The sequence below is a fragment of the Hakea prostrata genome, chromosome 6 (genome assembly GCF_041222555.1).
Source record: "Hakea prostrata isolate BN-2017 chromosome 6, UWA_Hpros_2, whole genome shotgun sequence".
Taxonomy (NCBI): domain Eukaryota; kingdom Viridiplantae; phylum Streptophyta; class Magnoliopsida; order Proteales; family Proteaceae; genus Hakea; species Hakea prostrata.
This window is the reverse complement of record NC_142605.1, coordinates 14883323-14954428: the sequence shown is the minus strand read 5'-3', so window position 1 is coordinate 14954428 and position 71106 is coordinate 14883323. Positions and strand designations below refer to the sequence as shown.

The 71106-nt window shown below is 39.7% G+C and overlaps 1 protein-coding gene and 1 pseudogene across 2 annotated transcripts; both read left to right on the top strand.

The window, feature by feature from the left end:
• Positions 1–31356: 31356 nt before the first annotated feature.
• On the top strand, positions 31357–36116 carry LOC149012328 (disease resistance protein Roq1-like; annotated as a pseudogene). The gene is made up of 4 exons (XR_016173861.1): positions 31357–32087; positions 32651–33745; positions 34101–34376; positions 34599–36116. The product of XR_016173861.1 is annotated as a disease resistance protein Roq1-like (transcript).
• A 95-nt stretch (positions 36117–36211) lies between these two features.
• On the top strand, positions 36212–39664 carry LOC149012327 (uncharacterized). Its single transcript, XM_089157576.1, has 2 exons — positions 36212–37630; positions 38247–39664. Exon 1 carries the CDS (start codon positions 36212–36214, stop codon positions 37595–37597), a length of 1386 nt encoding a protein of 461 aa, XP_089013702.1. The 3' UTR covers positions 37598–37630; positions 38247–39664.
• The last annotated feature ends 31442 nt before the right edge of the window (positions 39665–71106 follow it).

Below are 71106 nucleotides of genomic sequence, written 5' to 3'. Positions count from 1 at the left end.
ACCCCTCTATATTCTTAATTTAGGATTTACTTTCAGCATTATTTATTGTTCTCCTTTCCCCTGGATCCTTGATCAGAGATGCCTACAGTCGTGCCTCTCTTTGGTTAAGGCTTCCTTTTCCTTTTATTGTTTTGTTTATTGCTTTGTTATTTACTTTCTGCCTATTCATTCATAATCTCGGACCACATAACCGGAGCAAGCCTACAATCGTGCCTCTGGCTTCGGTGACGGGTGGTGTTGCATCTGCATTTTAACTATGAACTAAATTTTACTGATTGCTTTAACATACTAACTAGTTTTATTTTTTTCCTTTTTATTTTTATTGTTCACATTTTTTTTCCTGTCTTTTATTTATGCATTGATTGTGTTTAATTTATTTTTTGTTTCAATTCGATTGCATTAGACGTATAGATTAGGATTGTTTAGTTTAGTGAATTAGTTAACAAAAATTGAATCATTCCACTCTCGCATTACTATTAAGAAGTTCAATTCTAAGTGGCATATCTCCCTGAGATCGACCCGTTAGCTACACGATACCGTGCGCTTGCGGTTACTTTTAAATTTCACAAACACCAAGCAACAAAAGGAACTTACTGAGCAATCTGGGAGGCCAAGGAGTATAGAGGAATTTGATCCACAGACAATTTGTCTTTCGGGGTTACTCTGTGCTCCATCCACTCCTTTGTTTTGGCTGTCTCTCTTGACATCCCTTCCTTAATGAAAGAAAAAGGCTTGGGAAGCCTCTCAAGAATCTCAAACTCCTGGGTAACTAGGGCCTTTGACTTGGAAGGTGTTGTTGCTGGTACTGGTGGTGCGGTTGCTGCTGTTGCTGTTATTGCTGGTAGGGCTATCACTGTTGGTGGTATTGCTGCTGCTGGTGTTGCTGATGCTGGTGTTGCTATTGTAGGAAAAGAAACTCCAACAAAATGAATATCTTTACAAATTTTTGAAAAACAGGACACTAAGGTCCTTGGTGCTAGGTTGGATTTGCTGGTTCTGGAAACGACACTTAGAGAGGATTTCTCTCCAATTGAGATTCCAGGAAGAGGATTCCCAGAGCTGCCATCGGGGCATCCCTAGAGTCTTTTTCGATTTAGCTGTCCTTCATCATTTTTTCCTTGCCTCTGATCAAGGGAGGAGACGCAAGCCGTTTATGTCTTTCCTCCACTGCTACCTCTTTCCTCGGAATAACCACTTGAGGGATGCCTCCGCTGGATACATTGACTTATGACTCATCCTCCCTTACTGCTGACCTATCGGCCTCCTTTACTCCTTGAATAATTTTTTCTATGGTCATCAATTCAGAGTCTAGGGGGACCCTGGCTATAGTACTAGGAAGTCCAACAGGGGGAGTGGAAGTTTTGGTCTCTGTGTCCTTGGGCTTTTCTTGCTCCAGTCTGGTTGCGGTTCGCCCCAGTATGTAGCGTTGGAGAAGATCATCCCTATTCGAAGGCATGTTGGGATCTGCAAAAAGCAAGACTATTCAATACTCAAAGAAGAAACAAAAAGAATCGGATCTACACCAGATTTGAAAAGGGCTAGGGGGTTCACCAACTATTACCCCCCAAAGCAACAAAGAAGCTTCAAAGTCCATTTCTCGGCCGTGAACCGGGTCCCCCATTCCTTTAACAACAAGATTATAACAACGCTTCTCCCTTTTACTCAAGGGAGGTTTGCAATTTAATTTCTTGATATCACTCTTTGAGAGGAAAGGACAAGAGGAAGAAGTGCACTCAGGATGGATCTTACAAGCGATATACATCTCTGTCCACCTCCCATAGCTTTTGGGAAGCGAACCTATCACACCCCACCCACCGGTCTTGTTTCCCGAGCGACAACCCTTGAGAGCAAACCGTCACAAATTCATGGTCTTACCCATCAATAATAATAAATGCAAGTATAGAAAATCAAGAGCAAGAACAAGTTCAATAATTAATAAAAAAAAGATTACAGGAGTCCAAATACTCCAATAAAATAATCAAGGAAAGAATCAATGTTCAAAAAGGATTAACAAGTTCAGCAGAAGCAAACAAAATAAACAAAACTATCTTCTTTCCCGTTTCTTTCTCTTTAGCTAAAAACTGGTTTTCTAAATTAGCAAGCAAAGGGATCCTCTAATTCTTCTCCATACGAATGGCAAAATGTTTGGAAACCTGTCTCGTCTGTCCATCAATGGGTGCTATAAGCACACTCCATGCATTTGCAGGAGCTCCCGCACTAGCTATCTCCATCTCCCACTGATGATGCCACATCCTCTTCATACGAGAGAGTTCTTTCATATGGATCCACTCCAACTTCTGATGTTGTGCCACCATTTGTGCAGGTTAATATAACATTAAAATAAAGGAATGAGTTCTGATGAACTCAATAAGGATAACATATTTCTCATCCATATGTCAACACAATCAGCGATTCAAATAGGATATGAATGATGGCAATCGTATGAATGCTACTATGATCTAACTATGCAAGTCTCTAAACAGCTGACATGCTTTAAGATATAACACCAGCCCTCCTATGGGTAGGTCTAGTCACTCTGATCCCTCACAGACTGGCTACCTCTGTTGGAATCCTGAGTAAATGGGTAAGTCCTCATCAGGCATCCATGGCTGGGGTTTAAGTCAACACTCTCTTACCACGACCATTGGTAATAAGCACTGGTGCATGTTTCTAATCCATGCAAGGTCATACAAGTAACATACTATATGAAGTACAGATACTTCCCCTATGGCATCAACCAACTCAGTTCTGTATCCTTCGCAACCTAGGAATGAGAACCCTCACGGACTGGCTACGGCTGTTAGACTCCACTCCCTAACCCTATGGTCATCCACATAATGTTGGGGCGGATGCTCTCATAACTCCTCAAGACACCCGGTCCGCTCCTTGGACGTCCATGAGCCCAAACCTAACATATGCAACCCTACCATTGCATGACCAACAGTGGACCACTGAGTTTTTACACGGAGTAGTTACCGCTGTAGGATGAAACAGAGTCACGTCACCGTCGTCACGGGTCATCCGGCTTCAATTCCCCTACTGAAAGGGTAATAGCATGTGGGGTACCTAGCCATGCAATTCTAGACTCCCTAGGTATGTCATCCAGTAGTTATGATAGTGTTGAAGGCATCAATGAGCATGTGTCCCATACCACAACCCTCTTCTATTTCAAGCCAAGATATCCCAATGGAATTACCTTTCCATCACAACTACACTACACCATTCTTTATCATACTATAACCAGTTGTTCAATATCATAAATGATAAAGTACATAAAAGACCATCACAAACAACAAGTATACAACAAGATCAACATGCTTTATAAAATTACGGAAAGATACATGATTAAAGAATAGTAAAGAGAACAGCTAATTCATCATGTATTTGTAATTGCATATAAACAAGAATGTATGTCCTTACTTGTAAATAAGTAGAAGTTCCTTAAACGCAATCCAATAACAATTATAAGACTTTCAGCGAATACAAAGTCCTCCTAAATATAGGGTTACAAGATAACATAAGAGACATGAATCAAATCAAATAAAACCCAAAAGTCACATAGCTACTGTGACCCAGCCGGTCGCTTGGGCTGGTTGCTTGGCTTAAGCAACCGCCTTAGTAACCGCCCCAAAAACAGAATGTTCCAAATCTGAAACTTAGGCTTTTGATCATCAGATTTCAATATGGTTTTGGGAAGATCTCAATTAGAATTTCAAACTAAACATGTCCATAACCAAGGGGGAGAACAGAAACCTAAAATTAACACGGATCTATCACCCAAATCCTTCCCCTTGATTAGATCCATCCTTTATGCGAATGCAGGGATTCGTTTTCGGACAGGATCCTATCAAGAAAATTGAAAAGGGGATACTGCAACAAAATGGGTAACCACTAACAAAAAGGGAATAAAACTACACTATTCAATAGCTGAAGAAAGAGACTGAATGAATGGGGATTCACTTACCTTAACCATATCAGGAAGAATAGAGGAGAAAAGGTTCCAGATCATAACCAGCACTTCGTTCACTTTCCAGCACGTCTCTACTGTCGCCTAACCATAAAAAATAGTAATCCGGAACATAATAATACGTTAATAGGGCGAGGGCTACTATTTATAACAAACATGGGGCAAATTAGGGTATTTTTTTGCAAGCAGAACCTGGCGGTTGCTTGGGACGGTCGATTGGTTCAATCAACCGCCTTAAGCAACCGCCCCCTAGTACATTACTGTGCATGGGTGCTTTACTCAAGGGGTTGACTTCCAACCTCAACCTAACCCTAACCAACACTTGGAAGAGGTCTTACCTTCATTCCGAACATCTCCAAACACCACTTGCCTTCTACCAGAGATCCAACTTCCCAGCAAGGCAAGTTCTTCATCAAGAGAATCCAGATCCATGGGTTCAGGGTATGGATCATGGACTTCTATTCGGACACTCCACAAATTAATCCGACTAGGCCTTCGGGTTATCGGACCTACAATACTGATTACGGGTTAGAATTATGGGGGTTGTTACAGAACCGGCTTCCAGAATTGTGAACTTGAGAGTGGAGATACCCCACTTGCTAAACCATCCCACTCTCCCTAAAGCTCTGATAGAGGAAACACATCAGGCTTAAAGCTTTGACAGAGGAAACACATCGGGCCTAAAGCTTTGACAAAGGAAACACATTGGAACACAGTCAAGCTGCAACCTATGTTGAGGCGATAGCAACACCCCATGAAACCTATGAGGTACATCCAATCGTTTGGGGCTAACATTCCCAGGTTGAGGCCATAATACTCTAAGGTCTGCTTGACGAAAGGACATAGCTGAAGGCGTAAACCACCCAACATAGAGTCAAAGTAGAGGGGAATCTCCCCCTCCCTTAGCAAGTTTGCTCTCTCGTTGGGACCAGGTAACCTTACAGGAAACTCTTCATGAATCCTGAAAGCCATTTTCATCAATGTGACATGATGAAGATGAAGGAGGCTGGGATAGTCAAAGGGTCCTAACCTAGTTCTATATCTAAATGAAGAAAGAAGTTGAGAAAGTGCCTCAGAAGCCTTACCCTCTTCAATGGCATGACCCAGGGCTTCGCTCTGTTTGAGTGGCGAGCCCAGCGAACCAAGGATAGCTGTAAGAGAAGGAGAAGACGGAGGAAGACTGTCAGCTTTGAGTTGGGGATTTCCTTCCTTCCCCACTTCCTCTTGAGAATTTGGTGAGGTCCTGGTAAAGGGGTTAGTTCTTCTTGTAGCTTTTTTGCCCATTTTTCTTTCTGCGGAGGGAACTTATAAGGTAGAAGAAGACTATGAAACATCTACGTTTCAGAATCTACTGGAGGAAGAATAAGGAGAAGAAGTGAAAAACGTTCAATTTATAAGGGCTTCTAGAGCCCAAAGCGACGTTCAGATTTCATTCAAGTAGGGAATCTACCCGAATTAACATTCCCATTCCCAAGGGATGTTACTACTGATGATACACATGGCAATAAAATGAGCATATTGAATGACGTGTACCTTATCAAGGATGACGTGATTCACTGCTGTAACTGTCAGCTGGAGGTACCTGCCCTAAAGACACAAGCTTATCCATGTTTTGGAAATTGCAGAAGAAGTACTTTGTTGCTTCTGAAGAAGCTATTTCGGCCTCCTAAGACGCCTCAACTCCATGAATGTCGAAGTCTGGGCCAAACATTCTTTTTGACAAAGAAGTCATCATAAAGACTAGGGGGCTAATGTTATCCACCAAAAACATTTGAACCAGAAGTCATCATTTGAACTAAAGTTAGGGAACCACAATTGGACCAGGACAGCCTAGAAAGGGCTTCTCAGGAAAACACACTTCTCGGAGAAGGTTTTCCTTTGAGAAACTTAACCAAGGGGTAATATGGTACTTCTACTCTCAGAGAACTTCTCGGCAAAGATAGAAGATCCCTCAATATCTCTTCTTGCAGTTAATGCGTACGGAGGATCTCTGATATCTCGCTGCGGATATGGAAGCTTCTGATCAGTTCAGAGTCTCCCTCGAGCCTAATGCTGGTTGCTCCTTCACCCAGGCGGCCATGGGACATTGTCATGTCAGTATAAGCACTGACAGCTCACCCGTTGACAAGACTACATGATGGTGGGGTAGTCAGCTTGTTTCTCACCCATTGATGAAGTCATCTCCATCTTCCACTGAAGAAATCCCCATCGAAGGGCTGGCCATCTTTCTGCCCCAGCAGGTGCAAACTCACTATATATTTTGAGAAAAGAGCATGAACAAGTAAAAGAATTCTAATCTCCTCACAGCATGGACGAATTTCTTCTCTTCGCTCCTCAGGGAGATCCATTCCTGGGGAGAAACTTCAGGTTCCATTACCTGAATTGACTTGATCTTCGGAGGTGGCTTCCCGTCCTCAAAGGTGCCCTCTCTCATGTTTGGTTTTGTCTTAGGATATGAACTGGGCCAAGGGCGAGCTAGGACAGAAACAAGCTAAAGGAGCTAAGATCATATTTTTCACACCAATAGGAATCCTACTAACACACTCAAAATAGACAAACTGAAAGGAATAATAAAACTTAAAAAACTCCCCAACATGACTCTGACTTAGCCGATCTAAAAATTGGACTTACCAATTAAGGGCCAAAACCACAGCTTGGCAACTGAGTGCACCACAACATGCCTGACACATGCAACATAAAATACAAACCAGTGGATGTTGTTATGATTTCAGTACAAAGATCAATCATGATTTCTTGTTGTAGAAGAAAAATATGATTGTTGATTCGTCCTAAAGCTCATACATAGTATTGATCTGGAACTTCTGTGATGTCCACAATAGGTAAGAGCAAAATACTTTATCGTCTCTGCAACGGATGCCAGGACTTCATCCATCTGAACCCTGCAACGGATCATTGAACTTAACATAACAAGTGCAACTTGAAAGACCAACAATAAATATGAAGCATATATAATCCAGGTTCTGATTCCAGTCCAAATTCAAAACAAAAAACCATCCATCTCCATGATGTAAAAAAAACTCATTATGCTAGTCCAAGTGCTATATAGTAATTATTAAGAAAGAGAAGTGGAGTTAACACAAATTCTTATTAGCAGATGACAGATGATTTTGGATGGTAAACACAAATTCTTATACAGAACTTTCTCTTTGATACCCTGTTAATTGTGGGTCCAGATTATGATTAATGGACACAAAATATCACACTACATTATCATATCACCTATTGCTCCTTGGACCACTTAATGTTTTGCTAAATATAATTAGTGTATAAAAATTGATATATTCATCCCTTACACTCCTACCTTTTGAGCTGATACATTTTCAGACAATGATCAATTGAGTACGAAAGGAACTTGAAGAAGGCAGGGCATTGGAATGTGGAAGTCTATTGATGCTTCTTCTGTATAAGAGTGTTCTTGGCAAAACAAACCACCTTCCACAATTTCTTCTTTGCAATGTAGATAGGCACCTTTTCTAATTTCTGTTAATTTTGTTCATAAAGCAGCTGTATTATTGGCCCTGCAAAAGTTTTGCCCAAGGAGCAATCATGGATCATACAATGTAAAGTGAACCAACTTCAACCTTATGTAAGCATTCCATTCATTGAAGGTAAAGCTTTAAAACTATTATGATGCCCAAATTGCCCCATTGATAAACAATTTCTGGTGTTTCTTGCTTCAAGAACTAGAAAATCAGTTGATAATCATTTGATAAAATTGTTTTGTTTCTAGTGAGATTTTTAGAACATAAACTGGAATGTATAGAAATTTCTGCTTCAAGGAACAGTAGTAAATTTGTTGGTGTCTATTTCTTCAAGCAAAACCTCGGGATGCCTGGGGTTTAAGTGAAATCCTTTTGGAAAGGAGTATTCATGAAATTTTGCATTTTAAACATAAGAACCCTGTTGAATCAAGATAGAACTCTTTCACTCATTGCTTCTTCAACTGTAGGTAAAAACTCTATATATCTCTATTCGATAATAGAATTGGAGAACGTGTGAAGAACCTTAGAACCTCTTCTTCGAAGCCAAGGAAAATCCCCAAGCATCCGTAAGAGTTTCTCCATCGAATCTTCTTCTACAAGATTAGTAATCGATCTATTTCTCTCTAGATCTTTCTCTCTCTTCTGTTTCTACCCAATTTCGTGATTGTGAGGAAGGTCTTATGCTATTGTAAGGACCTAATCTCAGATCCTCATAGCCTTAGAGTAAATCCCCATTCACTCTATTCTCTCCGTAGACAATACGGTGTGATTTCGGTGTTTAACCTAGATGAAGACCATGATCTTATTCTAATCTGAGTTGTTTGATTTATAATCTCTTTTAGATCTATTCCTAGGTTGTTTTCTAAGCACAATCTACTGTTTTCTTATCCTTTGAATGAATCCCCATTCATTCTAGTCTCTCCGTGAAATTCACGGATCGATATCAGTAAAACCTTATTTTATGATTCGATTGGATTTCTATTCCATTGACCATGTTTGATGCTTAGATCATCATAGATAATCTTAGTATGTTTTATTGGAGCTCCCCTTCGAATTTCGGAGTAATCGGATTTCAACCGAAGAAGTTATGACCAATTTAGGGTTTTCTATCCGTACAACAGCTCATTGGTTGCTCAACCTTTGATTGCTCCAAGAGACTAAGCATGAACGACCAACAGATTCAATGACAGGAAATTTGCTCTGCTTTGTTTCTGTTTCGTCTCCGATCATTAGGTTTGTTCCTTATGTTCAATACATGTTTGTTTAGGGTTATTTTGGTGATTTTAGACTTGCCCATTGATCTCTTTCTTGAAGTTTACGAAGCCGAATACAAGGTGAGTACATTCACTCACAATTGACATATTGCATTCTATATGTTGTTTGATTTGATTTGCATATGATAGTTACTGTTTTAGATTCTTTTCTATATTGTTTTAATTATGTAATTACAGTATGCTATTCATGATGTGATTTACATATCTATCATGAATGGGAATGAGTGGATTTGTGAATGAATCATGTTTTGATATATGTATGGAATCATGATGTGATTACCTAGGCTGTGATTAGGGAATAGGGAATGCCCTTTTGGTGTTTCCGTCACTGAACACCAGTGGAGGTGGTATGGGACACTTTTCTATGGTGCCCCTTGGCACTTTCCCTAATTACTAGTTGATATACCTAGGGCATTGTCTAGCAATGTTTGGATAGGAAAACCCTGTCATACCCTATCGGAGGGGAATTGAGACCAAGTGACCCGTGGCAGCAATGGGGATTTGTGGGCGCTAAAGACTGGTAACCAACCTGTGAGAGGACACAAGTCACATTTTGAGGGGTCATTCATTGGTAGGGTCGCATTTAATAGACTTGGGCTCATGGGCGCTCAAGACTAGTAACCAACCCGTGAGAGGACATGAGTACTTTTCGTTTATTATTTGTGGATGACCAATTGGATTAAGAGTATGTAGTCTGAGTTGGTCGGAGCCATAGGATACAATGACTCTAGGGGGAAGGGTACTGGAACGGACTGCCTACGCACGTAAGGGAGGTTATGATATCGGAACAGACTGTCTAGTGCACGAAAGGGAAGCATCCTAAGTTCATATAACTAAGTAGATGACTTGCATTGGGCTAAGATTAACCTTGACATGGTTGACATAACTTACATTGGGCTAAGATCAACCTTGACTTGGTTGCAAATTTAAAACTTCCCAAAAAGCAATTTAATTCTAGGGTGAATTTCAAATTTCAAAAAACTTTCCAAACTTTTTTCACTTTTTATTTTCCCATTCTGGGGTTTATTTTCGAAAAGAAAAATCTTGTAATTTGGCACTGTTTCAATTATTGGAAGGTTTTTTTGCACACTAGAGCATAAGGATAGATAACTAGACTTATGTGCATGTATCAGGTGAGTCCTTAGATCAAAGAAAAGGGTGCCTGAAAATTATTCAGTGGTATAATGGTTTGATTCATCAAGATTCATAGTAAAGTGAAAGTAGTGTATCATCTATTTCTTAAAGTTACTTATATGGAAAAAATCACATTTTGTACCAACCCCCCCCCCCCCCCCCCCAAAAAAAAAAAAAATCACGCTGTTGACTGACCCACCATAGTTGTTACTCCCTTGAATAAAATCTCATATCCTTCACATTTCATTGTTTATATTTTGAAAAATAGAATTCAATTTTTAAATCATAAGATGAAATATCAAAAGTAGCCTTGCTTACTTTACAACCCATTGAGTGCAACAATGCCTAGATGATCGAAGTCTATTAAAGATATTTGTGGCTCCACAAACAACCATTTCCGGGTTGCCCTAGTTAAGGGTATTTTTGAATAGACACATGGATGCACAACAATCTTGGCAAAATCCTTATCCTCTATCCTCAACAGCAGATAATATTCAGAGTTCTATCTTATCTACAACACAAGCAGAATTATAGAAGGCAACATTACCTTATATACAGTTGGGTCTTTAGAAGCTTACATTATCACAAACACAAAGGACTTCAGCATTCTACATTATCTCAGAGTCATTTCAAGGCATTTGTAAAGGCGCTAAAACCTTACAACATTCATTCATCCAAAAAAAAAAAAAAAACCTTACAACGTTAAGAACCGTACTTGCAAGAGCTAACCTGGCCCCTTTTTGATAGCCCTTCACATTTTAAAAGCAAAGTGTCAGAGTAAGAACTCTTTCGTCTTAGATGTGAAATTATTGATCAATACAACTATAAATATGTAAAATGCAACTATTTACCTCCAATAAAGAAATGCTACCTACTAGCTATATTTCAATCAAGGAACCCAATCAAGTGAGAGGTTTAATCCACTTTGACTTATTGCCATCATTTCATTGTTGATCTCTTATTTAGTTGAGCAATGATAGCCACAAATAAAGCATTGGCTCATAACAAAAGATTATCCATTGGAAGAACAAAAATTTAAGAAAGAATTTCAACCACTTACCCCCACCGGATTACATATGCTTATATCTTTCTACCAAAAAAAAAAAAGATTACATATGCTTATATCCGGTTGCAATACATTTGGGAGCCATTTGTATTGAGAGCTTACCATTCCTTAGTAAGAGCGTGTCCACACGTCCTCCTCTTGGCACAAATTTTCTATTATCCTGCTAGTCTAAGACACACAGTAGGTAGAATAAAAGAAGACAACTTCTAGAGACACCACCACGGATGTATTACCAAAAAGATAGAACAGGATTAGGGCCGGTGGGTTATTATTAGCATTTTAGGGCTTTTCGTTATAATGGGTGAATTTTGTAATCCTAAATATGGGGGATATCGACGGTGTGATTTGGGGCGGTTTTTGCAGGGAAAGTTTATATCAATTTCACTTTTGTAATCTAAGTCTTCTTTTCAAGTTTCTAATCTTCTTAGGGTTAGCTTATAGTCTTCTTTTTTTTCTCCCTTTTTTTTTTGGTTGAGTTGGGGGGGGGGGGGGGAAGAAACTTTATTAAAGGGAGAATTGATTTAATCATATCTAGTTTTCAAGATTAAAGAATTTGCAACAGTTGTCGACTCTTGGTGGAGAGAGAAAATAGTGGGACGAACAATCAAATTTAGATCATTGGCTCTTTGGATAGGGAAAGAATTTTTGGAATATCAAGGATGTGAGGTAGAAAGCAGCAATTATGCTTTGCAAATGTAATTTTTTTGATAATTTCTTTTTCTTCTTGTTTTCCTTTTTTCATTCATAATTTAATAAAATTACCTTTTAGTGGGAAGAAAAAAAGGACTCAGTTTAATGATCAAATTTGTTTGACTGGCAAGTAGGTATATGTTAATTTTCACCAAGAAAGAAGTAGGTATATATGTAATGACTCTTAAAGGTAAAAGTCAAATTACACCTAATCTAGGGAAATGATACATAAGAATTAAATCCCTTAATTTAAATAATACATTCTTATAAAAGAGGGAAAAGAAAAGTAAAAATACCTAATCACTTGTTATGGATGGAGAAAAAAGAAGAAAGAAAGCAAAAAAAAAAAAAAAAAAAGGGATCAGCAAAAGTTGCTTTAACCCGTTAAAGCACAAAATTTGCTTTAATCATACGTTGTTTTCATTCTTTCTGATCTAGAGAGAAAATCCCAATTAAGATTTTTTCATTTTATTTTTCTCGTCTACAGTAAAAATTCTATTCCAGACATTGGCCATTTTTATTCTTTCCCGTCCAGAGAGAAGATCCATTTAAGACTTTGTTGATTTAACTGAGAAAGACGGTAATCAAATACGAATAAATTACAATAATTCTTCAAGAGATTAAGACTACACAAATCGTGTAATAGATCGTGATTTATAGATCAAAATCAACATTGCCATTGACTACTAAGTCTTAGATTTTATAATATAATAGAGTTTCAAAAATTAATATAAAATATAATAATTTAACCAACAGTTGGGACTTAGACCATGATCTCCCTCCAATTTAAAATCTAATTTGAACTATAAAACTATAAGCTATTTACAAATAATATCTACCAAATAATATATTTGAACCATTTAAGCACCAACATTTAAAGGGGGAGGTTGAATAGTGTTTGTATGGAATGAACTTCTAATATTTATTTTCCTTAAATACATAAGAGATTTGCAATTATTAAGTGTTTGAGGTGAAAAATGAGCCTCAATTATAGGTATTTGGTTTGATTCCTACAGGATTTAGCAACCAAGGGTTTGGGATCTTGAGAGTTTCAAAAAACATTTCTTGGTAGATGAGAAAATATTATTTTAGTCAACATCTACTGGAGAGTGGAGACCGATCAGATGGAGCCACAAGCTTCACTTTACCTCTTCTTTACTCCAATTCTTTAGCTAATTAAGGGACCAATGTCAAAAAGCTATCATAAAAATTAAGGGGACCAAATTGAATGTATATTGAAAAGTGGGTGTGAACAAGATGGGTTGCCATAAAATTAGCTGTCCTTGTTCTTTGTGAACAATTACAATAATTATTGTGATCAATAACTGCAAAATAGATAGTGTATAAATAAAAATATTCTGTTATAAATAATATTTATTATGAATGTCCATTACCCCAAAAAAATTGTACTTCCAATTGAAGATCTCAACTACATTAAGATGCAATATTGATGAGGATCATAACCATCTCATTACACAACGTTGGCAGTCAATATTTCCATTTTATGCACCTTCTATCTTGGGTGGCAATCTATCCTTCCATATCAAAATTATCATATTGTGTGTGAGAATCATATATTGTATTTTTTTGTAGACTTTGATATTACCATATCAGCGAAGATGCTAGTTCCATTATAAATATGTAATGACTAACTCAATAAAAGAGCTGAACTGATCTTATCTTTATTCTTTGTATTATATATTTTCTCTTTATTTTATAACACATTATCAGCACGATTCCGCTCAAAGTAATTGTGAACGACTCCGCTCAAAGTATTGTGTTTTGAGAAGAAAGACAGCAAACTATGTACATTCTCTCGCGTTTTTGTAAACAATGGAGTTTACCTTCTCCATCTTGAAATGTAAGTGCATCATGATAGAAATATATGTATTTTATTGAATATAATAATCAAATAACATATTAGGTTACCTTAACAATTGTAGTTTGTCATTAACCAATCTAAAAATAACAGTTTTATTTATTGTACATAGTGGTTGTTACTCTTGCACTACAAATATTGTTAAATGCACCTGAAGTTGTAAGATTTAAATTGTAAATGAATACAGTTCTACAGATGCACATGAAGTTGCAAGATTTGAAACTGTAAATAAATATAGTTCTGTAGTTTTTGAAATTAATTCTCTATTGAAATTATGAGAAGAAAATATTATTCATGAAATATGCCAGCAAATTTTCAAGTTTCTGATTTGTTGTTACAATAGTAATATTGTAAAAGGAGTTTTAAGAAATACTCTGAATGATATCATGCATATTTGTGGCTGAGTAAAATAATGGACTATAAATGAAAAATCATGAAGTTCGTCCTAGTTCTGCTTCATTCCCTGAAGTGAATGCAGCAATTCATGATAAGCCTGAAAGAAGGCAAAATTATAGTCCATGGTCATACTATGGAAGTGGATGAAGCAAAAGACAGAATAATTACAGTTCTCATGATTGAAATAAATAAGAGAATAATAAAGATTCTCCATATAACTCTTCAAAGAGTGAAAATAATATATGTTATCAATGTGGTATGAAAGCCATTAAACATGTATCTGTCGTACTCCACAATATTTAGTTAAGCTTTGTCAAGCCTAAATTGAAGAAATAAAACTAATGTGGAGATAAATTAGATTTTCCAAAATCATGATACTTGAGCAATTTTTGCCTATAAAACGGATGATTTTGATAGCTTCACAGATACTACACATCTAGATGCTGCAAACTCGTTTGAAGATAATAATTGAAGATTTGGTTATGTTACTAGAGTTCAAATAAAAATAGAATTGATATTATGTTACTCTTGTAATTCTTTTCCACTCAAATCCCATCTCATATGTTAGTTTATCTTAAATTTAATCTTTTTCCTTTCTTTTTTTCTTTTTTTTTTTCTTTTTTTTTTGTATTAATTTTTCGTATATCTTTTAATATATTTTGTTTCATTTTGATGAAGAATGTGAATATTCTTTTATATGCTACGACGCATATTATACTAAGAGAAAGCCAGTGTTCGTATAATAATCGGTAGTACAACATTGATTGGAAGCTCCAGAAGAGCTAATCTATTATTATCTGAGAGATAAAAATTTGCTATAAATAATTCATTACTTTGTAGTAAGTCTCAAAGAAACTTGTTAAGTTTCGAAGCTATTTGCCAAAATGATTATCAGATTAAAATTACAAATAATGGTAAAAGTGAGTAACTATGTATTACTACAAAAGTGTTAGACATTTACTCCCAATTTTTACTACATGAATATTCGCATGGTTGAAACACATGCTTGGGTAAATCAAAAGAACATTGATTCTGATAGTTTTATTATTTGGCATGACCGGTTGGACCATCCCAGATCAAGTATGATGTAAAAAATTATTGAAAATTCAATTGTCATCTATTGAATAACCAGAAGATTATTCAATTGAGTGAATTTTTTTTTATTCGCTTATTTTCAAGGAAAATCTATTAGTAGATATTCACCAGTTAAAGTTGAGATTGAACATTCTACGTTTTTAAAACATATAGAGGGTGAAATATATGGGTCCATTCACCCATCATGTGGACCATTCAGATAATATATAATTTTAGTAGATGCATCTATAAAGTGGTCACATGTATGTTCATTATGAACTCGCAATTTAGCGTTTGCGAGATTGTTTGCTCAAATAATGAGATTAAGAACAAAATTTATGAATTATAAGATAAAGACAGTTTGTCTTGATAATGCTAGTGAATTTACATCTCAGGCTTTATGATTATTGTATAACAACTGAGATCACAGTTTAATAACTTGTTCCTCATGTTTATATCCAAAATAATTTGGTAAAATTATTTATTAAATGTCTCCAATATAACTAAACCATTGTTTATGAGAACAAAGCATCATTTGTACGCATCAGGCCAAAAGATTGTCATAAATTCTCCCTATTACAATTGGCTTATGGTCAGAAGCAAAATATTTATCATCTTAAATTTTTTTGGATGTGCGGCTTATGTTCTAATTGCTCCATCACAGCGCACATAAATGAGTTCCCAAATAAAGTTGGGAATATATGTTGGATATGAATCTCTTTATATAATTCAATATATTGCCAATGATAGGAGATTTATTTAATGAATTAGTTTTTCCAACATGAGGGGGAGAGAATAAACAGTTGAAAAAAAAGATTGATTGTATGCATTATCATTATCTCATTAGATCCTCACACTGAGCACTGTGAACTTGAAGTTCAAAGGATAATGCAATAAATATTATGAATCAACTGCCAGATTTGCTGACCTGCTAAGAGTTACTAAATCTCATATTTTAGCTATAAATGCTCCAATTAGAATTGATGTCCCAGCAGGACAATCTATCAGTGCAAATGAAATTAAACCATGTTTAAAACGTGAAAGATCAATCGGTTCCAAGAATAAAATCCTAAAAAATGAAAGGAGCAAATGATCAAGATGGTCATAATATGGAAACAATTGATTATGAAGATCTTGAAGACATAACTTTCTATAAAACCCCAAAAGAGGTTCAGGTACCTGAAAATAATGAAAAGATCTCGATTAGTTATATCATTGCAAGAAAAATATGGAACCGAAAATATAAAGTTGTCGACAACATTTTTGCATATTATGTTATTATTGAAATAATGCAACAAGACGAGGATCTTGAACAAAAATTTGTTGATGAATGTAAATGAAGAAATGATTGGCCAAAGTAAAGACGCAATTCAAGCAGTATTGAATTCGCTTGAAAAATTAAAGTTTTTGGACCTGTAATTCAATATCTGAAGGTATAAAGCCAATGGGGTACAAATTAGTTTTCGTGCGAAAAATGAAATGAGAAAAAGAATTAAATTGTGATATATAAAGCATGAATTATGGCACAAGAATTTTTGCAGAGGCCTGGCATTGATTACATGGAAACATTTTCTTTTGTGGTGGATGCAATCATCTTCAAATATCTTATTAATCTGACAGTATATGAAAAATTTGACATGTGTCTATTGGATATTATTACAGCTTATTTATATGGCTCACTCGAGTATGAAATTTATATGAAAATCCCTGAAGGATTCAAAATGACTGAAGCATATAAAAAAATTCCTAGGAAGTTTGTTCAATAAGGCTTCAGAGATGATCATGGCATATATGATATAACCTCTTTAGTGGATATTTACTAAATGAAGAGTATAAAAATGATCCAATTTATTATTGTGCTTTTATTAAAGGATATGGATCTGATTTTAATAAGTGTATATGAAGATGACTTAAATATCATTGGAATTCCTGAAGAATTTCCAAAAGCTATAAATTATTTGAAGAAAGTTGAAATGAAAATCTTGAAAAGACAATGTTTTTTCTTGACTTATAAATTGAGCATTTGACGATGAAATATTCGTTCATCAATCAACTTATATATAGAATATTTTGAAACGATTTTCGTAGATAAAGTAAATCCATTAAGTACTCCAATGGTTGTGAGATCTCTCAATATAAAGAAATATTCATTTCGACCCCAAGAAAGCAGTGGAGAATTTCTTGGTCCTGAAGTACCATATCTTAGTACAATTGGGGCATTAATGTATCTTGCTGATAATACACAATCGGATGTAGCATTTTCTATAAGTGTATTAGCAAGATTTATCTCTTCTCCAATACGAAGACACTGAAATGTTATAAAACATATATTTCAGTACATTTGAAGAATTATTGACATTATATTATTTTATGAATGTGGACATCAACTTACTTGTTATGCAGATGCAGGATATTTATCTGATCTATATAAAACTAAATTTCAAACATGCTATTTATTCACAAGTGAATGTTAGCTATTTTATATTTGGTTAAGATCAATGATACAATACATTCAGAAAGCATGCGGTCTTCTACTAGAAGAAGGAGTTTCAACAATATTATATGAAAATAATGCTGCATGCATAGCTCAATTGAAGAAATGATATATCAAAGGAGATAAAACGGAACATATTTCACCGAAATTCTTCTTTATTCATGATCTTCAATGAAATGGTGAAATCGGTGTTCAACAAACTCGTTTAAGTGATAATTTGATAGATTTATCTACTGAAAAGTTGCATCCTTCAAATCTTGAGAAGTTGGTATATGATATTGGAATGTACATACTTAAAGATACTCAATGATGTTATCATTAGGGGGAGTAAAATACGTGCTACACTCTTTTTTTCTTAACCAAAGTTTTGTCCCACTGGGTTTTCTTGGTAAGGTTTTTGATGAGGCAGCTACCAATACGTATTATTTAGATATATATACTCTTTTTCCTTCACTAAGATTTTTTTCTACAGGGTTTTTTCTTAGTAAGGTTTTACGAGGTACATAATCTATTGATGGACATCCAAGGGGGCGTGTTATAAATAATATTTATTATGGATGTGCATTACCCCAAAAAGATTGTACTTCCAATTGAAGATCTCAACTACCTCAAGATGCAATATTGGTGAAGATCATAACCATCTCATTACACAATGTTGGTAGTCAATATTTTCATTCTATGCACCTTCTATCTTGAGTGGCAATCTATTCTTCCATATCAAGATTATCGTATTGTGTGTGAGAATCATATATTGTATTTCTTTGTAGATTCTAATATTATTATATCAGAGAAGATGCTAGTTCCATTATAAATATGTAATGACTAACTCAATAGAAGAGCTGAACTGATCTTGTTTTTTTCTTTGTATTCTATATTTTCTCTTTATTTTATAACACATTCAAGTTTTTTTATGTTTCAAATTTAGGTTGTATTCGTGGTTTTTTTCTTTCTAGTAAAGTGACTTTATTATCAAAAAAATAAAAAAGTAAAAACATTCAAGTTAAGTGTTAGTTTTTAGTGTTATTATTCTAACAATCAAATGCATTGAATAGAAAAGAAGAAACATATACACACAAAGCACACACAATAATGGTACCAAATATAATTTTATTTTTTAGTACATGATCAAACTTTTATTGATTAAAAAAGAAGATACATATACATAGAAAGAGAAACTTTAGAGACTTATCCTTGCAACAACCGTTACCCTTGTACATCAAATCTTACTGGTTACCTTAACTTACATTAAAGCAAAATTAAAATTTGTACAATCCAAGACCCAATTGGACTGGGATCAAAATTAAGAACCATATCTCATGAATCTTTTGACTTCTTATTTTGTAAATAAAGCATAAAATCAATTAGTATGTCAATTAATACACCAATAAAAATAGTAATTAGTAAAAAAATTGATGTGAGTTGCTTTCGAAATCAAGTACAACAATAATTGTATGCTTAATATATGGAAAAAATTTGTTTTTTTTAATTATACATTCGAATACACATATCAATACGATAATTAAAACACTTATTTACTAACTTTGATAGGTATATGTAATGAAATCTTAGAGATATAAGTTAAATTACACCTTATCCACGGAAAGAGTACATTAGAAATCCCTTAATTTAAATAAAATATTCTTACAAAAGAGTGAGAAGAAAAAAGAATATAACGAACCACTTATCATGGATTCTTATAAGAGGGAAAAAAATGGAGAAAAAAGCATATAAGCAAAAGTTGCTTTATCCAATTCAAGGGAGAAAAATTGCTTTAATCGATCTTTCATTCATTCCCATTTAAAGAGTAAACCCATTTAAGATTTTTGTCATTTTCATTCTTTCTCACTTAGAGTAAAAACTTACTCAAGACTTTGGCCATTTTTATTCTTTTTCATCTGGAGAGAAAAACTATTTAAGGCTTAATTTGTTGATTTAATTGAGGAAGATAGTAACCGAATACAAATAAATTACAATGATTCTTAAGGAGACTAAGGTTACATGAATGGTGTAATAGATCATGATTTATAGATCAAGATCAACACTCTAATTGGTTGCTAAGTCTTACATTCTTTAATATAATATAATTTAAAAAAGAATAATTTAATCAACAAGTGGGATTCAGACCGTGATCTCTCTCCAATTTAAAATCTAATTTGAACCATAAAATTAGAAATTATTTACAAATAATATCCACAAAAATAATATACTTGAACCATTTTGGGCACCAACATTTAAAGGGGGAGCTTGAATAGCCTTTGTAGGGGATGGACTTCTAATTATTATTTTCTTTACTCCAATTCTTTCGGTGATGACAGGTCCCATAAATGTTAAAAAGCTGTCAAAAAGTTGTCACATTAGTATGTAGATGAAGATGATACGGAAAGATGAGCACCAAACGGGTATAACCCGAAGCTTGTATATTATCATGTTGGTCGGGTTTCACCCGGTTTAAAGAATTGACCCGAACTGGTCATCTCACCAGTTCGGGGGTCAACAGGTAAAACCCGACTGGGGCTCCACATCTAATCGGGACTTGACCGACCCTTTTGATCGGTACATGCATCGCGAGTAAGGCAGTCACACTCTTTTGGATAAATCAACTAAAACGGCTACCTCGCAGGAACTAATAACCGAAAGACGAGATCTCCGGACAGGTAATGGCTCCTGTCGGGTCAACTTACCAAATACATAAAAGGTAACACCCACACTATAAATGCACAGATCTACCCCTCCGGTAAGCAACCAATACACTTTGAGCATAATCTTGTGTAGCTTTTGCACGAGACCTCATTCGGTTCATCATCTAACTTTGCCATCGGAGGCGGCTGCCCGGCACACAAGCCGGCCCGCATCTAACCTTTCTTGTAGGACTCATCGTCCCGGATACGAGAGGAGGCTCAGTCGGATCCAGAAGCATAATTGATCCGCATCAGTTTGGCGCCGTCTGTGGGAACGACAAAGCTTGGAAGCCATGGTGCGACGAACCAACGGACGTTCCCGACAAGAAAATACCGGGGAGGACCGAGTAATTCCCGAAGAAATGATTGATCCGTCAATCCACGAAGAACAAGAGGGACTTCCGGACAACTTGGTTCTGGAAGATCCCAATGAAGGAACATCACGAGGTCATCGGGACCAGGCCATTATGGCAGATATGGACGAGATACGAAAAGGTATGCTCGAAATGCAGGGGGTACTACGCGGCTTGGTGCATCAAATCGGGGTCGAACAAGGACCAAGGCGTAATACCCAGTCAGGTAGGCTAATGAGAGCCTTCAGAACGGTACGAGGAGCCCGACATCCAAGGCGTATCCCAAGAGTGAAAAGTACTCGGGAACAAAGGGAAGCACACCCCGATCGTAGCAAGCGCCAAACCACGCCCAATGGGACAAGGATCAGTGCTTTAGAGCGCATCTTGTTGCCCCCTAGGAGTCGTCGGGATGAGGTCGAGGAGATCGTGGATAAAGAAGAAGAAGGGGAGAGTCAACCCCGACCTTCAAAGTCGAGAATTTCGACATCTCGGGCACCATCCCAAAGGAAGGAGGCTACAACTCGTTCAAGGGAAGAACGTGTCGAATCTGATGAGGACGGAGCAAGGCAGAACCGGCTGCGAAGGCGAGTAGCGGAGGTCGAACGAAGGTTGGAAGATCGGGATCATGACGAAGATCTTGATGTGGTGGACCGGGAGCCGTTTTCAGACGAGATTATGAATATGCCTCTCCCTAGAAATTTTATCATGCCAACTTTCACTCCTTTCGAAGGAAAAACGAATCCAAAGGAGCATATCAGTTACTTCAAATAAGTGATGACCGTACTAGGTCGAGAGGATGAATTGCTCTGCAGAACATTTCCAGCATCACTCAAGGGCCCGGCCATTAAATGGTTCAGCAGTCTACGGCCGGCATCAATAAATAATTTCAGGAAGTTGGCCCAGAAATTCATAGCCCGATTTCGCAGTGCAATCGGGAGCAAAAAGACATCCGATAGTCTTTTTGGCATACGACAAGGGCGGAATGAGTCGATTCGGGATTATCTAAAGAGATTCGACGAAGTTGCCATAGAGATCGAGGAGCTTGATGATCAAGTTGCGTACAGTGCACTTTGGAGTGGCATCACACACCAAAGACTTCTGGAAGTCCTGTTAACGGACAAGCTAAGAATGTACGGGATGCTGTTACGTAGGTGTCAGAAGCAAGCCAGTGTCTATGAAGTGATAAACGCCCGAGTCAAAGCAGATCGGGACAGAAGATCAGATCGGGACGTGGACAAACCATCCCCGAGTGACAAGCATCAGAGATCAAAAAGTAACTGGAAGCGTGAACAAGTGAACTATACTCCTCTAAACTCGAAGCCGTCAGAAATTTTGATGAATATTCGGGATAAAAACTCGTTGAAATGGCCCGGGAAGATACGTGCACCTCGAGAGGATCGGGATATGACGAAATATTGTCGATTCCACCAGGATTATGGCCATCATACGGATGCCTGTCGGAATCTGAAGTTTGAAATAGAGAAATTGATTCAGCAAGGAAAGCTGGGTCAGTATGTAAAGCAGTCGGGAAAGAGCCGAGCGCACTCACCCGCGCCAAAGAAGAGAGGCTGATCTCCAAGTCCAAAAGAGCTTGTCAAAAAAGCGGACAAGGGAAAGGAAAAGGCGGATCGGGAAGAAACACCTGTGTAAGTGATTATGGGGGGACCAACTGTGGAATCAATCACAAAGGCAAAGCAAAAGGCTCGGTTCGTAGGGGCTGTTCATTTGCCTAAGAAAAGGCAAAATCCGGCATGTCCCGAACCAATAACTTTTACGGACGCAGACTTAGATGGTGTCACGTCGCCACATGATGACGCGATTATCATCAAAGTTAAAATAGTAAATCGGGAGGTTCACCGAGTTCTGGTGGACACAGGGTCCTCTGTTGATCATCTCATATGATGCCTTCAAAAGATTGAAGTTGGCTGATGATCTGTTGACACCGTCGTCAACACCACTGTATGGCTTCGCAGGATCCTCCACAGTGGCGGAAGGAACGATCCATCTGGATCTCAAAGTTGGAAAGTCACCCCGAGATACCTTGGTTCAGGTGAACTTCATGGTGGTCAGGGAGCTGTCGGCATATAATGTTATTCTGGGACGACCAACATTGAATGCACTTGAAGCAATCGTGTCTCCCAGACATATGAAGTTAAAGTTCCCAACCGAATCAGGAGTCGGGAAATGTTGCTCAGATCAATCGGCTTCCCGCCAATGTTATACAAACTACTTGAAGGAAAAGCGTAAGCCAGAAAGTTCGGGAACAGCCATGAATGTCGAGGTTCGGGACGATTGTGATGAGGAGAGCATGCAACGGGCAGAGCATGTGGAAAAGCTGGAAAGGATCCAGCTTAGTCAATCTCTCCCTGACCGAGGAACGTTTATTGGCTCAGAGCAACCGGAAGATTTCAAGGAAGAGCTCACCCGGTTCTTGTGTGATAATGCGGATATCTTCGCATGGTCAGCAAATGATATGCCCGGGATAGACAGGCGGGTAGCAGAGCACAAACTCTGGATACAGAAGGATGCAACCCCGGTCATCCAAAGACGAAGAAATTTTGCGATTGAAAAGCATGAAGCAATCAGGGTCGAGGTTGAAAAATTAGAGAGGTCGGGTTTCATAGAACCAATCGAATGCCCGACCTGGCTGGCCAATGTAGTTATGGTTAAGAAAGCGAACGGGAAATGGAGAATGTGTACCGACTACACTGACTTGAACAAAGCCTGCCCTAAGGATTGTTACCCCCTCCCGAGGATTGATCTTCTGATCGATGCCACTGCTGGCCACGAAGTCCTTAGTTTCATGGACGCGTACTCGGGATATAACCAGATCTTGATGAGTCGGGAGGATGAGAAACACACTTCCTTTATGACTGATTGGGAGAGTTATTATTACCGAGTAATGTCGTTCGGTTTGAAAAATGCAGGGGCAACTTATCAGAGAGTTGTCAATAGAATTTTTCAAAGGCAGATCGGGCGAAACATGGAGGTTTATGTAGACGACATGCTTGTAAAAAGCTTGGTTTGGGCAGGGCATTTGGCTGACTTGGAAGAGACATTTGATGTACTCAGAACGTACCGAATGCGCCTGAACCCTGAAAAATGCGCCTTCGGGGTTTCCTCGGGAAAGTTCCTTGGGTTCATGGTTTCTCAAAGAGGAATCGAGGCTAATCCATAAAAGATCCAGGCACTGATCGAGATGACACCACCCGTTACAATAAAAGAAATCCAGTGTTTAACCGGGAGGGTAGCCGCTTTAAACCGGTTCATATCCCGAGCTGGAGAAAAGTGCAACACGTTCTTCAAAGCCTTGAAAACTACGTCAAGCTCGGGAATAGTCACTTGGACACCGGAATGCCAACAGGCCTTTGATCACCTTATAACTTATCTCGGGACAACACCTGTTTTGGCCCGACCCCTGGCTGGGGAAGTTCTTACGGTCTATCTGGCAATTTCGCCAATGGCGGTCAGTGCAGTTTTGGTTCGGGGTGATACCGTTCAGAACCCGATCTATTATGTGAGCCATGTGCTTATAGATGCTGAGAAACGGTACCCGGACATCGATAAACAGGCGTTGGCGCTCCTCGTGGCATCACGGAAACTAAGGCCCTACTTCCAATCACATCCGATAATAGTCCCGACTAATTTTCCACTAAAGAAAATACTACAAAGACCTGATGTGGCAGGGAGGATGGTCGGGTGGTCCGTGGAGCTTAGCGAGTACCAGATCGAGTTTAGACCGAGGACGGCCATAAAAGCTCAGGTAATGGCCGACTTTGTTGTCGAAAGCACCCTACCACAGAGGAACGACCAAATACCAACGGCTGGAGTATCCGACTTGTGGATTCTGCATGTTGATGGTTCGAGCAATGTTTCAGGATCGGGAGCAGGCTTGACCCTCTGTAGTCCCGAGAACTTCACTATTAGCTATGCTATAAGGTTTAAATTCCCAGCCTCAAACAATGAAGCAGAGTATGAAGCTGTCATAGCAGGCTTATGAGTGGCCCGAGCCCTCAGGGTTCGGGAGCTGGAAGTAAGAAGTGATTCTCAACTGGTTGTCAACCAAATCAAGGGGGAGTATGAAGCAAAGGATGAAAGAATGGCTAAGTATTTAGTCAAGGTTGGACAGTTTCAAACTTTCTTCGAACGGGTAACATACCGACAGATACCAAGAAAAGAAAATGAAAACGCGGATGAACTCTCCCGATCGTCAATGGCAAGCTACAAAAACTTGGACTCGGCGGTTTACATTGAAGAACTAAGTAGCCCAAGTATCCAGGAGGTAGAAACCTTTGAGATCAATAAGGAACCAGACTGGACCACACCTCTGATTGCGTATATCCGGGACGACCTTCTCCCGACTGATCCAAAGGAAAGGAAAAAAGTCAGGAATCAGGCCGCTCGGTTCACCATGGTCGGGGACCAGCTGTACAGGAGGTCGTTCACAAATCCTCTCTTGAGATGTGTTGGGCCATCCCGGGCAAGTTACGCCCTGGCTGAGATCCACGAGGGGATATGTGGTGCACATATGGGCGGGAAGGCGTTGGCACAAAAGGTATTAAGGTCGGGAATATTCTGGCCTACAGTACAAAAGGACGCGATTGAGTATGTCCGCAAATGCGAGCGATGCCAGAAACACGCTAATGTCCCGAAGTTACCAGCAGTCCCCATGATATCTGTCTCAAACCCGACGCCATTTGCGATGTGGGGAATGGACCTTGTCGGGAAACTACCAAAAGCTCCCAAAAATCGGGAGTATATGGTGGTCGCAATAGATTACTTCACAAAATGGGTCGAGGCCGAACCGTTATCTTCCATCACGGAGAAACAGATGGAAAAGTTTTTTGAAGAGAAGATAATATATAGATTCGGGATACCCCGGATCTTGGTGACGGACAATGGTAAACAATTTGAAGGCGCAGGGTTCAAATCCTTCTGTATGAGATATCATATAGAACATCGATTCGCTTCGGTTGCCTACCCCCAGAGCAATGGGCAGGTGGAGGTCACCAACAGGACGCTTCTCGATGGGATCAAAAAAAGGTTGGAGGATAATCGGGCAATGTGGGTCGAGGAACTCCCGAGCGTCCTCTGGTCATACAGAACTACGGTGCGAACCCCGACTGGCGAAACCCCTTTTTGTTTAGCCTATGGAACTAAAGCCTTAGCTCCCGTGGAAGTATTGGCTGGATCGTTACGTTATGATGCGTTTGATGAAGGACAGAATGATCAGGGACTAAGGGAGAACTTAGATCTTTTGCAAGAAGCCCGAACAAGAGCACAACAGAAGAATCTGTTGTACCAAAGGAGAGCAGCACATCACTACAATTCTCGGGTTAAGAACCGAAGATATCGATCGGGGGATCTGGTTTTGAGACGTACTGGGGCTTCAGATCCGAGAAATCAAGGAAAGTTAACTCCAACGTGGGAAGGACCTTACCTGGTAGAAAAAGAAACAAGGTCGGGATCATACCGATTGAAGAATGTGGAGAGTGGAAAACCAATTGATCGTTCATGGCATTCCACCAATTTGAGAAAGTTCTACCAATAACCATTATAGGCATCGGGTTTGTTCCATTTGTGCCTACGTCTTTTATTAGACCATATCTTTCTAAGAAAAGATACAATAAATTCGGGTCCATCCCGTTTACAATTACTCCTTTTTAAAGGAATCTACATCTTTTCTTAAAGATACCAGTCACTCGGGGTCACTCCCGTTTGATTAATTACTCCTTTTTAAAGGACTTGCATCTTTTCTTAAAGATACCAGTCACTCGGGGTCACTCCCGTTTGATTAATTACTCCTTTTTAAAGGACTTGCATCTTTTCTTAAAGATACCAGTCACTCGGGGTCACTCCCGTTTGATTAGTTACTCCTTTTTAAAGGACTTGCATCTTTTCTTAAAGATTCCATTCACTCGGGTCACTCCCGTTTGATTAGTTACTCCTTTTTAAAGGACTTGCATCTTTTCTTAAAGATTCCATTCACTCGGGTCACTCCCATTTGATTAGTTATTCCTTTTTAAAGGACTTACATCTTTTCTTAAAGATACCAGTCACCCGGGGTCACTCCCGTTTGATTAATTACTCCTTTTTAAAGGACTTGCATCTTTTCTTAAAGATTCCATTCACTCGGGTCACTCCCGTTTGATTAGTTACTCCTTTTTAAAGGACTTACATCTTTTCTTGAAAGATACCAGTCAATCGGGTCCCTCCCGTATGACCCTTCATTTATTTTCGACCTTAAAGAAGAATGCAACGGAAAACGAAGGCAAAATATTTGATTCATTCATAAAAAGGTTACAAAATTTGGGATCGGGAGAGAAAGAGACAATCAGAAGGTAGCAAGTCTTGAAAATCATTAGTCAATTTGTACATCTGGAACCTCGGGAAGATCCTCTCTGGCGGCTGCCTCGACCCCACCTTCAAGAGACTCCTGCATGCTTGCAGTGACGGCTGGGGAACCTTGACCTTCTCCTTCCGCAAGAGTTCTCTCTGAATTATCATCTAGCAAGTTGCTAGCCTCTCCCCGAGCATTTTCTCCCTCATCTTCATCAACTCCTTCCTCTCCTACTTCTTCCTCGGGAGAAGGTTGGGGAAGAGGTTCAATGTAATCCAGTGCATCGGGGAAAGGGAAGAATTCAAGTTCGGGGAGGCCTTCAGGTCGGGGGCGCTTGAGCTCATCATAAATCTGAGGGTCCAGGAGCTTCTCTAACTCTAATTACGAGGAAGATCCGTCTGCTCGAGAACCTTCTTAAAAGCAATGCGCATGCCTCTTTTGAAGGCGGGAGTAGCGATGGCCAAAGAAAGATTCTTAAATTCTTGAGTCTGGAAGTAGTCCTCAAGCACACCCCGTCTTGAGGTTTCAGCTCCCGAGGTCTCAAGCTCCTTCAGCTTATCCTTCAGTTGGGCATTTTCATTCTTCTCTGCCACCAAGAAGGCCTCAGACGCCCTCAGATCCTCAGTAACCTTCTCGACCTTATCTTCGAGGTCATTTACTTTCCCTTTATATTTATTTTTACTTTTGGAAAGAACATCCCTCTCCTTTTTCAACTTGGCCGCTTTCTCTTCGGCCTCTTTCAGTTTTTTCTCTGCCTCTTCCTTCTCAGTAATGGCAGCCCGGGCCCGAACGTTTGACTCCCCGTGGAGCGGTTCGGCCAGCGCCAGTTGATTGGCCTGATCCCGGGCTCTTCGAAGAGACTCGGAAAATATGTGTATTGCTCCAGCAACATACCTAAAAGAAAGATAAGTATCCCCTGGTTAGATATGAACGGGAATATTGAGTCGGGAGTAAAAGAGGAGAAATACCTGAATCCTTCTTTGAAAAACTCCCTGTTTGGGAGGTTCTGCAGATACACCTGATCGGCGTCATTCGTGGCCTCGTTGAGCCACGTCTCGGCATATCCCGAGTCACTGAAGACAGTGTTGAAATGGGGATCGCTAGTGGAAGAAGGCGCCACCTCCCGGGCTGATTCGTCGATACGAACTCTCTTGGGAGGAGGAACAGTCCCATCAGCCTTCCGTTTCTCAGATCCCGAGGAAGGGATCTTCTTTCTGGGACTCTTCTCAGCCCCAACTGTACCGACGGTCGCAGAAGCCTGGCCTTTCGGGGCAGCAACCCTTGTTGGCGCGAGGGCTGAGGATTTTGCGGGAGTCTTTGTTTTCAAAACTCCCGAGGATGAAGGCTTGGTGTTGGACACCGGTTTCCTTCTTTTGGCCTCGTCCATCTTCCCGAGGGCCATCGCCATCAAATCATCATCAGAGATGTTATGACTCACTGCAAAGCAAAGAATATATAATCAGGTCAGCACAGAATGAACTCGGGAACAAGCGATAAAAATAAATGCTTACCCGGGGAAAACCCCCATCTCTGAAGTACAGGTTCATATTCCATGGAATAACCATGGACTGCAAACTCGTCATCGTCCACTTGGTTAATGATCCCGACCCATCTTTCGTCGTCGGGATCCAGATTGATTGGACTATTTAACATCTCAATGTCTTCCTTAGACACTTCTTGGAATTGAGTTATGAAGGGCTCGAGAATTGGAGGTTTAAAGAAAAGGAAGAATTCCCTCCACTTCTTAGTGGTGGACGGGAGGGAGTCTTTCAGGATAAAGCTACCCTGGAAAGATGAAGAAATCCTCTTTGAAAGGAAAAACCAGCCACGCTGGGAGTGCGGATGCAGAGAGTAGAACTGATGAAACATGGAGAAAGTCGGGAACACTCCCACATTATGACAGAAGATGACGAATCCGATCATGATTCGCCAGCTATTCGGGCTCAAGTTAGATGGGCTGAGCCCGTAGTGATCCAAAAAATCAACAAAAATGTAATGCAACGGGAGACGTAGCCCCCCGATGAAGGCATCATAGTACAAGGGATAGAATCCCTCGGGAGGACTGTTCACCCTTTGGCTATCAGTCGGGATAATAACCTGATATCCCTCAGGTATACCAAAACTAAACAAAAATCTATCGAGATCTTCGGGAAACAGGGAGCAGAGATAAAATTCAGGTCCCGAAGAGTTCTGGACAAAGTTAATATGCCAAGGACTTAGGGGCTCTGATTGAAGCAACTCCAAGGCTGTGGAATCAAGCTTCCTACAATCGGGCTTACGGGGAATGGCCCCCCGGAAACCGTTGGGACGTTGAAAAGGTGGACGGGGCGGAGCTTTTGATCTAGACACTCGGGATGGGGATGTAGACGGGACATCTGTCCGAAGGTAAGCTTGAGCAGATGAAGTAGGAGGATCCCGGGAAGTGGCAGTAGACTTGGGTCTCAAGGCGCTCTGGGCGGAAGGAGTAGCAGAATCAGAAGCGGGGGCAATATTTGAATTTGAACTATGAGCGGGACCATCCCGAGACTCCACACTAGGAATAGCTTTTACTTTGGCCTCTACTTCGGCCTCTACTTCAGCCTCTACCTCATTTTCTACTTCATCGGGTACGGGGGGTGCAGTCGGGACCTGCATCTCCTGTCTTTCTTTATCCTTGCGGAACATCTCTTGGATCTCAATAAGGAGCCGAGGATCGTCGTCCTGGGTGGAACAACTGTGAGATTTGGATTTCTCCTCGTCAGAAGATTGTTCGTGGAGTTCTTTCAGACGATCCCCGGTCAGGTTATACTTTTTGGTCTGATCACTATCACCCTCACTAGTATAACCCTCGGCCAGACGACGCCTATCGCGGTAGATGGGAACGAGAACTTTATTCTGATACCTAAACCCTCTCAAGCTTACTTTTGGCTTCTTCGGGGCCTTATATTTCCTTGGGGCCATAAGAAAAGGAAACTTACTGATTAAAGGCAAGGAAGGCTTGAGAAGCTTCAGAAGTCAGTCGGGAGCGTTTCTTAGTCGAGAGCAAAGAAAACAGTAGGAAGAAAATGAAAGGGAAGGTCCCTATTTATATTGCCGGAAGAGGCGTTACATTTCTTGATCAGACGGTTACGACTCTTAATGATCGACGGTTACGAAATGGAGACGGTTCACCTCCCCCGATGCTCTCATTATGAGCCTACGCCTAGCCGTCTGACGTGTCGATCCCAGGTTGGGCGAAGTCTTGGAGGGCAGCCGTTACGAAAAACGGCCGGTCACTTCAGTTCGCAGGCATTTAATGCGTCCATTAAAGGGTACTCCTGGAATCTCCCGAGGCACAATTTGCTCCAACCTCCTAGCTATCCCGAACATCGCAAGCAACGATCGGGATAGGGGGCTTATGATACGGAAAGATGAGCACCAAACGGGTATAACCCGAAGCTTGTATATTATCATGTTGGTCGGGTTTCACCCGGTTTAAAGAATTGACCCGAACTGGTCATCTCACCAGTTCGGGGGTCAACAGGTAAAACCCGATTGGGGCTCCACATCTAATCGGGACTTGACCGACCCTTTTGATCGGTACGTGCATCGCGAGTAAGGCAGTCACACTCTTTTGGATAAATCAACTAAAACGGCTACCTCGCAGGAACTAATAATCGAAAGACGAGATCTCCGGACAGGTAACGGCTCTTGTCGGGTCAACTTACCAAATACATAAAAGGTAACACCCACACTATAAATGCACAGATCTACCCCTCCGGTAAGCAACCAATACACTTTGAGCATAATCTTGTGTAGCTTTTGCACGAGACCTCATTCGGTTCATCATCTAACTTTGCTATCGGAGGCGGCTGCCCGGCACACAAGTCGGCCACATCTAACCTTTCTTGCAGGACTCATCGTCCCGAATACGAGAGGAGGCTCAGTCGGATCCAGAAGCATAATTGATCCGCATCAGAAGAAAATTAGATTCAAGTTAAATTATTGTTCTAAATGCATTCGCCCATGAAAATGATATAAAAAAGTACAGAGAAACACATTATCATAATCAAATGGGTTGATCACGAAAATGACATAAGAAAGTAGAAGTAGAAGGAAGTACACTGTACATGATGGGATGTTACGTGTAAATAATAATATATGTGGACAGACAGAAAAAGACAAAGTGGTAGATGATATATTATATATAATAAGTTGTCCTCGTTAGTTGTGAATGATTAATATTTTTTATTGTGATTAAATTAAAAAATATTAAGTATTTCATTAAAATAAAATTGTTTATTCTATTGAAACGTATTGGTAAAATAAAATGGTAAAATCTGACTTATTCGTTCAAATGTATATGGTGATATATCAAGCGTTAGATTTTATTCAAAGTGAAGTGTTGCCATCTTTGACTTTGAGGCAGTGGGTGAAGTCCCTTGAACGTTCAAGCTACTTCATTTCATTTCATTTCATTTCGTTTCATTTCGTTTCATTTCGTTTCTTTGTGGTCTTTCCAGCCGAATATCAGTGAGAAAGCAGTGATAAGAAAGGCAAGTGATAAAACCAATTAAGTCAGTTTCCAGGTTCTGCTCTTAAATCTCATCCGCATCTTGAAATCAATTAAGGGGAGAAAAATGTATGCTCTTCTTTGTGTTGTCGGAGGGTTTCTACTCGTCCTTCTTCTTCTTCTAAAGAAACTCTTCTACAGCGTTACTGATGATGCTCCTCCTGCAACGAGAAACGACGATGAAGCATCATCTTCTGCCACACAAGACTGTGATTCCTCAGATTCCACCTCTTCTGGCTCTGGGCAGGAATACGATGTGTTCTTGAGCTTTAGAGGTGTTGACACCCGCACCACCTTCACTGATCATCTCTACGAAGCCCTTGACAGTAAGGGAATCCACACCTTCAGAGACAATGAAGAACTTCGAATTGGAGAAGAGATTGGTCCGGCACTTCTCTCTGCAATCCGTCAGTCCAAAGTTGCCATTATAATCTTCTCAAAAGATTATGCTTCCAGCAAGTGGTGCCTTCGTGAACTCTCCGAGATCTCCAAATGCAGGAAGAAGGAAGGCCAAAGACAAATGATAGTGTTCCCTGTTTTCTATCATGTAAATCCAACAGAGGTTCGGAACCAGACTGGTAGCTATGGGACCGCTTTCCAACATCATCATCAGAAAAAAATCGACAAAGAGACTCTATTGGAGTGGAGGAAGGCTTTGAGAGACGTTGGTCAATTGAAGGGCTGGGATCTCAAGAACACTGCTGATGGGTAAGACCGAAGAGCTATTTTGCCTTAAATTAATAGCTTATGGTTCTCTAAAACTCGAGGGTCTGCACTGGGTTAGTTTCAGAGTCGTTGATTCCTGAAATCTTGTTCAGTGCCCACCCCGGCCAAGCTCCTCAAAGTTCATCGTTCTCTCCAATTTAGATAATTTGCATTTGCATTCTTTCCTTTGGTATATAAAGATTTAGCCTAGTGTGACCCTTCCATTGATTGCTAGGCTCTGAGTCAGTCTTCTCTGAACGTTGATATCATGCAAGGATTTATTTGAGTAACCAGGAAATCAGAACCAAAAAATATGAAAACTTCGGCCTGATTCAATTTAATTTTAAATTGACACCATTGCTGCAATTAATAGAATTTTGAAAGGTCACTAGTGACCTGACCGACCTTAAGGTTTTGCTGCTGGAGTTTTTTTTCTTTTTTTCTTCAAAGACCTGCGACGTTCACTTATCTTCTCTTAACAAATGGCTTTTCAATGAGAAAGAAGGAGATATACATATCATCATTCATTCAACTCATTTATTTTTCTCTTTTTTTGAACAATGCAGGTATGAAGGGAAGCTGGTAAGATTAATTGTCGATAAAGTTTGGAGTAAATTAGACAAGATCCCTGTGATTATTTCAAAGGACATCGTTGGAATGGATTCTCATGTAGAAAAAATAGAGGAGTTGCTAAGCTTTGAGTCCAAAGGGATTGTGGGCATACATGGCATGGGGGGTATTGGTAAGACAACAATTGCCAGGTGTGTATACAACAAAGTCTATCATGATTTTCAAGGATATTGCTTTCTAGAAGATGTTCGAGAAACTGCCAAAACAAAAGAAGGAATTATCCACTTGCAAATTCAACTTGTCAACAACATCTTGAACAAGAAGAATACAAACATTGGTACTGTCCATGAAGGAACTGCTATGATTAAGCAAAGATTTTTTGGTAAAAAAGTTTTTATCATTGTTGATGATGTTGATGAATTTACTGATTTGAATGCAATAATTGGGGAGGGTGACTCATTTGGCGTTGGAAGCAAAATCATTATTACCACAAGGGACAAGCGTGTTTTAGATAAACTTGGAGTGGACAACCCATACAAGCCCAATGAAATGAATCCAGATCAATCACTTGTACTTTTTAGTAGGCATGCCTTCAAGATGGACCATCCTCCGGAAGAATATTTGGAACTCTCAAGAGATGTGGTAAAGACTACTTTGGAGGACTTCCTTTGGCACTTAAGGTTCTTGGTTCAAATTTATATCTAAGACAAGAATCCGTATGGAAAAATGTAGTGAAGAAGTTAGCCAACAACCTAAACAAAGAGGTGCAAAAGACATTAAGAATAAGTTATGATGGATTAGATCATGAGGAGCAGGTGATGTTTCTTGATATTGCTTGCTTTTTTATTGGAAGGGAGAAAGACACTGCATCTTATATATGGGATGGCTCTGACTTTGCCCCACATTTAGGAATTGAAAATCTCTGCCTAAAGTCACTCATTGAGATTAATGAAAGAAATGAGTTTAGCATGCATGATCAGCTAAGAGACCTTGGAAGGGAAATTGTTCGCCAAGAAAACTTTGATGAGCCGGGGAAACGTAGTAGGCTATGGTCACTTGAGGACGTAAAGGAAATACTTAGTACTCAAGAGGTTTGTTCTCAATAAACGACTAATACATCTAAATTTGTGTGTGTGTGTGTTTTTTTTTTTATTATTTTATTTATTATTATTATTATTATTTTTTAATTCCGATGATTTAAAGAATTAGAATCTACGTAGTTTTATCTAAAGATATCTTTTAAAATAAATGTAGCGTTTGAAATCAAATGGCAGACATGCATGGGTGGATCCATGGTTCAAAGGATCCCACACCCACAGCCCAGCTTATGATATTTAAGCTTTCAATCCAGTTTAATATTCTAATGACTTGAATGGGGTTGTTATTCCATTATACATGGATGGTGAGTAAGCTTTGTGAATGTTGATAACTTTGCTTGTTTTGCAGGGGACGGAGAAATTCGAAGGACTCCAGTATAATCACTATTTTGATACAAAACCTACGATCGTGAAAGGATTCGGTTCAATGACTCGACTAAGGATACTTGAGCTTATTCGTGTCAAGGTTGTTGGAAACCTTGAGCATTCCTTTCCAAACTTGAGATACCTTAGTTGGCAAGGATGCCCTATGCAATTTGTACCAAGGAATCTAAGGAGATTGTGTGTTCTTGATTTGTTTGGGAGTGACATCGCAGCGAATTGGAAAGGTTGGCAGTATATCGAGGTAGGTCTCTAAGAAAAGAGCTCTCTCCCTCTCTCTCTCTCTCTCTCTCTCTCTCTCTCTCTCTCTCTCTCTCTCTCTCTCTCTCTCTCTCTCTCTTCTTTTTGTTTGCTTTTCCCTTTCTAATCTTGAAATTATTGTAATTTGTTGCCATCTATTGTACGTATGTATAAGGGTCATCCTTTAATTAATATCTCATAATCGAGTTGTTGTTTTGTTACGCAGGAGGTATTAACTCTTAAAGTTCTGAAGCTAAGTAGATGTGATAAACTATCCCGAATTCCAAACTTGTCAACATATAAACAGTTGGAGGTATTGCTTATTGATGAGTGTTACAATTTGGTTGAAGTTGATGAATCCATTGGTCATCTTAAGGGTTTAGTCACATTGAACATGAGTAGTTGCCGCAATTTAACGTGTCTCCCAAATAACATTTGTGAGTTGAGTTCTCTCAAAATTCTTAACCTTCAAAAGACAAAAATCAGTGAGTTACCAGAAGGATGGGGGGTCCACTTGGAAGCCTTAACAGAGCTACACTTTGACTTTTCTGAGAGACGGCTACCATACCTGCCAAACATCCAAATTTTGAGTACTGGTGTGTATAACCGTTATATTCGACAACCAAGAAGTAGTCGACTTGGAAAGAGGGACATAATCCCGCTCTTGGAGCTTCCTCCAAGTTTAAGATATTTGGACGCTTCGAGATGTACAATGAAATCACTCCCACCAAGTCTGCCAAATTTGACAAATTTAATGAAATTGTACCTTTTGGACTGTCCCAATCTGGTGGAGATACCAGCTACCATTGATGCTCTTCCAAGGTTGGAGTCTCTCACTTTAGGATGGTGTCCTGAGCTCCAATGCATTCCTCATCTTCCCTCAACTTTGACAAGGTTCGAGGTTTATGAATGTGAAAACCTGGGAGAAATATTAGGATTCTTGGGCATGAGAAGTTTAAAGGGCATAAAAATTGATAATTGCTCCAAGCTAGCCAAAATCGAAAGCCTTGAAGGATTAGATTCCCTACAACTGCTGAAGATGCGGACCTGCTGCTCATTGGCAAAATTGCCTAAACTTCAATGCTTAGAAAAATTGTGCAAATTAGATCTGGAGGACATTGGTTTATCTGAAATTGAAGGCCTTGAGGGTTTGGAAGAGTTAAGGATATCCAATTGCAACTCTTTAAGTATAATTCCAAATTTATCGGCTTCGGAGAGAATCTAATTGGGTGCTGCAATGAGTTATCGAGATATTGTGGGCCTAGAAAAATTGGGCTCCCTCAAGATATGGATGGTGTGTGCATGCCCATCATTGAGAATTAGAAAACTTCCTAAAAGATTGTGTGAATTAAAAATCGATTTAGATGATGATGGGTCATTAATTGAGGAGCTCAGGGATTTGAAGTATTTGACAAAGCTGCAGCTCCAGTGGAGGTCCCCACCTCCCTTGAGAGTAGTAACGGACTTATCCAACATGAAGGCACTAAGCGCCCCGCCAACAGCAGTGGTGATTAACTTCTTTGAGGCATCATCGTTGGAATCCTTGGAAGAGTTAACAATAACTAATTCTGGATCATTAGAATTACTACCGAATCTCTCGCCCTTGAAGAACCTAAAAGATCTAAGTCTCACTCATAGTGAGCGGGTAACCGAGATCCCGACTGTTGGCAGATTAGGAAAGTTGAAAAAACTGATGGTCTACAAATGCATCTCAATAGAAAATTTCCAAATATCTCGGACTTGACGAAGCTACAGGAGGCTACAATTCACCGAATCGTAAGAAACTAACTACAATTCGGGGGCTCGATGGGTTGGAAAATCTAGAGAACTTGTCTATCGATGGATGCATTTCTATTGAAACGTTACCATCTCCCAACACCGGTGTCACAAAGGGTTCCCCCCACCTTAAAAAGCGGCGGGCCCCTCACCCGCGGGGGGGGGGGGGTGTCTCTGGGGGACAGGTTGGAAAATCTAGAGGACTTGTATATCGATAGATGCATTTCTATTGAAACGTTACCATCTCTATCCAACTTGAAGAAGCTGCAGCGGCTATCAACTAAAGGCTGCGAGAAGTTACTTGAGATTCACGGACTCGATAGGTTGGAAAATCTAGAGGACTTGTGTATCGATGGATGCATTTCTATTGAAACGTTACCATCTCTGTCCAACTTGAAGAAGCTGTGGTGGCTATCAACTAACGGCTGCGAGAAGTTACTTGAGATTCACGGACTCGATAGGTTGGAAAATCTAGAAGATTTGTTTATCGATGGATGCATTTCTATTGAAACGTTACCATCTCAGTCCAACTTGAAGAATCTGCGTTGTCTATCAACTAACGGCTGCGAGAAGTTACTTGAGATTCATGGACTCGATAGGTTGGAATATCTAGAGGACTTGTGTATCGATGGATGCATTTCTATTGAAACGTTACCATCTCTGTCCAACTTGAAGAAGCTGCGGTGGGTATCAACTGAAGGCTGCGAGAAGTTACTTGAGATTCAGTGGCTCGATAGGTTGGAAAATCTAGAGGAGTTGTCTATTGATGGATACATTTCTATTGAAACGTTACCATCTCTATCCAACTTGAAGAAGCTGAAGATCCTATCAACTGAAGGCTGCGAGAAGTTACTTGAGATTCACAGACTCGATAGGTTGGAAAATCTAGAGGACTTGTGTATCGATGGATGCATTTCTATCGAAACGTTACCATCTTTGTCCAACTTGAAGAAGCTGCGTTGTCTATCAACTGAAGGCTGCGAGAAGTTACTTGAGATTCACGGACTCGATAGGTTGGAAAATCTAGAGAAGTTGTCTATCGATGGATGCATTTCTATTGAAACGTTACCATCTCTGTCCAACTTGAAGAAGCTGCGGTGGGTATCAACTAACGGCTGCAAGAAGTTACTTGAGATTCACGGACTCGATAGGTTGGAAAATCTAATGAGCTTATCCATCAATGGATGCATTTCTATTGAAACGTTACCATCTCTGTCCAACTTGAAGAAGCTGCGGTGGGTATCAACTGAAGGCTGCGAGAAGTTACTTGAGATTCACGGACTCGATAGGTTGGAAAATCTAGAGAAGTTGTCTATCGATGGATGCATTTCTATTGAAACGTTACCATCTCTGTCCAACTTGAAGAAGCTGAAGATCCTATCAACTGAAGGCTGCGAGAAGTTATCAGAGTACCTGAATATCGATGGATGCATTTCTATTGACCAATAGTGATGAATCGACTCTCAAGCATTGCAGTTGCAGGTACACTCTCTCTTTTTGTTTCTTTGCAACCCTGTCTCTATCCCTAATCTCTTACTCCCGTTTCTCTCAAATGTTTTTTTATTTTTTTATAAGGGTAAAATCTTCTCCACCTAAATTTGACCATATACAACTCAAGTTCAATTAAAATCCATGAAATCAGATCTGAAATCATCAGCAGATACTGTTATAAACTTCACTTAGACACCAACGATTTAGATTATTGCACGTCTGTAAACCAGAAAACATGCCATCGTATTGGACATGTTTATCTGAAGGCAGACATTTCCTTGCTTCATAAAGAAAATTTTCAGATTGAGATGTCCATTTTCAAGTCAAATAAGATAGTTGAAAACCCGGCCACATTTGTTAAGAAGCTCAAACTGACACACTTATTATAGTTGAAAATATGACCACATTATTAAGCAGCTCAAAATAACACACTCATTCCTATTGACATTAGTATCTCATATATCACATAAAATTACCAATGCATACCATAATATGCTCTATATTTTTTACCTCTCATACACTGACATGTATCATATATGAAATATAGAAAGTCTCGGTTTCCCTTGTCATCTAGCTGGCTCATCTTTTTCCATCTTTATGTTTCAAGATGATGTACCAAGACATGGTATGCTCTCTTATAGTGGTGAGTCTGGTGGCAATGAGTATGGAGAATATACCAATAGAGAAGAATGAAGAATTCAGGTACAGTCCACACCTCCATGTTGTAGTTTTCTTTGGCATAATTGCTATTGGTTTATCCATAATTACCGTAGCTATAGAACATTGTCATGATTTTGTATCAGATGACAAAGATTAGCACTGCAAAGGTATCTGCTACGACCTTGAATATGTCTTTGGCGTGGATATTAAGTGATTATTGTTTGGGACCTCATGTCACTTATCTGCAGTATAAAATAGAAGGAATTGGTCTATGTTTTTGAAATTTTTTTAGTTATGCTGGTGGTCTTCATTGCAAAAGCATTGCTTGGGTATCAGTTGTGACATTGTTTATCTCCTGTTTCTCATTCTTCTCTCAATTGCTGACTTCCCTTCTGATAATTCTTTTAGCTTTATGCTAGTGCAATGAATGATGGTGTCTCACTCCATTGAAGCCTATTAAGTGTTTATACTAGATCACCTTTAGGCTTTAGCTGAACAATATTTTTTGGTTTTCAGGCTGGAAGTCATTAAATTTCTGATTGGGGCTTGTTAATTTTGGTGCTACATTGTTGTATAACCTGTTGTTTTTGTGGACCACCTAATGTGTTGCAAGATATAATTAGTATGCATGGAAGATTGATATATCCATCCCTTATACTCCTAACTGTTGAGCTGATATATTTGCAGGCATTGATTGGATTAAGTAGGATTAAGTAGTAAAGGAACTTGAAGAAGGTAGGGCAGTGAAATGTGGAAGTCTATTGATGCTCCTTCTGTATAAAAGGGTTCTTGGTGAAAGAAGCCATCCTCCACAATTTGTTCTTTGCAATGTAGAAAGGTATTTTTTGTTTTTTTTTTTCTTTTCAATTTATGATAGTTTTGCTCATAAAGCAACTGTGTTATTGGCCCCTGCAAAAATTTTGCCCAAGGAGCAATCGTGGATCATACAGTGTAGAGTAAACCAACTTCAACCTTATGTGAGCATTTTGAACTCGTGATGATATTAACCCCATTCATCCAAGGTAAAGCCTAAAAGTATTATGATGCCCACATCCATTGAAACAAATATTGCTTGATACCATGATATGGTTCAGTCAGACCTTGTAATGGAAGCAGCAAATATTCATGGATTGGAACTTTATCACAGTAAACAATGATTCCATTCATTACAAGCCAACTAGAATAATCAGACGATATGAGAGATTTATACTTATTCAAACCAGATGATATTTTGTGTGTTTCTTGTAATCCTTTTTCATGTATGGGTTAGTACCCAATCAGTGGATGGAACACAAATGAGTACATAAAGTTTGATTAAAATGGGATTCCCTTTAATCTATGATGTGTCTCGAAGGAAACTAAGAGTCATTTGATAACCCATCGATAAACAATTTCTGGTTTTTCATGCATTGAGACATAGAAAAATCTGCTGATAACCATTTGATAAAATATGATGCAAATATGTATCAAGTCGTTCTCATCTTCTCCATTAAAGAATATCAAGTTATTTTCTGATTGTCAGGCTGTGGTTTCTAGTTTACATGGTGATTCTAGTACTTTGGATTGGAATTTTTCAAACTTAGTTCAGCTCATTAAGAACTTTTTGTTGGGATTTGACACTTGTGTAGTATTATATATTTCGCGAGCAGACAATGTTTTTGCCGATTTGTTAGCTAGAGGTGCTCGTATTTGGGTATGTCTTAAGTTTGGTGGATGCAGCCACCACGATGTCTTGATCCTTTGACTCTGTTCCTACTGGGAGGATTTCCTCAGACTTGTTTCTGTGAATGAATTTCTTTTTCTGTGTTTGGCCAAAAAAAAAAAGTCGTTCTCATGATTACAATATTTTTGGTATTATTTTGTTTGCTATTTGCTTTTAGGTTTGGGGTCTGAATTAAATGCAACTCCATTTTTTTGTCTAATAATGTGTACCCTGTTGGAATTTATTAATATAATTAGTAAATTAAATGCCCAAGGGCAAATCTGGAAACTCACAATTAGGGCGATTACAGAATATAGGTTATATATTTGTAACCACCGCATCAATTAAAGTGTGATTTCATTAGGACGAGATTTTTTCCAGAAAAGAGGCGGCTCCATCTCTCTCTCCCTTTCTTCAAGAAATGCAGGAAGGAGAAACTCATTAGAGGTTTCCTTCCTTTGCTTTAGATCATGCTTCCATCCTTTCCACACGGCATTTGAGTTGTGGAAATAATTCCTTTTCCTAGTGATTGTGGAATCTCCCCGGTAGATCTTTGATGGTGGAACGAGAACGTGGATCCAGATTTACTTCCGTTGCGTATACTTCATATTTGGGAAAGCGAATCCAGGTAAGGATCTTTCCCTTGTCAATTATAGATTTAAATATTTTTGGAGTATTACCAACATTGGCATCAGAGCCATTGGTTCCCACGGTTCTTTGTTCCTTCCCATTGTTTAATTTCATTGTATGGATCCAATGGGAGGATCAAGGGTTTATAGTAACCCATGGAGAATCCAGGGTTTAATACGAAACCCATGGGAGAATTGATAGGGTTTTTGGAAACCCTTATGTTTTGGGTTCGGATTCGAGTGGGAGGATCCTTGTGAATTTCTCTAATGAAGTTTTGCATGAATAGATAATTCATGATAAATAATTTTTGTTTAATATTTATTGCTGGATTTTTTCATGTGTTTTTGGATGATTTTTTGGAGAAAAAACGTGTTTTTCCGTTTTTAGAAAAAAATTTCGTTCAAGAAAATTGTGAAAAAAACGCTGCTTTTTTTTTGTCACTGTGGACCAGATGGACGACCGTCTGGTTAGACGGTCGTTCGTCTATTGTCAGACAGTACATAGTGGCCAGACGGTCGTCCGTCTGGTTGCAAAAATCCTGACGGATTCCCAGACAAAGAACCGTCTTAGAATCTGTCTGATTTTTTGTCCAGTTTTGAATGTGATTCTATTTACTGGACATCAATGGCTCACAATCTATGTGATGTTTGAGCATTGAGGGCCTAATGGGGCCTAGTGGGAGCTAATGAGGTATAAATGTTCTGTGTGAACCACCTCATAGCATTAACATGATTGCATGTTTTATTTTATTAAAACTGTTTTTAATTATGGGTCTATCAATCATGTTTCTTACACAATGAAACTAGTATATAAGTCTATGTGGGTTTGCATGAGAATTTGATTGAATATTTTTTAGCATCTCTTTTGGTTTAAATGCTTATCTTGTAGGTTGACTATGCTAGTATGATTTGCTGTTGCATGAGTTGTGTTTTATGCTGGAATAATTGAACTCATCCTTGTATGTGATGTCTCTAAAATAAATGGCTGCTACCAAGAGCATTGTTGCTGACTTCACGAAAGGAGATAAACTGAATGAGAGGAATTATGACCCTCGGCAACGAAAGGTGCAGTATCTTCTAGAAGAATAGAACATGCTGGAAACCATAAACTAGACCATGTCCCCACTTGAGGAAGGTACCATTGCACAGTATCGTAGGGACCTTGAGCTTTATAATGCATGGAAGAGGAAGGACCGGGTAGCTAGGATTAGTATCCTAAGCTCCATGAGGGATGACCTGATGCTTCGATTTGAGAAGCATAGGACTGCAAAGTCTTTGTGGGAGGCTGTGAAGTTCCAGTACGGAGGGACTTCCACCACAAGAGGCCGCCAACTCGGACTCACCTTTGACGGTTATAAGATGCGCCAGGGTCATACCATGAGGCAGCATATAACCATCATGTCTAACATGATTAGTGAGTTGAGCGCATGTGGGCGCCAAAGACTAATGAGGAGCAAGTCTCCGCAATCATCAGGTCATTGCTTAAGTCTTGGGAGCATAAGAAGATCTTCTTCACTCATGCTGATGAGGTCAAGACATTTGATCAAGCTGCCAAGCACCTTGAGTTAGAGGAGGATCAGATGTTGGCCGATGCTCCTCACGCTGAAGTACTTGTTGCTGAAGTAAGCACTAGTAAGGGTGCAGGCTTCAAGCGCAAGAAGGAGAGAGCTCAATCTCAGCGATCCAGGCAAAACAACAGAGGTGGGAACAAAAACAAGAGTGGTTTATGAGACATGGTTTTAGAGTTGTATTAGAAAACAATTCTTTGGTTTTGTATCAAGGTGATACAGTTATGGTTATGGTTTTCTTCAGAATGGTTTCATTGTATTGGATACAATTGATTATTCATTTAATTCTAGTAGTGCTTTTGTTTGCCAAAATATTGTGTGTATTGATTCTAATTTGTGGCATGCTAGGACATATTGACTTAGATAGAATGAACAGGTTGCCAAGAGAAGGTCTCTTAGGCCAAGGTTCACTATCTGATTCGCCAACCTGTGAGTCATGTCTAGTAGGAAAAGCAACTAGAAAACCATTTAAAAAGGCTTTGAGAGCCTCTCTTCCTTTAGAACTTATCCATTCAGATGTGTGTGGACCCATGAATGTGCATACTAGAAAAGGACATGCTTATTTCATCACATTCATAGATGGCTGGCTATACACGGTATGGTCACATTTATCTAATTTCTCATAAGTCAGAAGCTCTAGAATGTTTTAAGAAATTCATGAGCTTAGTTGAGAATCAGTTAGATAAAAAGATTAAAACTCTTAGAATGGATAGAGGTAGAGAGTATCTCTCCAATATGTTCAAAGGGTTGTGTGATGAAAGGGGATATCTAGACAACTTACTATTCTAAGGACTCCACAGCAAAATGGGGTTTTGCTGAGAGGAGGAATAGAACCTTGCTAGACATGGTGAGATCCATGATGGCGCAGGCAAATCTACCCATCTTTTATTGGGGAGATGCTTTGCTAACTGCTGCCTATATCCTCAACAGAGTTCCAACCAAATTGGTTCCTTCCACACCATATGAGTTGTGGACCGGAAGGAAGCCAGATTTGAGTTACTTGCGCGCATGGGGATGTGCAGCATATGTTCACTCTACTTCTCACCAATATGGAAAGCTTGGACCCAGAGGAAGAAAGTGTATCTTTGTGAGATATTCTAAACCCTCAAAGGGCCATCAAAGGGCCATGTCTTCATTGGACTAGATGAGAGTGAGAGGAGAACGAAACTTGAGTCTAGGGATGCAACATTCTTGGAAATGATTTTCCATCTCTTTCAGGAGTTAACAAATAATCATCAGAATTCTTTAAGATACAAGATAGTGGCCTTGTCATTCCAGGGATTCAGATTCTAGATAATGAACATAGGGTTCATCCAGAAGATCCTAGTGGGAGTGGGGGTGCAGATGTGATAGCTACCTCAGAGGGTGAGCAATTTTACATGCACTTGCGCCGTAGTGGGAGCGGGCTAGTTCCTCGTTGACGTTTTGACATAGAGGATGAAGCCTACATGGTAACTCCTGAAGAAATTGACTGTGAAATGACTTCAGTTGATGATCATGAACTGAAGAGCGTGTAGGAAGCTCTTGCGGGGTCAAGCTCAAAGGAATGGTTTAAAGCAATAGAGGAAGAGTTGGAGTCGATGAAAGTTAATCATGTCTGGGACTTGGTTGACTTACCACCAGGCCGAAAGGCAATTGGGAACAAGTGGGTTCTCAAGATCAAGAGAAAGGCGGATGGATCTATTGAGAGATTCAAGGCTCGTTTAGTGGCTAAGGGCTATACCCAACGAGAGGGCGTTGATTATGAGGAAACTTTTTCCCTTGTGGTTAAGTTTGCCTCAATCCACCTCATACTAGCCATTGTTGCTCAGTTGGACTTGGAGCTTTATCAGATGGATGTAAAAACTACTTTCTCAATGGAGAACTTGAGGAAGAGATCTATATGGATCAACCTCAAGGCTTTGAAGCTAATGGACTTGAGTGCAAAGTGTGCAAGCTTAAGAAGCCCATATATGGCTTAAAGCAAGCATCTAGACAGTGGAATGTGCGCTTCCACCAAGCTATGATGGAAAATGGGCTTTCCATGCTTGAGGAAGACCACTGTGTTTACACCAAGAGATCTGATGGTAATTATGTCATTCTGACACTGCAAGTAGATGACATACTTATGGCTAGCAATAGCAAGGAGCTATTGGAAACCATTAACAAATGGTTGTCCTCCGTATTTGATATGAAGGACATGGGTGAAGCAAGCTATGTGCTTGGTGTCAAGATTGTCAGAAATAGGTAAAAGAGAATACTGAGTTTATCTCAGGAGACCTATATTGACAATGTCTTGACAAGATACCAGATGCACAACTTCCAATTGATACTCCAGTGCATAAGGGTTTGCATTTGAGCCTTCATATGGGTCCTAAGACTCCAGAGGAGAAAACCAAGATAGAAAGAGTTCCATATTCCAGTGCAGTGGGTAGCCTTATTGTCATATCCACCCAGCCGGTACCCTATCTGGCATACCCGAGTGTGTGATCCACAGTCCACAAGATCCAGTATCGAGGAAATCAACCTCCCACATTCACAATAATATAATCAAGAACAAGACTAAATCAAGGTTAACAATATTATTTAAATGAATCAAAGCAAAGTAACGAAATAATCATCAGAGTGCGGAAATGATACCAATAGATATATATAATCAAAATGTAGAGTAGGCGGAATCTCACTCCACGAGTACAGCGGAATGTAGATCAAAAATCAAAAGAAGATTACAACTAGTTCTAAAGACAATAAATAAAGATATAATCAAACTAAGCTAGAGTCTATTCTACTTTATAAAGAATGTCTTCATAACCATAGACTTCACCAATCACGCTCAGACGCTCCCACTCCACGGTAGGGCTAATCATGGTACGAAGTATGATCACTCGAGGGATCATCAACGTAATCTTCATAGTTGCCAACACCTTGCATGTAGTACGCTTCTTCAGCTTGCGCTTCCTCATATTGGCCTTCATAGTCATCAATGCCTGTAGAGTAATTTAACAAAAGATATTGTACAAAAGGAGTGAGTTTCAAAAGAAACCCAGTATGGCAAGTTATTCCATAATAGCATAAATAACATGATAGCATAAACATAGTATAATGTGATAAGATATGAAACAGACAATGCATGTATGAGTCTAACTCTATGTATGCTGGTCTCTATAGGTAAACATGCTTTAAGTCATGGCACCATACTTCTTTAGGAAGGTCATTCACTCCCCCTCAGCCATCTTGGCATCTTGGGTCTGCCGGTGGTAGTTGGGTCTTGCATCCCTCTTGGACATTCCTTGGTTGGGGGTTTAGGTCACCTCTCTCTCACATCACCATTGGTCTAAGTATTGGCGCATGTCAAGGTAAAGCCTAGCCAAATGCAAGTCATCTACTTGGTCATATCAACTCAGATCCAGATACGTCCATTCCTCGCCCCTGGTGATCCTTTCTGGTATCCTTCACACTAGAGTCAGCATAGTCCCAGACTACGAACTCATCAACCCTATTGGTCATCCACATATAGTAGACGGGAAGCTCTCATGTCCTCTCACGGGTTGGTTACCGGTCTTGAGCGCCCATGAGCCCAAGTCTAACTATATGCAACCCTACCAATAAATGGCCCCCACAATGTGATTCATGTCTTCTCACGGATTGGTTACCGGTCTTGAACACCCATGAATCCCCATTGCTACCACGGGTCGTTCGGTCTCAATACCCTTCCAAATCGGGTCTGATATAACAGGGAATATCCTAGCCAAACACTGCTAGACAAGTCCTAGGTATGACAACCAATAATCTGGGAAAGTGTCAAAGGGCAACATTGGAAATATCCCATACTATTCCCAATGATGTCTAAGGACAGAAATGTCAAAAGGACATTCCCCAATCCCAAATCATACCTAAACAATCACAATCATAATTCAGTCATATCATCCACGACAGATATCTCATAAAATGAAAGAGTATAATAAGACAAGATCAAATGAACGTACAACATACATGAATAAGTATTCATACATGATCAAGTACATAAAGTAAATAAGGAAATAAGATCCTAATGTACTTACAGCATTCATATCATAATAGAAACTATCATAATAGTAGCAAATATAAGTAGTTCCCAAATTAGAAACTAAGATTCACGCAATCTATGTTAATATGGTAATAACTGTCCTTACCTTAAATAGATTCGAATATATTCCGGACGGACAAGAGGATGAATCCAAAGTTAGCAAACAAACCCTAGAATAACATCATACAGTCATTAGGAAGTAGTCCTAAAAGAATGAGCATCAATCGAATCGAAACAGACAAAGAAATCCAATTCTGTCACTGCGGGTTGATTGGCTGGGTAGACTGATTCAGTCGACCCAAGCAATTTGCCCATAGAGTAATCCGAGTCCAAAAATAGTATTTTGATCCGAAACCTATTCTATACAATCCGGAATGCTACGAAACTTGGAGAGAATGTCTAACACAGTAGTCTAAGACTAAAAAGCATATTTTAGACATCAAACAACGATTAAAACCATTACTTACTAATTTGAAATCATACTTTCTATTTTGGTAAAAATCATGGTTTTCATTGAAAACATGCTATGAGTGAAAGAGATGAACTAGAGATGATGAGATCTCATTCTAGTACATGAATACAGTAAATCAGATGTATGAATAATCATGGAGAGGCATCTATAATGCTAGAAGAAATCGAAATAAGAATATGATCATAGATGCATGTAGAAAACATAAGAATCATGGTAAGAATTGATTATGATGATCATAGTATGAGAATGAATGGAGATTGTAGAAGATACAATTGAAGAGATGCAACATCTTCTTCATAATCTCATATTAGAGAAGAGAAAGATCATGGAAAGAATAAATCAATATCATAGAAGTAAGATTACTAACCTTTGATTGAAGAACGAGAGAGAACTTGCAAGTTTGATCTTCTTCAACACTTTTGGAGGCTTGGAGATGAGTTCCCTTGGTTCTCTAAGTGTTTTGGAGGCTAGAGATACTAAAATCACGAAGTTATGAGGTATATATAGCAAGATAACCTGAGCAGAAGATTCTGCTCGAGTTCAGCAACCTTGGGTCGATTGGCTGGGTAGACTGGCCCAGTCGACCCAGGCTAACAGCAAAGCCTGAATCATGGATTTGAGGGCCTTTCACTACTCGGAATCAAACAAAACTGTAAACACATATACTATAACTTACCTAGCATGGAAAAATGGCTTCAAATCATATCCAACCAAGCTCTATGGTCATCAACCAATCTTCTCTTCATCAAGGTGTAGTCTCTTTCTAAATCCAACACTGTCTTCAAATATGGGGCATCATCGTCAATCTCCATAGGTTCGGAGTCGAACACTATGTCTTCTACTAATATGGCCCATAGTTGACTTTCACTTCTACTTCCGGTCTTCGGACATACAGACAATAGAGTATCCGGGTTAAGGTTAGGGCCGGGTTTCACACTTATGTACACTATGATGTGTACTTGGCCGGATATTGTTATGCAATGTGTTTGGTTAGTCAGTACCAATCAAACCCATGCATAGAGCACTGGAAAGCAGTCAAAAGGATATTGAGATATCTCAGAGGAATGAGTAACTACATGTTGTGTTACCAAGGATCGGATTTGCGTTTAGTTGTCTATAGCGATGCCGACTAGGCTGGAGACATTGATGAGCGCAAATCAATCTTTGGATATGCTTTCTTGCTGAATGGCGGGGCCATTTCGTGGTGTAGCAAGAAGCAGACCTGTATATACCTCTCGACCATGGAAGCAAAGTATGTGGCATGCTCAGCTGCGGTTCAAGAGGCTATTTGGTTGAGAGGATTCCTTCGACATACTAGAATTGTGATGACATCCAAAGAGGTTGCCCTTGTCTACTGTGATAGTACAGTAGCTCTTAGCTATGTCAAGGACCCCAAATATCATGGGAAGACCAAACATATATGGTTGAGATATCACTTTGTTAAAGACATTATATCAAGGAAGAAAGTTGTACTTAAGCACATATCTACTAGTCAGATGGTAGCTGACCCTCTTACCAAACCTGTAACCAAGGATGTTTTTATTTCTCATATAAAATCCTTGGGCTTGCGTAGATTGTGACTTACTTTTGTACTGAGACTTTCTTATTATTGAGTAATATGAGTTCATTCCAGCATATATTTTATTCACTTTCTATGTGATTGTGTTACTTTTAGCATAAAACAAGATATGTCAATAGGCAAGAGAATGGCTCACTCACACGAGCATTAGCCTCTGGCGCTTTGGAGGCGAGCAGAGATGAGACGGATTGTGAATGACTTTGTGTAGGTCAATTCATAATCATGATGTCGCCTTGATTTGGAATCAAGATGAGTTTCTTTATTGTGAAGAGAATCGACATGAATGTTCCCACTATTCATGTTGCCTATAAGAGCCAGGTGCGAGTACTTTATGTGGCGCTAGGGTGGCGACAATAAAGAAACTCGGGTTAGGTGCAAGAGGTTGTGACTAGACTAAGACCTGTATGGTGTTGAGATGGACATACGTTCTATTGTATATAGAATGCTCCACCATAGCATGTATATCATACTATGTGTGCTTAGCGATCATTGGAAATGAGAGGATGGATCCCTGCTTCTCTCATTCTGTGAGTCCTGGACCTTATGGTCCATTAGTGTTCTTAGTGACTTTTGACGACATCATGAAACAAAGGGTTGATGTGGCTACTTTGGGGTGTTACCTATGGTCATGATAGATTCGACCTAAAGGGGCACTACCGAGAAAGGAGTCAATCCTAAGCGTAGTGATGGTCTGGGGCGAAAGGAAAGGTTTGATTCAACTGCACCCTAAAAAGTGTTTGCTGGCGCCAAATGTGTTACAGTAGTGAACATTTTAAGGACAAGAAGGTGATCTGTCAGAGGGATCGAGATACCTTTAGTCTGGTGAGTTTGAATAAACCTAGGACACTGTGATATACTAATACTTATTTGATATGTTTCTTTGAGTGATGTGCCATTTTGGCCTTCTGGGAAGGTTTCTAGTTTGGGGCTCACGTGTGCAGGTATATCACCGGTCGCACAACCCATTTTGCCAGTATGACTTGTGGATGTTAGTGTCTGGGACACAGGTGGTCTATGTATCTGGGATACATAGCGAAGAGATCAATATATATGTTTATCTGGGATATACATGTGTGTCTGGGACACAAGAAGTCTATGTATCTGGGATACATAGCTAAGAGATTGAATGTGTATATCTGGGATATACATGTGTGTCTGGGACACATTAGAGATTAACACTTGCCCTTCTACAACTGGGAGATGTTGGAATTTATTAATATAATTAGTAAATTAAATGCCCAAGGGCAAATCTGGAAACTCACAATTAGGGCGGTTCAAGAATATAGGTTATATATTTGTAACCACCGCTTCACGTAAAAGTGTGATTTCATTAGTACGAGATTTCTTCCAGAAAAGAGGCGGCTCCATCTCTCTCCCTTTCTTCAAGAAACGCAGGAAGGAGAAACTCATTGGAGGTTTCCTTCCTTTGCTTTAGATCACGCTTCCATCCTTTCCACACGGCATTTGGGTTTTGGAAGTAATTCCTTTTCCTAGTGATTGTGGAATCTCCCCGGTAGATCTTTGGTGGTGGAACGAGAACGTGGATCCAGATTTACTTCCGCTGCGTATACTTCATATTTGGGAAAGCGAATCCAGGTAAGGATCTTTCCCTTATCAATTATAGATTTAAATATATTTGGAGTATTACCAACATCTCCCATAGCCATAAATCATAACTCGTTCTGAGAATACCACACTTCTGTCTTTAGCGAATTTCCTTTGATCTTCAAGCTTCTAAACCAGTTGAATCTTTACTATGGAGTCTTGTTCTGGTTTTGGTTCCATAGGGTGTGGAATATAAAGTTAATAAGTAAATCTGAGACTCACTCTGCTTTCAGTGTAGTCTGGCTTTGTTTGAAGGTTGAAGACAACCATCCTTGGCTGTTTCTCTACCACAAATGTGCCCATCCCTTGTTTCCATACTGTTAGATCTTTCTCAACTGAGCTTCCCCTTGGGTTTCAGTAGATTCATTTGCTAATTTAGTTGGCTTGTCTACCTATCTGCTCAATGGACTTTAAGCTACCAACTACAATAGATATCCACAACTACCAAGGGGAGAGTTCTTCTCTTTGTTAGTTTGACTTATATTAGTTACAGCACTACCATCAACTTTTAGTTCAGAATTTATTTTGTGTAGCATCCAGGTGAACCATAAGCTATTTGGATTGGGATTTGGATCCCAGTTCAACATCAATAGTTTGGCTTTAAAGTTGCCGTACTGATGAGGAAGTTGACAAGAATAGCATAGAGGATGATTTAGGAGAACTTTAAAAGCTCCCAAAACGCAATTTAATTCTAGGGTGAATTTCAAATTTTCAAAACTTTCCACACTCCTTATCTGTCACCTAATTTCCTCATAACCTGGGTTTATTCTAAGAAAAATCTTGTTATTTGGCATGGTTATGCTTACAGGAAAGTTCTTTTGCACACTAGAGCATAATGATAGATAACTAGACTTATCTGTTTTTCGGGTGATTCCTTAGCTTAAGCCTCAAAGAGCAATGTGCCTGAAAATTATCTAGGGGATTCTGTCAGAATTCAAAGTGAAAGTAGTAAATTTGACTAACTTTTTATTAGGGGTACTCATGCTTACTTTACAAACCAAACCAACATTAGAGTAATAGTATGTGCAGCATGAATGATTGCAAGAATGCATAGAGGATCAAAGTCCAACATATATCTCATGATCAAGCATGACACTGGTTGAATTTAAGGTGAAGCAGAAAATTAAATACATAGTAATATAAACTCTCAGAAGAAATATACAGTAGTAGTAAACTGACAGAAAGTGTCCGTCCCTTTAGTAGGGGGACTCAGAACATATCTGAGCTCTTGAAATCATCGTGATATTAATGTCACGCTAGAAAAGATTCAAATGTCAATTACACTCCCTATCATCAGTGAACTTTGTTAAACAATGATATCAATAGTAGTTTATCTTTCTTAAAAAGACACAATAATTTGTATGCATTATACCCAAGCATCTTCTTTCCAAAATTCTTACCTATCAACTCTTTCTCCATCATACAAGGGGAGAGGGAAATAGCTATAGAACAGTGTAGGTATTTCAGACCCCCAACATACAAGGGGAGGACGAAATAATTATTGATTAGTGTAGGCATTTTGGACATTCAACAAACAAGGTGGGGGGGGGGGGGATTATTACCAAACAGTATAGACATTTCAAACCTTCAGTATACAACAGGAGGGGAAAAGGTCTAGAGCTGAATAAATTGAATTCAATCGGATTGTATTTGAGAACCAATTTCAATTTTAATCGAATTTGGATCGGATCCGGTTTAGAAGCTTGAACTGAACCAAATACTGAGCTGAATTAAATTATTTAATGATTTATTTTTTTAAATGACTATCAATGTATTTCCATATCAGGTTTAATCCTTATCCTTTTGATTACTGTATACTTATTCAAATTTCTAACATATTTGTTGGGGAAAATTTCAAGAACACCTCAAGAAAATGGTGAAAAGCACAAACACGCTAGAATTATGCTAAGCTGGCATAGACACCACATAAAGTCATTTGAAATTGGACAATCGTATTCCTTGTTAGTATATTTTGACAAATCGTAGCTATAAAATTTTAGAATCCCTAAATTACCCCTATATTCTAGTAGTTTACTAGTTTACCCTTAATAAAAATAGAAAACATTACAAAAAATTATTGACAACTATCTTCCTCTTCATCAAGCACTAAAAGGTAGTTACATGTCCAAAACCAATTCCCATAAACCATTGAATAAACCAAAGTGGTGGAAAGGTTAGCCAAGTCATGAAACAATTGTAAGAACACTACCAGTAAGAATGGTGTTGCTTTGTGGTGGTTCCCATCTCCAAATCAAGAACCAATCATCCATGTTAAGGATTTCTTCAACATGTGTATCCTACTCTCAAGACCCAACCTCAGAAAAACAGTAGGATCTTGATATGAACCAACCTGCTGAGTAGGCAAGCAACCTCAAGCTGGCAATGAGCAATTCCACCATAGAACCAACTATGTCAAGCATATCTGTAACAACCCCCGTATTTCTAACTCGGGATCCATATTGCAAGTCCGAGAACCCGAAGGTCTAGTCGGGTAAATTTGTGGAGTGTCCGGATAGAAGTCCATGATCCATACCCTAAACCCATGGATCTGGATTCTCTTGATGAAGAACCTGCTTTACTGGGAAGTTGGATCTCTAGTAGAAGGCAAGTGGTGTTTGGAGATATCCGGAATGAAGGTAAGTCCTCCCCCATGTGTTGATTAGGGCTAGGTTGTGTTTGGGTTTCAACCCCTTGAGCAAAGCACCCTTGTATAGCAATATACTAGGGGGCGGTTGATTGAACCAAGCGACCGCCAGTTTCTGCTTGCGGGAAAATGCCCTATTTTGGCCCCTGTTCGTTATAAATAGCAACCCTCGCCCTATTAACGCATTATTATGTTCGGAATTGCTATTTTGGGCGATTAGGCGGCAGTGGAAACGTGCTAGAAGGTGGGCGAAGTGCTATTAGTGATCTGGAACCTTTTTCCCTTCTATTCTTCGTGATTATGGTTAAGGTAATGAATCTCCGTCTGCTATTCTCTTCTTTTTAACCTCTAATTGATATGAACCCATCCTCATTTTGTTAATGGTTACCCAATTGATTAGTTATAGCTCCCTTTCCAATGTTCTTAATGAGATCCTGTCCAGAAACGAATCCCTGCATTTGTTAATGGATGGATCTAATCAAGGGGAGAATTTTTGGGTGGTTGATCTTTGTTAATTTTAGGGTTTCATTTCACCCATTTGTTATAGACCTATTAAGATTGAAATTCAGAGTAAGATCATCCCAAAACGGATTGAAATCGGATGATCAAAAGTCTAATTTTCGGAGTTGGAAACTGCTGAAACAAGGGTCGGTCGCTTGTGGAGGTCGCTTGACCTAAGTGACCGGCACAAGCAACTGGCTAGTTTCCAATGACTGTGTAGGTTTGATTTTGGCTTTGATTTGACTCTTGACTCTTATACATTCTTGTAACCCTGTATATAGGTGTCCTCTGTTTCTACTTAAAGTTTTATAATTGCGTTTGGATTGCAATTTAAAGGACTTCTACTAAATTACAGGTAAGGACATGAATTCTTATTTATATGCAATTACATATACATGATGATTCATCTGTTCTATTTACTATTCTTTGACCATGTATCTTGCTATAATTGTATAAAGAATGTGAATCTTATTGTATACTTGTTGTTTGTGGTGTTCCTTGATATACTTCATCTTTTATGATATTGCACAACTGTTTTGGCATGATGATGAGTGATGTAGTGTAGTTGTGATGGAAGGGGTATTCCATTGGGATATCTTGGCTGGAGATATCAGAGGGATGTGGTATGGGACACATGCTCATTGATGCCTCTAGCACTATCATGATTACTGGATGACATACCTAGGAGAGTCTAGAATTGCATGGCTAGGTACCCCATATGTTATTACCCTTTTGGCAAGGGAATTGAAGTCGGGTGATCTGTGACAATGGTGACGTGACTTTGTTTAATCCTACAGCGGTAACCAATCCCGTGCGGAGACTCAGTGGTCCACTGTTGGTCATGAAATGGTAGGGTTGGGCTCATGGACATCCAAGGAGTGGACTGGGTGTCATGAGGAGTCATGAGAGCATTCCACCAAAACAATATGTGGATGACAATAGGGTTAAGGAATGGAGTCCAATAGCGGTAGCCAGTCCATGAGGGTTCTCACTCCTAGGTTGTGAAGGATACTAAACCAAGTTGGTTGGTGCCATAGGGGAAGTATCTGGACTCCATATAGTGTGTTACCATTATGACTTGCATTGGATTAGAAACCCCGACATGTGCCAGTACTCATTACCAATGGTAGTGGTGAGAGAGTGTTGACTTAACCCCAGCCATGGTTTGAGAGCCAGGTGTGGACTTACCTCTTTGCCCAGGATCCCTACAGAGGTATCCAGCCCTTGCAGATCAGAGTGACTAGACCTACCCAAAGGAGGGCTGGTGTTATATCTTAAAGCATGTCAACTGTTAGAGACTTGCATAGTTAGATCTTAGTAGCATTCATATTTCTGCATACCATCCATATCATTTCATATGTGCATTCGTGGATTGTATTAACATATATATGAGAATTGTCTGTTCCTTACTGAGTTCATCGGAACTCATTCCTTTCATTGTATATATTATATGAGTTGTACAGATGGTGGCACAACGTCGGAAGTTGGAGATGATTCGTATGAAAGAGCCTTCTCCTATGAAGAGGATGTGGCACCGACAATGGCAGATTGCCAGATGTTTTGAGGAACATTTGGAGAAGGACTGGAGGACCCCCCCTTCCTTATTATTCATGAGAAATACCATTTAGATATGGGGAAAGAAACTAGAAAGAAGATTATTTAGTTTTTGTTTATTTTGCTTCCGCTGAACTCAATATTACATTTGATTCTTGATTCTTTCTTGGATATTTATTGGAGTATTTGGACTCTTGTACCCCTTTTATTAATTATTGAACTTATTCTTGCTCATGATTATCTAGTACTTGCATTTATTATTATTGATGGTAAGACCGTGGATCTTGTGACGGTTCGCACCCACGGGTTGTTGGGGGGGGGGTAACCGATATCGGCACAGATGAAAAGCACACCCACGTCTCTGCAAGACTACGTACAATTTTGTTAGTGAAAAGGAATGTTGGTTAGGGAAAAAGAACAACCAGTTAGAATATTCTATTAGTGACAAAAGATCATATCACTCTTTGCATGATAGATAGGTCTGTAATTAAGAACAAAGTATGAATGAAAATTATCCTCTCTTTCCATCTTCTTTGGAGGATCTATCCTCAAGAATAGCCTAATTCCTCATTGGGGAAACCCTTCTCGTATCATTTGGTGATTTCATTGCTTTTGTTGTCTTTGGACATGGTAGACGAAACTCACCTTCGAGTATTTGATGAGTCCCTCTGCACATTGAGTGGTACCACCACTGTGAATGGTAATTGGCTTGATACTTGGCAGGAGCCCATTGCCGACATGATGGCTTGCTTCATTGCTATGGATGGCCACCTCAAACAAGCCCTTCGCAATCCACCTTCTAAACCCCCTCTCCAGCCACCAATCCTTATCCCTGCTCTATCTCCCTGCTTCTTCCGCCTCTGCATCAACAGCCCCTCCGCTACTCCTTTTGGCTCTATCCAAACCCGTACTGTTCGCTTAGAGTTTCCACGCTTTGATGGCTCTGACCTCTTTGGGTGGATCTTGAAGGCAGAATTTTTTTTGACTACGATCATATTGCCCAAGACTAGAGGCTTACCATCACATCCTTCCACATGGACGGTGAAGCTCTCCAGTGATTTCGTTTGGGCCTCCCAATCCAACCTCCTCCCCACTTGGCCAATGTTCACCTATGCCCTCAAACTTTGTTTAGGACCCAATGTTTTGTATGACCTCATTGCTTCCCTCACTAAATTGGTCCAGATATTCGAAATACCAATCCCGCTTTAAACCCTCTTGACTCGCATCACCAGTGTCCCAAAAACACTCCTTCTCCACCATGTCATCTTGGGCCTTGGTGATTATATCCACTAGAAGGTACATTTCAACCCAATGACCTATCCCACGCCATTGGCCATGCACGCCTTCAGAGTTCAAAATAGCTGAATGCCACCCGTCCCCATTCCTGTTTGCCCCCTCGCCAGCCGCAGCCCATCAACCACACTGCCTTTGTTTTCTAGTCCACTTTCTCCCTTGCCTCGCTTACCCGCACGTACACCACCTCACCCTCCAATTTTCTATCTCACCCCAACTGAGATACAACAGAAGCGAGACAAAGGCCTATGTTTTAACTGTGATGAGAAATACTCCCCCAGCCATCGCTATGCTTCTTATCACATCTCTATTCTAGATCTATATGGTAACACTTCCTCCCCTGGTTTACTCAACCCCAAACCTGAGCCACAGGCCCCTTTACCCCATGATCTAGGAGACTTTCTTACTTTTGAATCTTTGTCAGAACTCTCCTTGCACTCTTTGCTTGGCACTCGTTAACCCTCGACTATTCCGTTTACTGCCCTCTTCCATGACTAACTCTTACAAGTTCTCGTGGATGGTGGCAGTTCCAACAATGTCATTCAATTGAGCGTTGTACGCCACTTAGGGTAGGCAATTGAATTGATCCCTCCCCTTCCTATTACAGTCGATGGTGGAGAGACAATGCTCTTTGAAGGTCTCATGTCCCATTTGCCCCTCACTATCTACCATATTTGTTTAATGGTGGATGTATATTTGCTTCCCCTATTGGGCACTAATGTTATACTGGGTGCTAAGTGGCTAGCACCCTAGGCCCCATCATCTTTGACTACGCCATGCTCACCCTCACATTTTCTTATAGAGGCCACTCCATGACTCTACATGGTGTCACATCCACCCAGCCGGTACCCTATCTGGAATACCCGAGTGTGTGATCCATAGCCCTGAAGATCAAGTTTAGGAACGATCATATCCATTTAGCACAATAACATAATCAAAAGCAAGAACAAATCATTGTATTCAAGTATTTATTAATAAAAGTCAAGAAAGGATCTCAGAAGGATCACTAAAGACTATTAGAGTGTGGAATAACAAGATACCAAATCAAAAGACAACTGTAGAGTATAGCGGAAATATATCCCACAATATATGCGGAAGGTAGATTGAAATCTAAAGTAAAGCTCTAAGCTAATACAAGTAAAACAAAAGTCTAGAAGAAACAAGAGGATCTAATCCACATCTTCAATCGGCTCTTCTTCTTCACCTTTGGGTTATGCTCTTGAAGCTTCAGATCAACATCTAGTGCACAATCCCATCGGCAAATAAGACGATGCCAGCTGCCGTCAATAGGAGTCATCAATGCAGTCCAAACTTGAGGGTTGGCTGCCTCGCTGGTCAACACCTTGTCCAAGGACTTCCGGAGCTGTACCATATATGGAAGGGTCCTTCGTGCTGTGGCACGAGTTCTCTTTCGATCCTGTAATGTCATCTAAAAACAAGTCCCCCGAAGGGTAAGCTCAAAAAACTTAGCAAGTAATCCAAACACAATAAGCATCTTCACATGCATTCACAAACAAACATATATGCAATGATATGAAACAATAAATGCAAATATGCTTCTAACTCTATGTATGTATGCTGGTCTCTATTGGCAGACATGCTTTAAGTCATAGCACCACACTCCTTTGGGTAGGTCTCACTCTGTTCACTGGTTGGTAATGGGTCCTGAAACCTTACGGACAACCTTGGTTGGGGTTTAGGTCAATACTCTCTCACATCACCTTTTGGTCTGAGTATTGGCGCATGTCAGGATAAAGCCTAGCCAAATGCAAGTCTTCTACTTAGTTATATCAACTTAGGTCCAGATACGTCCATTCCTCGCCCCGGGCGATCCTTTCCGGTATCCTTCTCACTAGAGTTAGCGTAGTCCCGAACTACGGACTTATCAACCCTATTGGTCATCCACAAATAATAGACAGGAAGCTCTCATGTCCTCTCACAGGTTGGCTACCGGTCTTGAGCGTTCATGAGCCCAAGTCTACTATTTGCAACTCTACCAATAAATGGCCCCCACAATGTGATTCATGTCCCCCCACGGGTTGGTTACCCGTCTTGAGCGCCCACAAATCCCCATTGCTACCACGGGTCGTTCGGTCTCAATACCCTTCCGAATCGGGTCTAATATAACAGCGGATTCCTAGCCAAACACTGCTAGACCAATCCTAAGTATGTCAATCAGTAGTCGGGGAAAGAGTCAAGGGGCACCATAGGAGAGCGTCCCATACCACCTCCACTGGTGTCCAAAGATAAAAATTCCAATAGGGCATTCCCCAATCCACAACTACAACCTAGGCATTCACATCACATCATGATTTCATATAAATCACATTCACATTCATATCCACATCTTAGTCCAAATCACATTCTCATAATCAATAATCAATTCTAGTATGTAATTAACAATATGGACAAGCTACTGTAGTTGCAGAAATATCATGATGTAAATAAATTGAAACAGTAGCAGCTAGGTCATTCATTCATGTCATATTACAATAAGACATGTAAATAGGCATATTGTGAGTTGGAATACTGACCTAGTAATCCGAATATGTAATCTTCGATTGAGAGATGAGAGATCAAGACCAAATTTAGCAAATAACCCTAGACAAGCATAGATACATCATCAGGAGAAAAATCTAGAAGATCGGAGGTCAAATGGAACAAATTGGATGAAGTATGCAATGCTGCCCATAGCTGGCTGACTGAGCTGGTTGATTGATCCAGTCGATCAGGCAGTCAACCAGGTGAATAGTGTTCACAACAGCAAACACGAAATCGGTTATAACTTCTTCATTTGAAGTTCAATTGCTCTGAAATTCGAATGGGAACTCCACATAAACATACTAAGACTATCTAGCATGGATTACACACCATCCATGATAAAAAATCATGACTTTCTATTTTGGAAAACATGAATTTCTAATTTGGAAAACAACATGGCTTTCAATCAAAACAACCATGGATGCAAAAGAGAATTAGGGATTCACTCAAGAGGATTATTAGCAATAGATCAGAGATGAATACCATCATAATTTAGATCCAATATGCTAGAGAAATCAGATTAGAAGAATGATCATGCTTTCATGAAGAAGTCATATAATCATGGCTAACAATTTAGCATGAAGAGCATAGCATCAATGGAATGAATGGAGATTCAATCAAAAGGATTAGAATACAGTAGATCATGCTTAGAAGTTGATAAGAAACAAGTCTACAATAGGTTAGGACAGCAACTTACAAGGATAATGAATCATGTTACCAAAACCAATAAAAAACATGGAGAATTGCCATATGGCTTCAAGGAATGCATAGAGTGATTGGGGATTCACTCTAAGACACAAGGAGATCAGAGAATAGGTAGTTACAATAGTGTAACACCTTCTCCAGAGTCAAAACAATAAACTAGAACAGTAGAGAGAAGAGATTAGAGAAGAAAGAGTTAGGATACTAACCTTGAAGATGAACAAGAGAGGAGGAACTTTAGATATTGCAATAGTTCTTCAAAAACACCAAGGAGAGGCTTTAAGAGAGGCTTCCCACGTTCTCTAAGGGTTCTAGCAGCAAAGGAGGCTAAGAAACACGAAGTCTACTTATATAGAGCACCAAAAAGACCTAAAAGAAGATTTTCTCGGATCTTAAATTCAGCTGGCTGACTAGGCTGGCTGACTGGCCAGTCGACCAGCGTAGGACAACATGGGTCAGATAGTGATTTGAAGGCCCAAATCACTTCAAATTCAAGTGGGCTTCTCCCAAATCAACAAACAACCTTCCTAGCACATAGGGCACCTTCAAACCATGTCCAAATGGGTTTTAAAGTCCATCAACCAAGCTCTTAAACATCAAGGTGCAGTTCATCTCCAATTCAAATAAGGTTTTACAAAAAACAAAAGAACTCCATCATCAATCTCCATGGGTTCCAGGTCAAACACCATGTCTTCTATTGAGATGGCACACCAAGTTTTCTTCCTTCACTTCGGGTCTTCGGATCAACACTAAGGAGAGGTTTGACTTGACTTCCTAGGACGTTCTAAACATATCAACACTATACTAAAGGTCCAACTTCAAGATCAAACATCAAACAATCCCTACTTCATCCAAAACAAATTGGGTGTCTAAGCTAGGGTTTGGGCTGGATTTCACACATGGTGACACCACTTCAACCCCATATCATCTTCAAGTCCACGCCCTACATTGCCTACATGACACCCACATAGGCCTTACCTATTTTCACTTAGCTTTCCATCATATGACCCCACAATTGGCCCTCCTTCTCCAACCTCTAGTCTCTCTTGCAAACCTTCACCTCTGTGTTCTACACCCCTCATGGTTTACCCCTCTTATGGTCACAAGACCATGCCATCCATTTGAATCCCGATACCCCTCCTATTAACATGCAGTCGTACAAGTATCCCCACTTTCAGAAAGGGGAGATCGAGTGCCTTGTTTTTGAAATGCTCTCTGAGGGTTTGATTCATCTAAGCCGGAACCCCTTTTTCTCCCTTGTTGTCTTTGTGAAGAAACGTGATGAGACCTAGCGTTTTTGTGTAGATTACAGAGCTCTCAATGCTATTACAATTAAAGGCCATTTTCCGATTTCCACCATCAATGAACTTTTGGATCAATTGCACGATGCAAGTTTTTTTTTCTTCCCAAACTAGATTTGAGGGCCGACTATCACCGAATCAGAGTCATACCTAAGGTTGTTCAAAAAATTGTCTTCAGGACACATGATGGGGTTTCCAAGTTTCTCCTCTTGCCTTTTGGCTTGACAAATGCCCTGTCAATGTTTTAGGTGACTATGAATGCCATTTTTTGACCCTTTTTACAATGTACCATGTTGGTTTTCTTCGATGACCTCCTCGTCTATGGAAAAACCTAGCCGTATCACATCAACCACCTTCGACAGGTCTTGGAATTCCTACAACAACACCAATTATTTGCCAGAGTCTATATGTGTCTTCGGCCACAACTCAGTTGATTACCTTGGTTATGTTGTCACTGGCGATGGAGTAGCCATAGGTCCTTCTAAAATCTCTGCTGTAACAGATTGGCCATTCCCTAGATCCTTGAAAGAACTACGTAGGTTCCTAGGCCTCACTGGCCATTACCGCTGCTTTGTACGACATTATGTACACATTGCAACATCCCTTACAGAGCTCCAGAAGAAAGATTCTTTTCATTGGTCCAATGCTTGCCTTCAGCATCTCCAAAAAGCCTTTGTCACTGTCACTGTTTTGCATTTACCTAGCTTCTCTCTCCCCTTTATGGTTGAAACAGATGCTTCTAGAGTGGGCATCGATGCGGTACTCTCTAAGGACAAACACCCAATTGCATATTCCAATCACAAATTACCCTATATGATGTAGGCCGCCTCCACAATAAACATAAATGAAATTTTAAGGGTGCTAGTCAACCCCACAGCATTCAATGGTGCCTCCTCAGCCAATACTCTGCTCAAACATCTCACATAAAATATTCCATTCTCTCTCTTCACATCCTACTGCTATTTATAACCCCTAATAAGCCCTAATCCTCTCTCTCCCCTTAACATAGCACAATCCTAGGGCCCTAACAGCCAACAAAGGACAATCTAAGACGTCCTTCACCGTTAAGGATTGGGTTTGGGTCAAGCTTTGACCCTATCGTCAATAGTCAGTTGCCTTACAAGCTCACCAAAAGTTGGACCGCTGTTTCTTTGGCCCATTTAAGGTGGTGGAGTGTATAGGCCCAATGGCTTACAAATTGGACCTACCCACTCCAGTTCTTATCCACCCCATGTTGTATGCCACTTTGCTAAAGAAGTTTGGGCCTGCCACCGACAGACCCTAATACTTCCTTCGATAGTTGCAGCTTCAGCCACTCTTCTGACTCAAGTCACAATCCTCAATTTTTGGCAGCTCTGTCGTCAGGGATAGCTTTTCACCAAGCTGTAATCCAGTGGGAAGGGCTACCCCTACAGGATGCTTCTTAGGAAGACTATACCACCTTGCATTGTCTGCACCAAACCTCAACCTTGAGGACATTGTTGTTTTCGACCCGGTGAGTAGTGGTACTAACCAAGTTGCTGACAAGGCAAGCAACCAAACTTTGGCAGTGAACAATTCCACCATGGAGCCAACCATATCAAGCATATTAAGCAGACGATCGGCATAGATGAAAAGGACACCCACCTCCCTGCGAGACTACATACAATTTTGTTAGTGAAAAGGAACGTTAATTAGGAAAAAGAACAAGTAGTTAGAATATTTTGTGAGTCTGACAAAGGATCATACGGCTATTTGCAAGATAAACAGGTTTGTAATTGAGAATTGCAGTATGAATGAAAAATATTCTCTCTCCATCTTCTTCTTTGGAGGAACTACCCTCGAAAATATCCTGAGTCCTCACTGGGGAGACCCTTCTCGTGTCAGATCTCTCTTCATTTGTTTGTGCCCTTTGATTGAGTCCTTATAAAGACCCTACAGATCCCCCAAGGTGCTTGTCAAATGGTGCTAAAATAGGACCCTTGACTGTGAAAAATGACTGCTGAATTGAGAAATGGGTCACCTTGAAATCATTCAAGCCACATAGTCAACAACGTCTCTGACATTGGAATCAAGTCAAAACACAAACAGGTAACTTCAAACACCGAATCTATGGAAATACTATCGCAAAGATTTCAAAAAATTAATTTATAATACGTAAAAGAAAAAGAGTCATGCTAGGAGTTTACATCTAATTTTAGTTTTCAAATTCTAATGAAAGGGTTAATTCTTTTTTAATAAATAAATAAATAAATAAATAAATAAATAAATAAATAAATAAAAAATATATATATATATATAAGGGTGTCAATATGGTTAAAAAACCGTTAAACCGTACTGTACCGAACCGTTTAAACCGTACCATACCGTACCGTTTCGAAATTCGGTACGGTATGTACCGTTACCGAATTTGGTCATTCGGTACGGTACGGTTATGGTAAACGGTGTCATACCGTTGGTAAATACCGTTTACCGTACCACTAAACCGAATACCGAATCCCGTTTTTCATACCGTTTTTCATACCGTATACCGCATAACTATAACCCTAAATCCCTAATTCTAAACACTAACTTTCCTTTGTTCGTCACAATCGAAGAGAAGAACAGAGAGCAGAGGCAGCGGCTGTTGAGATTGTCTTATAGCTTGTTGCGCATTTGTTTCTTTTTCTGGTTCGGTGGGCTGATTGTCACCTTGCTGGTGCCCTTGGATTGCTTAGAATACTTATTTACAAGGTAATTGTTGATGAAATATTCATGAATTTGATGTTAGTTCTTATGTATATCAACATGTTTGAGCCTACTTTCCCTTGTTTGGCATCGAGTTTGATGTCCTTTGGAACCTGCTTTTGATGTTTATGGTCATCTGCACTGCAGCTTATGCTTCGATGGCTTCAAGCTTCTCCGCATCAACGAAGGAGATAACGAGAGAGGTTCTGATTAACGAATGCCATTGTTAGTGTTTATGGGTTGCTGGTTATTTTCCTTCCCAAAGAGAGTCTCCTTTGGCGCTTGGTTGTGGCACTTGATGTGGTAATTCAACTCCTCTGTTCTTGGTTTGAGTTTGTGAATTTGAAAAATGGATAGATTTAATGAAATTGCTCTTTTATGGGATTTTGTAGATCATGGCAATGTTGCTCAGCTCAAGCGTTTCAGCAGCTTTAGCAATTGCATACGTGGGTAACAAAGGGAATAGCCACGCTGGTTGGTTGCCTATTTGTGGTCAAGTTCCCAAGTGCTGCGACAGAGTAACTTGAGCTCTTATCGCCGGCTTCATTGCAACAGTCATTTACTTGCTACTGCTTCTTCAATCCATCCACTTCTTGTTAATAAGTGAGAGCTTAAGCACTTATATTGTATATAGGTCTTTCTCTTCTTATTTGTTTCCAGTTGATGAAATTGTACTTCCAGTAGGTAATTTTATTTGGATTAGAAGAAGAACAGTGGGTCAGAGACAGAGTACAGAGAGTACTCAGAAAGGGAGAGTGGGGAAGGATGTTATGAATTTCTGCACTGGTTGTGGTAGTGTGGTTGTATAAGTCACTGTACGTTGATGTATGCTTATTATAATTCACATCGTGTTGTTTTGCATGTTCCAAACTTGGTATGTTCCCATACAATACCGTAACAAAACCGCACCGTATACCGAACCGTGCCGTTTTTCCATACCGATTTCATACCGGTTTCATACCGTACCGTTTTTTAAATTACCGTTTTCATACCGTACCGTTTAAATATGGTACGGTACGGTTATGGTTTGAGGTTTTCAAATTCAATACCGTACCATACCGTAATATATATATATATATATATATATATATATATATATATATATATATATATATATATATATATATATATATATATATATATATATATATATATATATATATATATATATATATGTATATGTATATATTCACAAGGCTTAATCTATTTATTATTATTATTATTATCATTATTATTATTATTATTATTATTATTATTATTATTATTATTATTATTATTTATTTATTTATTTGTCATCATTAGGCTAGTCACAAGGACCGGGGGCCCATAGGCCCAAGGAGTGGGAAGATGGGGAGAGGAGAAGAAGGTGTGGAAGGATGGAGGTCCAAGACCTTTTTGGTATTGCTGCCTCTGCATTAGATGCTGCCAAAAACACATCCACTAATAAGGCTTAATTGATAGGCTTATGATTCTTGCTTCATCCTTCAACAAATGATATTATTTCTCCAAAATCTGAAGTGGAAGCTAGAGGAGACAACACTTAGGTCTATCCTTGAGGTACGATCATTTTTTCTCTAAAGTTCCAAGTGGCAACAAAAAAAATTCATTTTATTTGAACTCTAGCTCCTGGATTATGCTAGATTGCACAAGGTGCCAATGGAGGGTTAGTGGAGTGGTTAAGAACCTCACCTCTCAGTGGAGAGGTTGTGGGTTCAACCCTTACCGGCGGCATATGTAATATCCCCATCCCCAATTTCCCTATATATAAGGCGCTTCTATTACCAAAAAAAAAAAAAAGGATTGCATTAGGTGACATTAAACAATCTCAACCATTTAGAACATATCAATCAATTATCAATCCTCGTAAGCTTCCTGGATCTAGTTTGTTATTTATCTTTGATATGCTTCCCATTGTTGTTGCATGTCACCTACCATATTTGCAATATTCATGACCTTGTCATCATCACTATTAGTATTGTCATCTTCATCATCAAACTCTCCACTCTCTTTTTCTTCCTTTTTTTTCCCTTCCAAAACTTCAATCCCCTCTCTTCTACAGTGTTAATAATAGTGGGTGGGTCCCACTACAATTTGTGCCATAGGTGGCGGCAAGATGGTTATGTAGTCTAAGATGACTACTCCTCTATTTAATTGAGTCTAAACAGGACTCTAATATTCCCTCCCTTGGATGAGTCTAAGGAAAACCCTAATTAAGGAATTAGGGTTGAGGGAAAACATTATAAATAGAGGGATGAAAAACCAAACAGATATACACATGATTTAGAATACTCTCACATGCTCTACGAATTCTCCAAGCTAATCCTGAACCTCCATCACTGTGGTTCGCCGATTTAGAAGCGTGAAAATAATCTATAGAGTTCACAAGCTGAAAGAAGGAAAAGGGAACGCAAAGAGGCACCTCTAGTGTCTAGTTGTAGAACATCATCTAAGGTAAATGATCTAGAACTCTTCCTTTCATTGATTTAGTTTAACATTAGTATTTGAGCCAAGTTGGGGTTAGGGTTGCTGGCAGCGGCTAGTTTTATGGGTGTTGGTTGATAGGATCCATTGACATTAATGAGTGTCAGATTCAATCCTTAACCATTGACATTATGGGTGTTGGTATGAAATCAGATGAGGAGTTTATCTTTTCTTTTCCTTTAGTAGAAGGGTTTTTTTTTTTTTTTAATGATTAAAAAAAAAAAGAGAAGTATAAAGTGTTGCTAGAATGAGGTTTGAACCCTTGACCATGTGGTTGTTAATGACAAACTCAAACCATTGGAGTTCTACTAGCAACATGTTTTTTTTTTTTATTTATTATTATTATTGTTTTTTTCTGAATTAAATAGTTATTAGCCTGGAGTTATTTATGATTGCATCTTTCTATGTTTAGCATAAAATTTTATTTTTGTGCAATTTTTGTGATCATTAACTTTATGGTCATAGTTGTTATATTGTTTTAACATTCTTTGCTATGATGATTGTGCAAAAATTTAATTAGAAATGGAACCCTCCCATGGCGGTTTAGACCTTTGATTTGCTCCACTAAGTGGATGCATAATCAATTTCTTCCAAAATAGACCATAATATATTTTTTTATTCATGGAAGAGATCCTGTTGTGTTACCATAATGACACATTTTATGTATGTACACTAGAGTTAGTATTTGAGAGTGATGCAAAGTGTGGTATACTCTAGTAGTGTTGTAGTATGATTCTTTAAGATGTAATTAAAGGGATGTAATTTTAATTATTTTTTGGAAGCCATGTAATAGGGTTGCCACTACACTGCACATCACAATCTTGTACTGACTCGATGTGTCATTAGAAGTACCAAACTTTGGGTTCCTTTGGTGGGATCCATGCGCACCCGTATGCATGGCGCAATTATGTGATAGGAGATGCCCTTTCCTCCGATGGAAACTTATTGGAATAATTTAAATTAATTGTTCTCAATACATTTCTGGTGGGGTTTGACATCGAACAGTGTTAGATGATTGACACCACAGTATGGATTAATGATAATTAATTTGGAAAAATTCCAATAAGTGGTGAAAGATATACTAAGTATGCATTTCGCATTCTAGATGTAGTCTAGATGGCCTCTAAAAACGTGATCGCTGACCTTCTCATGGGTGAGAAACTTCTCGGTCATGAGAACTTTGAGAAGTGGCAATGGAAAGTTCAATACTACCTTAATGACCAAGATAGCATGGAGCATCTTACCACGGAAATGACTATACCGACCAATCCTCCCTTGGGAAAAGAGACTACCCAGTCTCGTAGAGATAAAGATCTGTATGATGCTTGGGTTAAGAAAGACCGAAGTGCACGTTTTTTCATGCTGAGTGTCATGCAAGATGACCTACAAGGGGAATATGAGGTTTTCCCTACAACTAAGTCCATGTTGGACGAGCTAAAGCGTGCTTTTGGTGGTTTATCCACAACTAGACTGCGAGGTATGATCCTCAAGTTTGAAATGTACCAAATGGACCCCAAGCATAAAATGACTGAGGCACATTAGAACTATCAAGGAAATGGTTCACAAATTAAAAGATGCTGGACATGACCTTTCTGATGAGCAACATATCCAAGCCTTGATTAGGACCTTACTTGATTCTTGGGGACCAATGAAACAAGTACTTGCTCACCTTGAGAGCATCAAGATGCATGCTGATCTAGCTCAACACCTTGAGATGGAAGCGGAGCGCCTAGAGGCGACCCGCACAATTGCTCTTGTTGCTCAGGCAAGTACACCTAAGGGCAAACGGCCCAAACGTAAAGGACTTAAGATAGGGAATCAGGAGGGTACTAGGAACTCGACACCTAGGGAGGGAATGGTCAAACATAAACATGGAAAGCATGGGGGTAAGAAAGACATGTCCATAACATGCTACAACTGCCAAAAGAAGGGACACTTTTCTCATGATTGCACTGAGTCAAAGAAGGTACCATCTTTATCTTTTCCTTGTACCTTTGTGAGATACATGTTTTGGTTGCCTTAACACAATCAGATTGGATTGTTGATACAGGAGCAACCAGGAATGTCACACGAGAAAGATGCAATTTCATAAATTATCGCTGTAATACCCCCCATATTTCTAACCCGAGATCCGTATTCCAGGTCCGAGAACCCGAAGGTCTAGTCGGGTGAACTTGTGGAGTATCCGGATTGAAGCCCATGATCCATACCCAGGACCCATGGATCTGGATCCTTTATCTGAAGAGCCTGCCTTGGCTGGAGCTGGGAATTCTGGAAGTCAAGTGTTGTTCAGAGATGTCCGGAATGAAGGTAAGATCTCCCCTATCTCTTAATTAGGGCTAGGTTGGCCTTGGGTATCAAGCCCCTAGTAAAAGCACCCTTGTATGGCAAATTACATGGGGGCGGTTACTAGTGGCGGTCGCTCAACCTAAGCGACCGGCCCAAGCGACCGCCCGGTCTGTTTTCGGGGATTTTGCCCTATTTTGCCCCCTGACTTCTATAAAAGGTAACCTCCGTCTAATTAACGAATACTTTATTCGTGGTTGCTTATTTGGGAGGTTAGACGGCTGCGGGGAAGATCTGAAAGAGTCTCTGGAGTACTGACAATGACTTGGAAGATCAGTTCTTTTCTTTCTTGACTCTTTGGCGTGAGGTATTGAACTAACCCTTCGTTCTTTACTCTCTTTTCTCCGTTAGATTGGTTTTACCCTTTTTCCCTCATCTTTGTGATTACCCCCTTGGATATTTTAACTCTCTTTTTAATTTACTTGAGATGGAATAATCGTAAACGGAACCCTGCTTCCGTGAGATGATTAATCCAATCAAGGAGAGGGTTATGGGTAATCTATTGATGGTAATGGTTAATTTTCTCTCACCCTTTTGGCTTAGGGAGTGTTTAATTCGAGACTTAGGTCAAGATTACTTGAAATCCGGATTGAAATTGAGTAATCGAAGCTTTGAGTTTCGGATTGAAACTCATCATGTTTGGGGCGGTCACTAGTGGCGGTCGCTAACCTAAGCGACCGGCACAAGCGACCGTGGTAAATGATGACCAATTGGATTTCGGTTCGATTCAAATTGATTCATGTGACTTATATATTCTAATAACCCCGTGTTTAGGTGATTACTTTGTTTAAAAGAAAAGTCTACTAATAGTTACTTGGATTCCATTTTACTGGACGTTTCAGTTATATGCAAGTAAGGACAGTCTATCTTATCTATCTACATATACTTGAACATGTCAATCTGATAGTTGTTAGTCTTAATTTCTATTGTTATATGCTACTATAGTTGTATTTAATTCTAATATACTACTGCTGTTTGCCTTGATTTCATAATTGCCTGGTGAATTGTGAATGTTATATGATTATGGTAATTGGTATATGATTATGATAGTTGGGGTGTTCCTTTTTGGATATCTTGGCTGATGTTATCAGGAGGCTGTGGAATGGGACACATGCCTGCTGATACCTTCAGCACTATCATGATTAATTGATGACATTGTTAGGATGAGTCTAGATTGCATGGCTAGGTACCCCACATGCTACTACCCTTTCGGTAGGGGGATTGAAACCGAGTGACCCGTGATGACAGTGATGTGACTTGGTGGTCCACTGTTGGTCATGAAATGGTAGGGTTGCATATGTTAGGGTTGGGCTCATGGATGTCCAAGGACCGGACCGGGTGTCGTGAGGAATCATGAGAGCATCCGCCCCAATAATATGTGGATGACCATAGGCTTAAGGAGTGGAGTCCAACAGAGGTAGCCAGTCCGTGAGGATTCTTACTCCTAGGTTGCGAAGGATACTGAACCGAGTTGGTTGGTGCCATAGGGGATGTATCTGGACTTCATGTAGACATGTAACCATTATCACCTTGCATTGGATTAGAAACCCCGACATGCGCCGCACTCATTACCAATGGTCGTGGTGAGAGAGTGTGGACTTAACCCCTAACCATGGTTTGTGAGCCGGTGTGGACTTTCCCTTTTTCCCTGGATCCCTACAGAGGTAACCAGTCCTTGCCGGATCAGAGTGATGAGACTTACCCAAAGGAGGGCTGGTGTTTATTCTTAAAGCATGTCAACTGTTAGAGACTTGCATAGTTAGAAATCATAGCATCATTCATATTTTGCACTCATTCATATTACTGTTGTATCATGGCATTTTTGGATGATGGATGAGATATATGATTGTTTCTTATCGAGTTCTTTAGAACTCATTCCTTTATTCTTTGTATGTTTTTAGCCTATACGTAAGAAGGATTTATATCGAAGATGGGCTGGTTTCCTATGAAGGAACCATCCCGTTTGAAGAAGATGTGGCACCACCAGTGGGAGATGGAAATAGTATGTGCGGGAGTTCCTGCGGGTGCATGGAGTGCGCTTATCGCATCGGTTGATGGTCAGAGGCGAAAGGTGGTCAGGCAGTTCGCACAGAGACTGGAGAAGAATTGGAGGACCCCTCACCTTATTAAACTGGAGTCTAAGTTCATTGACTTAGAAAAGCAAACTGGAAAGAAACTGATATAAATACTTTTGAATTATTCCGCTGCCCTCATTTTTGTTTTATCCTTTATTCTTTATTTATTTCCTTTGATATTGGAGTATTTTGGACTCCTGTAATTCATTTAATTCAGTTATTGAATATTCTTTGCTCTTGAGTATCTATATTGTCTTAAATATTGTTGATAGACTAAAACCTTGGATCTTGTGACGGATCGCACCCACGGGTTGTCGGGCGGGTAACCGAGACCGACGGGTGGGGTGTGACAGAGTGGTATCAGAGCCATGGTTTTACGAAGTCAATAATAATTAATACAAGTGTTAGATGAGCAATCTGAGTCATAGATCCAGAAGTGACTCAAAAGAATTAGAGTGAGTAATAGAACATCTTTCGTTAGAAACAAACTGAGAAAGTAAGTGGATCTTATTTTGAATAACTTACAATAAGTCAAGTGAAATACATTCTCACATTGTAATTATCAAGAAAATGCATAAGAGACAATAATACAAGTGCAATAAACATAACTGTATTTCATTGATAAGATAAAGCTTTACATAACTTGGAGCATACTCTACGCTTTACAAAATGTTAGGGAATGAACATGTGCTGAATAAAAACTACAATAAACATATCTAAATCCTAAAGTCAGTACTGAATCAAAGTGAATCAAAACCTAGACCTATCTACTGCTGTGGTGGTGGTGGTGGAGCTAGTCTCATCTGGCGGAGTATGTCAAGGCACTCTGCTATCTGGCCCCTCATCTCTACCTGTCCCTGCTCAAACTGGTCCATCCGAGTGAACAGACCCCTAGCCCAAGGTGGTGCGACCTCCGAAGTATCCTGAGCCCCAGATGTGCCTCCTGTCTCGAACTAGGAAGGTGTTGGCGAGTCTGCATGATCCTCATCATCAGTCTCTACATCCATGTCCTCCTGCTCGGCTGGCATCTCTGGTGAGTTTGGTCCGCCCGTTAAGTGCATCT

Bases quoted from the DNA above. Each gene is read 5' to 3' on its own strand.
- LOC149012327 (XM_089157576.1), top strand. From the start codon at position 36,212: ATGGATGCATTTCTATTGAAACGTTACCATCTCCCAACACCGGTGTCA.